The sequence below is a fragment of the Microcaecilia unicolor genome, chromosome 14 (assembly GCF_901765095.1).
Source record: "Microcaecilia unicolor chromosome 14, aMicUni1.1, whole genome shotgun sequence".
Classification (NCBI taxonomy): Eukaryota; Metazoa; Chordata; class Amphibia; order Gymnophiona; family Siphonopidae; genus Microcaecilia; species Microcaecilia unicolor.
The window spans coordinates 44,279,754-44,350,551 of NC_044044.1; the positions used below are offsets into that span (position 1 = coordinate 44,279,754).

The window sequence follows — 70,798 nt, forward strand, 5'->3', positions numbered from 1 at the left end:
GATCCCCAAATCCCACCAGCTGCAGAGGTGTGAAAATAGCATGTGAGGAAGGGGGAGGCTAGCCCAATGGCAGTAAGCAGACAGTGCCACCGGCTGAAGCAAGTGGGAAAGGGAGCTGCTCTTGTCTCCGGAGGACCCCTGCAGCTGGTGGGACTTGGGGATCCCTACCAACCAATAACGGGCATGAGAATTTTGGGTGGGCAGTCTCACCTGTGGCTATGCCACTGACCCAGTTCCAGGCTGTAGATTTTGGGCCAGTCCTGGATTTCTGACCACCCATCCTGTTCCATTATGGGTCTTCTGATTTCAATGGGATGTAAGTTTAAAACCAGGATTGTCCCAAAATCTACAGCCTGTTTCCTGGTCTTTGATATGGACATTAAATACACATGACTGTCACCCTGAGTGAGTTCCCCTAGGAGTAGCCTAGTGGTTAGTGCAGTGGGCTTTGATCCTGGGGAACTGAGTTCAATTCCCAGCTCCTTGTGACTCTGGGCAAGTCACTTAACCCTCCATTGTCCCTTAACCCTCCATTGCCCCCTGGTACAAAATAAGTACTGAATATATGTAAACCACTTTGAAAGTAGTTGCAAAAACCTCAGAAAGGTGGTATATCAAGTTCCCCTTATGGGGACAGGCAGGGAGGGTTTAACAGGGTGACAGATCTGTTGGGGGTGGTTTCAGCGGGGCGGGGATCCCATACCTGAATGTTATGTTTTACTGTTGTGATCATGGAAAGGAGTGGGTTGCAACTGCGGGGTGGGAGTAGTGAGGAACAAAACCAGCTGACAGAGGGCAGACCTGTGGAGACAAGAGGCTGGAGATGGGTGAAGGGAACCACACCTCTGGGAGAGGACAGACAGGGAGGTCTAGTCCTTGGTTCAGACTGGCATCTGGGGAAAAGCCTCTGTCTTGAAAGTGATACAGTAGCCCTGAGTTATGACCACACACTAACTTGAACTTGATGGGGTAATCCAAAACCCCCCCCCCCAAAAAAAAATGAGTCAATTGATGACCACACACTAACTTGATGGGGTAATCCACCCCCCCCCCCAAAATGAGTCAATTGACCTTTTTAATGAATGACCATACACTAACTTGAATTTGGAGTAATCCAACCCCACCCCCCAAAAAAAAGTCAATTGATGACCACACACTTAACTTGATGGGGTAATCCACCCCCCCCCCCAAAAAAAAAATGAGTCAATTGATGAGCACACACCAACTTGAAGTTGGAGTAATCCACCCCCCCCCCAAAATGAGTCAATTGACCTTTTAATTAATGACCACACACCAATTTGAACTTGATAGAGTAATCCAACCCTCCCCCCCAAATGAGTCAATTGATGAGCACACACCAACTTGAAGTTGATGGAGTAATCCACCCCCCCCCAAAATGAGTCAATTGATGACCACACACCAACTTGAACTTGAAATGGGGGAGGGGGGTCTCTGATATAATCCATTAAAAATGGAGTCAATTGACCTTTTAATTAATGACCACCACACACCAGGTGCGCCGGGCAGGGAAGAGGGGGCTCTTTCCTGCCCGAGGTCACTAGACCACCATGGCACAGGTACAAATCAAAGTAGGGTATACACAAAAAGTAGCACATATGAGTTATCTTGTTGGGCAGACTGGATGGACCGTGCAGGTCTTTTTCTGCCGTCATCTACTATGTTACTATACTTGAACTTGATATGGGGGGTGGGGGGGTCTCTGGTATAATCCATTAAAAAATGGAGTCAATTGACAAAAGTCCACATAGTGCACCATGCAATCGTCATCGACATAGATGTGATAATCAAGTGACCTCATGCTGGTCCGTATGCGAGTGCGTGTATCAGCCCGCGGGCAGAGGGAGCAACTGAGACTGCGCCGAATTATTGAAGGGGCGGGACGTTCTGGAGAACCCCAGTTCCCTCAAGCCCCACCCCCGTGCGGTTCGCAAGTGAAGACAGGAGAGCGCCGCCCACCAGCCCCTCGACGGCGCTCGCGACGAGTCGCGCGGCCGCCGGCGGCTGTCTCGCTCTCCTCTGACGCAACTTCCTGTTTCCGGCAAGGCAGAAGCCAGCAGGAGGAGGACGCTAGATTAAAAGGGACGGGATAGCGACCGGAGAAGAGAGAAAGGTGCGGAGTTGTGGGTGGCTTGACCGGGAGGGAGCGGTACCGGAACGCGCGTTCAGCTCACTTTGCACCAGTCTGGGCAAACAAATACATAGTAACACAGTAGATGACGGCAGAAAAAGACCTGCGCGGTCCATCTAGTCTGCACTAGTTCCCCCATTTCCTCCAGGCTGGGCACAGCATGCCCTGTACATCTACACAGGGCTTTTTTTTTGAGGGGGTACTCGGGGGTACTGAGTACCGGCACCTTTTCCATTATCTGCTAAAATTGACCCCAAGCTTTAATGAAAAGGCTCAGGCTCTACAGACCAACTCTGCCTTGTCATAGATTCTGTGAATGGTTGCAAGGGGTCTGGCTATTGTGGGGTGAGTTCCTCAGTGATTACCCCACCCCTGAAGGGTGGCCTAGCATTTGAATACCGGAACCTTTTTTGCTAGAAAAAACGCACTGCACCTACATGATGTGACACTTTTAGCTATGGGACGCCTTGCCCCATTGATAGGATCCTCAGAAGCTTAGCCGAGATTGGGAGGCGGGGCTAGTGCTGGGCAGACTTCTACGGTCTGTGCCCTGAAAATGGCAGATACAAATCAAGGTAAGGTATGAATATGAGTTTAACTTGTTGGGCAGACTAGATGGGCCGTGCAGGTCTTTTTCTGCCGTCATCTGCTATGTTACTATCTGAACGCTCCTACCACTTGCTGAAAGCTGGCTCTTGTAGGCTTTTGGCAGTGATGGCTGCAGAACTGTTGGTTGTTGATCCAACCTTCCTTGTCCTATTTATCCCACACTCGATAGGCCTTTCCTTCCTATTACTATCATTTCTATAGCGCTACTAAACGTACGCAGCGCTGTACACCAGAACATGAAAAGAGAGTCCCTGCTCGACAGAGGAGAGCTTACAATCTAATTAGGACAGACAAACAGGACAAATAAGGGAATATTAAAGTTAGGATGATAAAATAAGGCTTCTGAACAAGTGAGTAAGGGTTAGGAGTTAAAAGCAGCATCAAAAAGGTGGGCTTTTAGCTTAGATTTGAAGATGGCCAGAGATGGAGCTTGACGTACTGGCTCAGGAAGTCTATTCCAGGCATATGGTGCAGCAAGATAAAAGGAACGGAGTCTGGAGTTAGCAGCGGAGGAGAAGGGTGCAGATAAGAGAGATTTACCCAGTGAACGGAGTTCCCGGGGAGGAATGTAGGGAGAGATGAGAGTGGAGAAGTACTGAGGAGCTGCAGAGTGAATGCACTTATAGGTCAATAAGAGGAGTTTGAACTGTATGCGGAAACAGATAGGAAGCCAGTGAAGTGACTTGGGGAGAGGGCTCATATGAACGTAACGACCCTGGCGGACTTAAAATCAGAGGTTATTTGTGGATGGATGTTGGCCTGTAACTGATACCCCAACCTAAACATAAATCAGCTGTCCCTATGGGGTTTTCTGTGATTGTGTTGCAGCCACATTTGGCAGTTGATGAAAGCTGCTTTGGTGTGAATAAACTAAATGTCTATTTATATGGACTGTACTGACATGTAGGTGCACAGAATCATGTTCTGGGGGGGTCAGTGGCCAATCAAGGTCACAAGTACCAGGCAAGAGCCCTAAAAGTACAATACATTTTAGGTTGTTTATTTAGAAATAAGCAGTGGATTTTCTCCCATTTTTCCTTTAGGAAGCCATCCAAACCATTTTTAAACCCAGTTAAACTAACTGCTTTTACTACATTCTCTGGCAATGAATTCTAGAGTTTAATTACATGGTGAGTGAAGAAAACTTGTATCCGATTTGTTTTAAATATACTACTTTGTAGCTTCATTGTATGCCCCCTAGTCCTAATACGCTTGGATTTATAACTGGATTCAGTTGGTGTAACTCCTCATGCCCAATGTTGAGCGCAGATCCCAGCACTACGTGCACCCAACCTGGAATGCCCATTATAGAATAGCGTTCAGTGCCATTTTTTCAGCCATTTGCTGAATCCAGCCCATAGGTTATCTCATAACCACACCATCTCCAAATGACATCATACAATGTGATACCTGCAAGAGAGCATTCTCTGGAGTAGCCCCCACACTCTGGAATGCACTCCCTGAAATGCTCCGCTTAACACTATCTCTACTTCAGGAAGCAAGTAAATGTTGGCTCTTCAACCAGGCCCCTTTAATGGAAGTTACTAACTTGCTAGTTTCTCTCTCACACATACAAGCTGCACATACTATAGCAGGAGATGTTCACCCACTCTTACCCTAGCCAAGATCATGTTTGAGCTCCTTTTTTAACCTCATTTGCTAGTTCCTTATTTTCTTACTCTATCTTGTCTATCTAGCTTATTTTCGAAAAAGATCGCCGGCCATCTTCCGACACAAATCGGGAGATGGCCGGCGATCTCCTGAACCTGGCCAAATCGAAAGCCGATTTTGGCTGGCGCCAACTGCTTTCCGTCGCGGAGCCAGCCAAACCTCAAGGCAGGGTACAGAAGGCGGGATAGGGGTGGGGCGGGGGCGTGGTTACGAGATGGCCGGCTGCCCCTGATAATGGAAAAAAGATGGCCGGCTTGGATGAGCATTTCGATGGCTGCACTTGATCCATTTATTTTTAGGACCAAGTGTCAAAAAAGTGTGCCAATTGACCAGATGACCACTGGAGGGAATCGGGGATCACCTCCCCTTACTCCCCCAGTGGTCACTAACCCCCTCCCACCCTGAAATGTCATACCGAGCTCCCTGACAGCAGTATGCAGGTCCCTGGAGCAGTATTTAGTGGGTGCAGTGCACTTCAGGCAGGTGGACCCAGGCCCAACCCCCCCCCCCCCCCCCCACTTGTGGTGGTAAATGTTGAGCCCTCCAAAACCTCCCAAAACCTACTGTACCCACATGTAGGTGCCCCCTTCACCCCTTAGGGCTATGGTAGTGGTATAGAGTTGTGGGTAGTGGGTTTTTGGGGGCTCAGTACCCAAGGTAAGGGAGGTATGCACCTGGGAGCAATTTGTGCCCTAGGGTGCCCGGTTGGTGTCCTGGCATGTCAGGGGGGCCAGTGCACTACAAATGCTGGCTCTTCCCATGACCAAAAGGCTTCCATTTTGCCGGGTTTGAGATGGCTGGGCCCGGTTTCCATTATGGCCGACAACCGAAGCTGGCCATCTCTAAACCCGGTGATCTCAACATTTGACCTAAATGTTGAGATGTAGCCGGCGCCAACCTTATTATCGAAGGAAAAGATGGCCGGCCATCTTTTTCGATAATACGGTTGGCCCCGCCCACTTATGGCGCCGGCCAGCTATTTATTTGGCTGGCGCTGTTCGATTATGCCCCTCCACATGTTCTATCTTTATTTACACCTTATGCTGTCTATTAAAATGTTTTATTATATATTGTGTTGACATTGTAAGTAGTATACTATGCCATACTCTAGGCGGTAAATAAGTCCTCATGAGTACACACAGATTTACACCTTCTTTGGAGCAGGTATCAATCTGTATGACAGAATCTGAGTGCTATTAAGGATAGTTCTGACAGCTGATTTCAAAAGCACATGGGTGCCAATGATACCTTCATAAAACAGGTAGTTTTCTGGACAGTAGTTCTAAGAATCTGAACAAGAACCTCACCCTACTTTACCCTAGCAAAGGGTGGTTGACCCATGGGGTTGAGGGATGGAGGATATTGAAACGATAGAACATCAGTACAGATGGCAATTTATCATTTTCTGTTGCAGTCATGCGTCTTACCATGCTTCTTGCCATGACAGCTAAGCCCAAGCTGCCTCCTGATTATCGTTATGGCATGAACCGGCCCTGGACCACGGCAGCTAAGAAGAGAAATCCACCTGGGATTAAACGCAGAAAAGTGTTTGTGGAGCCCCTAAGCGAGGATGACTGGAAGGTGTTTCGTGGCGATACAGTGAGTGGTGCAGGAATAGCAGGGGCACGTGAGCTACCACACGTGCCAGAAATCTCATGATCACTGGAAACATTGTAATACTAGTAAAAAAAGGCCCGTTTCTGACACAAATGAAACGGGCGCTAGCAAGGTTTTCCTTGGAGTGTGTATGTGAGAGTGACTGTGAGAGAGAGAGAGAGTGAATGTGTGTGTGTGTGAGAGAGAGAGTGAGCCTGGGTGCGAGTGTGTCTGTGAGAGAGAGTGTGTGCAAGTGTGTATGTGAGACACAGTGTGTGAGAGAGAGTGTGTTTCACACACATACAGTGTGTGCAAGAGAGAGTGTGTGTGTGAGACACAGACACTGAGTGTATGAGACCAAGAGAGTGTGTGAGTGACTGTGTGACACATAGAGAGTGAATGTGATACAGTGTGAGACATAGAGTGTGTGAGAGTGAAAGATAGAAAGACATTGACTGTGAGAGAGAGTGTGTGTGTGACAGAGATACCTCCCCCCCCCTTTCTGATGTCAGGCCCCCCTCTCTCCCTCTCTCTTGTGTCAAGCCCCCCCCCCCCTCTCTCTCTGGTGTCTGAGCGTTACTGTGCAGGACGCTGAGCTCTGGCTGTGCTTCAAGGAACTGACCAATCCTATTTAATAGAATGCACCTCCAACATTCTGAAGCCGAGAAACCTCGTGTGGTTGGTCACTTCTGCTTGTGACGAACCCGGAAGTACGTGATGTCAATTCAGGAGATGGATACAGAGAGCAGGAATGCCTCAGCCATGCAGTCAGCTTCAGATTGTTGGAGGTGCGTTTTATTATATAGGATAGTGAATGACAGTGGATTACAGCTAAAATGGCCTATTCAGACTGCAATATATATGAGCAGACTGAATAGGCTGTTCAGTCTGTGGACAGTGTTTATTTTGCGATAAACAGCTGTTTTAACTCTTGGCAGTTCCTGGGATATTTGTTCCATTTTAGTCTATTGAGCTCACTAGTGTTGTGATTTGCATGCACTGCCTCCTTGGTATGTCTCATGCATAGTCATTGTGGATATCCTGAAAACCTGATGGGACTGGGTTGAGAAGCGCTGATCTAGAGGACCCTCAGGAAACGATCAGAGATCCCAAGGATAGAAATAGTAGTCGCCAGGTGTTATTCTCTGGGATTACACTGTTGATATATTTTACTCTATTGGTATTTGCATTACCAAGGATACTGTTTTTTTAAAGACTGCTGCACCTGCGCCAAAATGCGGATGTGTCGAGTCTGACTAATAAAATTGCTTTTTACCTTTGATTTAGCTAATTAGTGATCTGTAGCACCTTTCATCTCATCCCTGTTTGCTTCCTTCCTTGTTCCTTCCCCTTTCCTTTTTGTTTCTGTTTTATTTTTTTGTTTGTTTTTAATTCATTGTTGACCTTGATTACAAGACTTCTGATGTAGGCCTATCCTGGCCGAAACACGTTGTGTCGAGTCACTTTTAATGTGTGATTGTTTTACTATTATTTGTTTGAAAATGATTAAACACTGATTATGTTAACTACAGTTTGGTCCCAATCTTTGGATAGCCTGGCTTGTATTCCCACCTTTTTTATTTTTCACTTTACGCCTCGTGGGATCTATTGAGTTCTCATGTGGATTCTCTCTAGGTTATATTCTAATGCCCATTCTTCAGCATTAGAATCATAGCAGTGTTCTCATCTATCTGTAAGTCTTTTGCATCCTTCAAACAAGGTCCAGTAAGCTGCTTCTAGAACACAGCAATTGCATATTTTGCCGATAAGTACATCTGTAACAGGCTGCGTCATTCTCTTTCTGTCTCTCTCTCTCTCTTTGAATATACAGGAATAACATGTATAGAATGTTTGTACGTTTGGGAAGCTTGCCAGGTGCCCTTGGCCTGGATTGGCTGCTGTCGTGGACAGGATGCTGGGCTCTTGGTCTTTTCCCAGTATGGCATTACTTATGTACTTATGTCCTCTACTTGGCTCACTTTTATTACATAGAGCAGTGATTTAACCTATTGTGATGTCATAGTGGCTCATTCCACCAATAAGAGCCAACCTCATTAGTGATGTCACAATGGCTTGATTGTATAGAATGTTTGTACGTTTGGGAAGCTTGCCAGGTGCCCTTGGCCTGGATTGGCCGCTGTCAGGGACAGGATGCTGGGCACGATGGACCCTTGGTCTTTTCCCAGTGTGGCATGTGGTTATTGAATATGTTCCTTCTTTCCTGTGATTATTGTATTTCATTCACCTAGCAGCACATTTATAGTCGTAGAACAGTGAGGCCCATGTAAGGCTATTATGTCAAAAAAACCCTAAAAACGTTTCTTCAGGTGATTTGCCCCGATATTGGCTCTGTACAGGTCAAAGTGTTTTATGCCTGCGCAGGGCTGATTGACACAAGCGGTTCCCTCAGCATGGACTTGGCATCACTGATTCTGCAGTGACATTTGACCTCTTGTTTTTTTCAGGTAGAAATCCTGATTGGGAAAGACAAGGGAAAGCAAGGGAAGATTGTCCAGATTATCGAAGCCCGCAACTGGGTCGTTCTGGGAGGCTTAAATACGGTAAGGAGAGCGTGAAGCGGAGCCGCTCACTGCTATTTGCCAAGTATGGGTTCAGTTTGTCGGTTCTGCCCCTACGGCTTGAGAAATCAGACCGTTTGTGTAGTTCTCCTGTATAGAAGGGTGTGCCTGGGTTGCAGCATGTGACTGGGGACACGAAAGGAATACACAGGCACCCGCATGGCTATCAGAGGGAAACTTTGGCTACTCCTGGTGTTTTGACCTATCCCAGGGCATTGTGGAATTTGTATTTGTGGATTCTTCTGTTGCAGTCTCATAGCTACCAGAACACATCTCAGGCATGCCAAGATGGTCCAACCTTGCTTCAACTTTTTAGTAAAAGAGTGTCTTTTAAATGAGGAAGCCACAAAAAAAGGAGGTACAAACCCTCACGGACTTGTTGGTTATTTGCCATTTTATCATATACAATATAATCATTTACAGTGTTTTGTTTTATTTGTTCCATTGTTATGTTTAGGTTGTAAAAGACCCCTGAGGCAGGCCTTTGGGCCGAAACACGGCCGTGTCGGGTCATCATCTACCTTTTTTTATATGAATAAATACATTTTTTGGTATCCTCATTCGTTCTCCTCACTTTTTTTGTACTACTTTTAAATGAGGAAAACATATTGAGGGGGAGGGGGGAATAATGGAGGATTTGATCATAGTGGACTGCGGGATTTTCTCTCTGCTGTTTCTGTGCACGAAATCTAGAACCACCCGTGCCCCTCCCCCTTTCCGGATCTGCATGGAAATTTACATCTTTTAAAGACGCGTGTGTAAATTCCAATTATAGGCGCTAAAGCTCTTACAATGTTTGGCACGGTGCCAAAAAGGCAGGATTAACCCTAGGCAAACAAGCATGATGGGCCCTCCGTGCCAAACATCTGAGTGCTTTTTGAATATGACCATAATTTTTTTTTTATTATTTAGTTATTTAAAAATGTTTTATTGTACTTGAGCCATCATTCTCAGCTGATTGCATAACTGCATACACAATCTAAAAACAAATAAAACAACAATTCAAAATATTTAACAAATCAAAAGTCCTGAAGCAATTATTAGCATGCCATGCATTACCCCAGCTGTAGGCTAATAGCTCTGAAAGTTGTTGTGTAAATATCTTAAGCACTGTCTGTAATGCAAAAGCATTTTGTGCCCCTCCTTGATCTCGGGGGGGGGGGGGGGGGGGTGGAAACTGAAACTTGGCTGCACATCCCCATTCTAGTGTTCATCTAGCTGTTCAAGTGAATGTCCTGGAAATTTGAAAGCAAACTGAAAGATTGTGGGAATTTCTGTTCAACCCAGGAAGCCCACAGAGGTGGAATGGCGCTACACAGAGGAGGGTGAGAAGGTCAGGGTGTCGACACGGACTGGCAGGATAATCCCTAAACCCTTGTTCCAGAGAGTGGATGGCATCATCCCCGAGCAGTGGAAAGGTGATGTGTTGTTTGAGGTTTTAACCAATAAACGCTGATAAAACACCCCCATTGCCCCCAAAAAAGGTTTACTGGAGAACCCCACCAAAACACACACTCTTCCCATCTGCCCCTACTCTGGGGCCATCTGCTTTCTCTTCTCTAAGTGCTCACTCTCTCATTTCTCCACCTCAGTTCTTCTCTTGCTTTTTCCATGCTGACAACCCCTGAGCAAGGGTGAAAGGGTTTAAGAATGAGGTAAAGGGGAAATTTTGTACTTTTCCCTCTGATGGATGGTGGGAGATGGAGAGAGTGAGATTGGGGGACGATTGGCTGATTGTGGAAGAAGGGAGAGTGGTGGAGATGAGCTCTTGGAGGGAGAGGAATATGGGCTCTTAAAGGGAGAGAGAGGGTTGGGGATGGGCTGATGGTGGAGGGAGAGGGAATGGTAACATAGTAGATGACGGCAGAAAAAGACCCGCACGGTCCATCCAGTCTGCCCAACAAGATAAACTCATGTGTATACCTTACCTTGATTTGTACCTGTCCTTTTCAGGGCACAGACCGTATAAGTCTGGCCAGCACTATCCCCTCCTCCCAACCACCAGCCCTGCCTCCCACCACCGGCTCTGGCACAGACCGTATAAGTCTGCCCAGCACTATTCCCCGCCTCCCAACCACCAGTCCCGCCTCCCACCACCGGCTCTGGCACAGACCGTATAAGTCTGCCCACCACTATCTTTGCCTCCCCACCACCAACCCCCCCTTCCCCCCTCCGGCTCCACCACCCAATTTCGGCTAAGCTTCTGAGGATCCCTTCCTTCTGAACAGGATTCTTTGTTTATCCCACGCACGTTTGAATTCCGTTACCGTTTTCATGTCCACCACCTCCCGTGGGAGGGCATTCCAAGCATCCACCACCCTCTCCGTGAAAAAATACTTCCTGACATTTTTCTTGAATCTGCCCCCCTTCAATCTCATTTCATGTCCTCTCGTTCTACTGCCTTCCCATCTCCGGAAAAGGTTCGTTTGCAGATTAATACCTTTCAAATATTTGACTGTCTGTTCCTCCTTTCCTCCAGGGTATACATGTTCGGTAGTAGTAGTAGTGGTCATAGGCTGATGGTGGAGGAACTGGCAGGGGAGTGTGGGGGGAAATAGAAAGAAAAGAAACTAGTGTGTTTCAGAGTATTTATTTATGATATTTGTATCCCACGTTATCCAGAGCAGGTTCAGTGTGGCTCACATTAAACTGACAAGTTCAGATTACATTACATTAAATATACATTCAAAGTTCATGATAGTACAGTGCAATTAATGAGAATAATATAGTAGACTTAACAATTATACTTGCGTTTATTGGAAGCCAGTGTAACTTTAACAATCAAGGGGTCACGTTGGAGTGTCCGTAGTGACATTTTTAATCTTGCATAAATGGCATTAAAGTAGTCAAATTTAGATTGAGTTACAGATCTAAAAATTGAGCTTGGAAAGTATGGTCTCAGTATTTTTAGTTTCCATAGTGAATTGAAGGTAACGGATACTATTTTAAGTATCTGAGGTTGAAACGATTATCAATTATTACACCTAGAATTTTTATGGTGGTTTCTAAAGGGTAGATTATGTTATCAGTGACAAAACGATTTGTACTGGATGGTGAGGATTTGTTAGTATTAGAAATTTAGTTTTTTTTTTTCTCTGTTTAGTTTCAGTTTGAAATTATTGGCCCAGATCTAATCCAGATTTGATTTTTGTTGTAATTTCTGTGATAAATATAGTGGTCTATGTATGTAGACACCTACATACATACCAGCAAGTGATGGTCCACCTGCGTGCTGCGGTAGGAAGGTCTGTGACGCTCCTTACTTAGCCCCGAAGACCCACAGATAACCGGCCGCCTCCTCCCCCTAAATAATACGCTCCAGTTTCTCCTAGTATAACAGTGAGCTAGATCTGTAGAAGCTGAAGCAGCCACTTTGTGTCGAGGTTATTTTTGTAATTGCAGTGTGCATTGCCCAATAATTTACAACAGATTTAGGTATAAAATAACAGGAACATAATTATTGGAAAAACAAAGTAATCCCAGTCAGTGGAAGCCAAAAGGGTCATCTCGCGAAGGACCTCCCTCTAATTTCCCTTGGGTGGCATTCAGCTGTAAGCAAGCCTACAGCGGAAGACGGACTATTATTTACAGCTCCATCAGCATACACAGCACCGGTCAGTCTCAGAGCTGTAGTTATTCAAAAAATGCAGTCAGCGTCTACGGTGGTGTACTGAGCGAAGCCATCCTCACTTTAATTAGGGGAACAGGTGACCAGGGAACATCATCTCCGACAATTATCTGTTGACCTAGACACAAATATAGAGAAACATGTTATGGACATAGTTAGGTTGTAGATGCATGTTCTGAGACTTGCCCTGCTTCAGTTTCTGCCCCTCTGTCGTTATCTTTACTCCACACATCTCACTTCATTGGCTGCAGTGGTGGTGTTGAGCTGCTAGTCTCACTTTCCTGTAGGTCCCCTCCCATCTGCTTCTCCAGGTAGTGGTCATTTATTGACTCCCCGATGTCCCTTTCTTGCCAATTTCGACTCCTGGCTTTCCATCTTTCTCAGGAACTTTAACATTCACGTTCACGACCACGCTGACCCTTATGTGCCTGTAAGTTTCTCGCTTTAACATCCTCATTCAATCTTTAGCTGTGCTGCACTCTCTCATTTCTCTATCTCAGTTCTTCTCTCTCTGATCATCATCTGATGTTTCATATTTAATCCCCCTCAATCTCATCCAAGTCTGTCAATGAGTTGTCTCTTCCTATAATACAATTTTTTCATCTGTTCTGGACATTCTCTCTCCTCCCTTGCCCTGTTCTGTAAGGCATACCAAACCCCAGCCTTGGCTAACCTCCAGGGTATGCTACCTACATTCCTGTGTTTAGCCTTTGGCTAAAAACTTGTGTCCATGCTGACTTCTTCCATTTCAAATCCTTGCTGACCTTCCAGTCTGCTCTGACACTTGTTAAACTCTTGCATCCAAGCCTCTCCATCTCTTTGCCACATTGAACTCCCTCCTCAAAATGCCTCCCACCTCCATTCCTCCCTTCACTTTCTACCCAGACTGTGGCCGAGAACTTCCATGACAAGCTTCACAAAGTTAATTGAGTTCTCCACCGCGTCACCTTCATCTCCCCTTCCCCCACTTGATTCCCCCAGTCTTCCTTCAACCCCCTGCCACCTTTTTCTAAAATCACAGACTCCAAACTCGCTACCTGTTCCCATCCATATACTCAGCACTGTCTCTCTGACTATCATCCCTTCTATCCGTCTTATCTTCAATCTTTCACTTTCCTCTGCAGTTGTTCCTGATGCCTTCAAACGTGCTGTAGTTATACCACTCCTTAAAGGGCCTTCATTGGACCCTACCTGCCCTTCCAACTATTGCTCCGTCTCCCTCCTCCCTTTCTTTATCCAAGCTACTTAAACATGCCGTTCACTGCCACTGTCTTGATTTTCTTTCATCTCAAGCTAATTCTTGATCCACTACAATCCAGCTTTCGCCCTCTACATTCTACAGAAACAACCCTTGTGAAGGTCTCCAGTGACATGTGCCTGGCCAGATGCAAAGGCTTCTATTCTATCTTCATCCTTCCTGATCTCTCTTCTGCTTTTGACTGTTGATCACCACCTAATCTTTGATACGCTGGCCTCACTTGGAGTTTGAGGCTCTGTTCTGTCTTGGTTTTCCTCTTATTTTATTTATTTATTTGCTGCATTTGTACTCCACATTATCCTACATATTTGCAGGCTCAATGTGGCTTACATTGTATTGCAAAAGATATAATTATGAACATAGTAAGAGGTTTGTTCTAATTTAACATCTCTATATATAAAAGGCACTACCAACGTTCTAAATGAAGCCTCCAGCCGGAAGTGTGAAGGGGGAGAGATATCCGGTTTCCCCATGAGTGTCTGCCCCGCCCTCGCTCTCTCTGTAACACAGTGAAGGAAAACACAGCAAAGCACGGAATCAAATCGCTCTCTCTGTAACAGTGAAGGACTCAGGGGGGGGGGAGGGGAGAGAGGGCAGAAGCCCTCACTATCTCTGTAACACAAGCACAGCACAGCAGGAAACTTAACACTGAAGGACTCGACTCCGAGAGGGGAAGGGAGAGAGGGCAGAGGGCAGGGACATGCACACAGAAGAAAACCTTGCTAGCCCCCGTTTCATTTACATCAGAAACGGGGCTTTTTTGCTAGTATTATTATACAACAATTGAGGAAGATATGTCTGTAGAATGATTTACAAACTCATACTAAGAAGCAGTAAAATATAATGATCAGAAATGATAATATGATTAATATAATCAATTCAGAGGTATCAGTAAGTGGTTGGTTTAGATATAATTACGTTGTTAACGAGATTTCTTATTGTACTCATCGCACTTTTAGTGTATGCTGTGGTAGATCTTCCTCCACTGCTATCCTGTTGTCAGTCAGTGTACCTCAGGGCTGTGTCTTGGGAATTATTTTCTTGTCTCTCTGTAATTCCCTTACTGCTCTGATCTTATCCCATGGTTTTCGGTATCATCTTTATGCTAATTTCACCAGAAATCCAGGCCCATGGCTTACCCTGATTCTCTGACATTGCTGCCTGAATGTCCCACCACCTTTTGAAACTAAGCATGACTCAAGTCTGAACTTATCATTTTCCCCCCTAACCCTACCTCTCTTCTTCCCTCGTTCACTATTTTGGTGGATAACACTCTAATCCAGCCTGTCTCCTTAGCTTGTAACCTTGGAGTCATCTTTGACTTCTCTATCGACACTTGACAGAGCTTACAATCTATTCATTACAGACAAACCAGACAATTAAGAGATTATGGAGTTTCATTTATTATGAATATTAAAACAGGTGAATACAAGGTTAAGGGTTAAAAGTAGCCTCAAAAAGGTGGGCCTTTAGCCTAGACTAGTGTCAGAGATGGAACATAATGTATTGACTCAGGAAGTCTATTCTAGGTGCCGTAAGATGGAAGGCATGGCGCCTGGAATTGGCAGTGGAGGATAAGGCTACGGATACCGCCTTGGTATGCAAATCTCTCTCATGCATATTCATTTCCGCAATGAATATGCATGAAAGATTTGCATACAGATCTCTTTCATGAATATTCATTGTGAATATCTTGAAAACCTGACTGGCTGGGGGGTCTCTAGGACCAGGTTTGGGAACCACTGATTGACCTGAGGGATGGAGTGTAGGGAGAGATGCCGAGGAGCTGCAGAATGAATGCACATGTAAATCGGAGAGAGGAATTTGAATTCTGTATGGGAAGACAGGGAGCCATTGAAGTGACTTGAAGAGAGGGGTTATGGGAGTGTAGTGACACTGGTGGAAGATAAATCATGCAGCAGAATTTTGAACAGATTGAAGGGGAAAGATGGTTTAGTTGGAGACCTGTGAGAAGCAATTTGTAGTGATCTAAGCGTGAGGTGATAAGAGTATGGATAAGGGTTTTGGCAGTGTGCTCAGAAAGGAAGGGGCAAATTTTGGTGATGTTATAAAGAAAGAAATAACAGGTTTTAGCAAACTGTTGGATACAGGCAGAGAAAGAATGCTTCGTATGTGTTTGTGTACAGTGCTGTGTACATTTTTTAGCAGTTAAAAAAAAAAAAAAGGCCCTGTGCTCTAGTTTACAAGTTCTCTCTTTCAAATTGATTCCTTGACTTCATACCCAGGTGACACATTTCTATGTCCTAAACTGCAGCTCTGAACAAAAATGATCCATAATCTAATTACTTGTAAATATTCCCCCCCTCCTAAAGATGGACCAAAAGACACATCGGTGGATGACACCATAGAGAAGACCTACAAGCCATCCTTGAAAACCTTTGAAGAGGAAATTATGGAGAAGATGGGAATAGTGGAAACCCGCAGACCCAAGAAGTCATTTTGGTACTGAATGGAGTGGGCGTGTTTCTGCAGCTTGGGGATCAAGTATTTCCACGAATATTAAGCAGGTACCCTTCCGGCTGTAGCTTGGGACTGTCAGGGCACCAGCTGCCTGTGGTTTTGTAAATATAGATAGGACTTCTTAATCATTAAAAGAGCACCTCTGTAACTTAAATAAATTACTTTTTTTATGGCCTACGCATTTCCTTCTGCTTTCTTTGGGTTTACGTTCAATTGGGATCTAGCCACTAGGTTACCCAGGAAATTTTGCTTTGTAATAAACACCTCGCGCTCCCTCCTAGCCAGGAGCCACACAGATGAAAGACAAATCTAGTACCCAGGTGCCCACATTTTATACACACAAAAATGTTTAGAATTGTGCTTCTGAACCCAGTCCTCGGGGCATACCCAGCCAGTCAGGTTTTAAGGATATCCACAAGATGAGCAAGGAGGCCATGAATGCAAATCTGTTGTGGATCCCCTGAAAACCGGACTGGGTCGATTTAGAATAATAGCCATCAGGCTAAGTGCTTGCAAGGGTGTGTACACAGAGATGGGACGCAGGCAGGGCTCCCACTTGTCTGCATAATTTACAGAACACTGGCATTTACACACATCCCTGCTATGAGCATGTCGATATTAGGTTACACCAGCATTCTGTATTAACCAAACATAGGCGCTTACCATGCGGCCCTGGGGCACCTAGAATCGGGTGTGCTGGTAAATTTTTAACAATGGGCTCTCTCTCCGGGCATAGCCGGCCCTGAAATTTGGGGGGAGGGGGGAATATATGCCTCTCTCTCCCCACCCTTGTGCGGGCACGCTAGGCATACCTTTGCCGAGCCCCACCAGCCAATAAATGGACTGCCACCATTCTCTGCTGCTTGTTTCTTGCTCTGAGCAGCATGATGGAACCTTCTTGCGCTTGCATGAAAAGTCCCAGCCTGATGCTCAGAGTCAGAAACGAGGAGCAGGGAGCAGCAGCAGTCTACTTACTTGACTGGTGGGGCCAGCATCACTGCCAGCAAAGTAAAAGAGAATCCAAGAGGGGGCCCAAGCCCACATTTTGGGAGTCAGTTGTTAAAGTAGCCATGGGGAGGCCTACTTTAACAACCGGCTCCCAAAATTCTTAAAAACTTAACAAACGGATCTCGCGAGAGCCCGCTCCAGCACACCACTGCCTAGAATCGTCCCTATGGTGTCTCCCTCCAGAGGCTGCCTCTGGCCACCAGGTGTCACTGTAGGAGCTGGGCACATGACAGTGCCTGGTTCCTTTATATTTTGGATAAAAGAACTTTGGATGCTGTTCTTCAACGGATGACTCAAAATCAATACAACTGAATATTGCAAAAACAGAAGTTATGATTCATCTGTTACTATGCCTATTAACCTGTCCTTGTTAGGAGTAATTGTTCAGACATATATACAAGTGAAACATTTGGGAATTTTGTTAGACTCTGTATTCTCATTTACAACCCACGTGTAAGCTTTAATTTGGAATGTGTACTTCAAGATGCGTATGCTGTGTAAATTGAAACCTTTATTTCTGTGTAGGAAGATATAGTGGAATTAGAAAAGGTACACAGAAGGGCGACGAAAATGATAAAGGGGATGGGACGACTTCCCTATGAGGAAAGGTTGAAGCAGCTAGGGCGCTTCAGCTTGGAGAAAAGACGGTTGAGGGGGAGATATGATAGAGGTCTATAAAATAATGAGTGGAGTGAAACGGGTAGACGTGAATCGTTTGTTTACTCTTTCCAAAAATACTAGGACTAGGGGGGAATGCGATGAAGCTACAAAGTAGTAAAATTAAAACAAATTGGAGAAAAGATTTCTTCACTCAAAGTGTAATTAAACTCTGGAATTCGTTGCCAGAGAATGTGGTAAAGGTGGTTAGCTTAGCAGGGTTTAAAAAAAGGGTTTGGACGGCTTCCTAAAAGAAACGTTCATAGACCATTTTTAAAATGACTTGCGGGAAAAGCCACTGCTTTTTTTCTGGGATAAGCAGCATAAAATGTACTGTACTGTTTTGGGATCTTGCCAGGTACTTGTGACCTAGATTGGCCACTGATGGAAACAGGATGCTGGGCTTGATCGACCTTTGGTCTGTCCCAGTGTGGCAATACTTATGTACTAATACGCAAGGCTGCTCGCAATGATGAGGGTCTCAGAAAAATACCTGCAACCCATGGCAGTGGTAGCCACGATGAGAGCTTCAAGCTTCTGGGACCAGAAGAGGCAAATTCCAGGGAGCTTCTTACCTTGGCGTGCCAAGGTCATCTGTAGTAAGGGTGGTGGTGGTGGAGGAGGTGGGTTTGGCAGCCACCAGAACCAGATTCCTGGGGGAGAGCTTGGGATCAAAGAGGGGAAGCAGCTCACAATGAAAACCTGTCAGGGGAAACCAAATAAAATTTTCACTTTTTTTTTTTTTTTTTTTTTTTAAACATAACGCTGGTTCGCTGTGGGCATATGCTTTTATGCCCCACCACCACCACCACACCTGTCTATTCCCATTGTGTCCCTTGGGATCTTTTTCTGTGATGCATTGCCCCATTGGGAATACCAGTATTTTTGCCCTCCTGATTCATTTGTCACATGGTGGCCTCCAAGCTGGACCGCTTCAGAGATGTAGAAATAAAAGCTGACAGGTGGACGGAGTAGGTCCATTGCTTGCGCTAATTTAATACACTCGCAACCAATTTTCCAGAGTTATCTTTCCTGCTTCAGGTCTGCACAAAGGCCTCTCTGAAAAGCCAGTCCCAGTATCTGGTATCAATTGGATTTTTTTGACCACTGTGGCTGGTGTTTAAAAAGATGTCGACTGCTGGGGCTGAATATTGGCCTGATGGTTGTCAAATTTTAGATCAAAGGTTATAGAATTGCACTCGAGATTGGATTATGTTCTTTGGTATGACAATTTTGTTCATAAATATCTTAAAATCAACTGATAATAGGGACAGCACAGGACAGTTGCTGAGTCCAGCATAGTACGATTCTGCCAATGTGGCTTGAAGGGAACCGCACAGACTTGTGAATTCTATGGACCTAAATTCCAATCCACCATTGCGCTTTGTGAAAGTAGAGCTGCAAAACCTGTGCAGCCCAGTTCTGATCCCACTCCTCCCATCATCACGCTTCGTAACTTTGAACACAGCACTTGCTGCTCTGGGTTCAAAGTAAGATCATACATTTTTCAAGGCAGAGGTTTTATAACCATGTGACGTACCTTATCTAGCACCACATATAGTGATGATTTTAATGTAACATCGCCTAGAAAATGACCTGAAAATTTAAGTACATTGTCCCTGCCATACATGTCTTAAACTTTGGAGTTGAAGGGCTCTGGATACTGACCGCTCTCCTGCAGAAATATCATTCTGTCCAACAGAAGGATTGTTTCCACTAAAGGAGCCAGCAGCAGAGCCAAACTGAAAAATGCCACCACATTCTGTTCCTGAGAAAGCATTGCCTCCACCGAGGCCTTGTCCAGAGGGACGTTGGGGTCCAATCCCACTCGGGCTAGCCCCTGACGGGCGTACCTGTGAGAGAGAAACCAGAGCACCCATCAAAGGCTGATAAGCTACACAGACAGACATCACAGGGGCTTGCAGTGTTGTTTCACTAGTAATCTGGATTATGTTACTGGACTGATGTAAGAATTATCTGGAGATGGAGGATGTATATAAACTTTTAGGACTCCATAACTCTTCTCCAAAAATTCAGATTACCTCTAGTAACATAGTAGATGACGGCAGAAAAAGACCTGCACGGTCCATCCAGTCTGCCCAACAAGATAACTCATATTTGCTGCTTTTTGTGTATACCCTACTTTGATTTGTACCTGTGCTTTTCGGGACACAGACCGTATAAGTCTGGCCAGCACTATCCCCGCCTCCCAACCACCAGCCCCGCCTCCCAACCACCGGCTCTGGCACAGACCGTATAAGTCTGCCCAGCACTATCCCCGCCTCCCAACCACCAGCCCCGCCACCGATTACCTCTAGTAAGTTGACATGATAGTTTTCACTGCCACAGAGAGAATCCAAGCCTCACTTAAGCACTGTTACGTGTTCAGGAAACCCACCACCATGTCTTCATTTTGCTCTTTTGTGACCAGAAGCCCCTTACTCCTCTCCCAGTCTCATGAATGTTACACAGTGTAAGAGGCTTCAGGGATAACTGGATTATATGAGAACCAGAGCTGACAATATGATTTTATGTTAAGAAGCACCTACCCCCGAAAAAAAAAATGAAGTTTGATTGCCCAGTTTTCCTTTTGCTTATTTAAATCTTCATAAGCACACAGTTTGGACAGCTACCGGCTTAGATTTACCTTAAATATAATCATAACATAGGGTATGCACAGCTGACCATAAACCTCGGCTGTCATCACTATGAACCAAATGATGACCCAGTGTGAGTTTCTTCCTGATCCATCAGCCACAGTGCAAATGCTGTAACACTAGGAGAGAAGGTGGGGAAGCTTAAAAACCTTGTGATAAAAGCAGAGCACCACAGAGCTTGGCCCAACAAAGCTAGACGATTATCCTATACTGCCATATTCTGGTAGTTATGAGAGAGATTCCCCCCAAGTAGAAGAGCACAAGAACTTGGGAAAGAGAGAAACACATATTTTCAGAAGAGGAAAAGTCACTTACTCTTCAAAGGAAAGCTCATGTGCCTTTTTTATCGTCTGGACACCCAGTCGCTTCTTGGATGGGTCTAACCCCCTAATCACTGTCTCCAACACAGCTCGAAAGCAGTGTGACCGAAGGCCTGTACTCTTGCCCCGAAGGCGTTCGGCGTACTCCTCGATGGCATGGCAGGCCACTTCACGTGATTTGTAAGAGAGCTGGTGGCCGGGGAGCTGCGCCAGCCAGGTGCTCATAGGGTAGCCAGGCTCTGAGGATTGAGCAGGCTCAGGAAAGCGACGGGGCCTCGGGACACCCGGTGGAACAGGCGTCTCAGCGGTGCTGATCTTCATGTAGCAGCAGGCCACCGAAGTGATGCCCACGATGTTGGGACACCTTGCAAAATGGCGGAGCATGGCGACACTGAGGTCACCACAAGCATGTAGTCCTGTTAGCACAAACCTGCTCTCGGGGGAGAAATAAGGTCCCGGCTGGCATGGCTGCTTTATATGGTAACAGTTTGATAACATAGAAGTTCTTCTAATGTCTGAATTCCTGGAATTGTCTGGACAGCTGTGACCATTCCAAGACCTGTGTCCATCCTGGTTTAAAGAACTTGCTGGTCTGTTTCCATTTACTTCAAGCTCCGCTGTTGTTTTACTGTGACTTTTACTTACTGATGTTTCACTGGCCACTGCTGGCAGGTCCTTCTCTACATCTGTAGCACAGGTCCTACCTTGACAAGCAAGACGCTGCTGTCCTGGAGTTATAGAGCCCAATCCGGCTACCTGGGATGGGCTAGTTATTGCTGTTGAATAGGTATGGGTTTCTAAAGACTGGTCCTTGCATAATTGGATAATAAAGTGTTCCCAGGATGCTTTGGGGTCCACCCACCCCCATACATGTCTTGGCACCTGGAGGGTAAGGCTGTGGCTGCCATCTCCACCGAGGCACTAAAGAAAACAAACAAACAAAAATTAATGCATAAAGTCACTTGCTGATCGAAGGCTTGATCCCCAAGAAGGACATTTAAACGCATACCTCCATTGCCTTCTTTCTCTCTTTCTGTAAGGCGAACCCCAGCTGCTGGTCGAACTTGGTGGCCATGGTGACCAGATGCTCATCTGCCTCCATAGCTGTGACGGACAAACCGAGTCCGAAGGACAGGAACCGGGAGAGATGGCCCTTAGATAAAATTCAAAGAGAATTATCATGCAGGAGACCAGAGGCCAAAACTTATCACATTTCCCCCCAGCACCAGCCCTATATCTGGTGCCTTTTGTAATCTCAAGTATCGCAGGTGTGTTTGTGTACACATATATGAATGTGTACATACATCGCATAGGTGCAACGAGTGCCATGGAAAAGTATAATTTACTGGGATTGGGGGGGGGGGGGGGGGGGAGAAGAGAGCACATATTTCTGCATTACCCAAAATTATAAGTCATACCATGCACACCAAAGATCATTGACACTATTTATTCACATAACCTCACAGAGCCGTAAGAAGCCAAAGATTTTCTCCCTGGCCACAAAGAAACATCCGTGTTTTTATACATATATTGTGTCCCTCTTGATGACGTCCTCGACACTCCCAGATACTGTGGCATCAGAAAACACCGATCCTCCCCGCCCAGAGCCATGCAGATCATAGTGAAGCACAGAACCATAGCATCAGTTACAACACAAGATCGGCACAGACCAAATGACACATGCTATTTGTAACACCTACACCGTAGCAATTCCAGGCACAATGCTGTTACGTACGAAGAACCAGCAGATGCCACGATTTGTGTGAGAACACTGAGGAGAGGTGGTCATCAATTAAGAGACCCAAGTCTTCTAATGATTCAGTTGCATGCTGTTATAATTTGGGATGGCGGAATAATGTGCAAACCTTTGCTCCATGATGCCAGCGTTACCAGAAGGCAAGGAGCTCTCGGATCTACGGTCGTTATAAGGAACTGCCGGAAAATCGTACCTGGCCAGATCCAACATCCACAATGCAGTCGCAACCTGTGACATTGCTCAGCTTCTTTACTAGCTGGAAAGTGAGAGATGCAAAGATTAAAAAGCGCTTCTCCAGATCCTCAAGGAACACAAACATATGGGGACTTTGTCATAAATTTGCAACTCTGTGGAGGCTTTTATTTCCCTAACCAAAGCAAGTGTATCCTAGGAACATCTTTTAAAAATACAGACACACAGGCCCAGCCAGTGCCGGCCCAGTTCACCTCCTGGTATAATGCCATAGACCCCAGTTGAAAACAGCCCTGCACATTCTGGTCTATCTAGCCTCAGGATTTCATTTTTTTGGGCATCAATTTTTGATGCTTCATAATCAAGTGGTCTTCAAGCTGACGTATATTTATAAGAAAAGGCAGACACACTTTGAGGAGGAAGGGGGACTTCCTAACCTAAATTAATAGTTGTCTAATATTATCTAGCTGATGAAACAGGTACCCAAGAAAATAACACTAATATTCTCTAAAACACACATGTGAATAGCAGTTAAAACACTCGGAGAAAGGTCCAAGTATATCATCAAATCTCTCTCTGTCGTCTAAAACCTGCAGCCATATATAACGTGGACTCTGCTGAATTATTACGTGGCAAGGTTGAATGTCATGTCAAATTTAAACAAGGGCGTAGTCTTGATTTCAAACCTCCAAGATTTACCAACTTCATCCACTCCCCCCCCACCCCACCTAGCATCTTAGTTACAAACTGAACTCCGAGTGCTGGGAGCTGCTCTTTCATATCCGTTTGTTTTTGAAAAATGCCAAGCTCACCTCCCCCAGCCGCCGAATCTCATGTTGTTTCTTGGGCTTCACGTGCCTCCGGAGGAGGGGTTCAAGCATGGCGCTCTGGCAGTGATTGTGGCGGAACTCTTCCAGCATACCGTTCCCCGCCTCTCTGGCTACTCGGGGGAAAGCTAACGTGTGTGCTGTGACTTTAAACGCCAGCAGGGAGAGGGGCCACACTGACCTGTAGCTAGGAGGGCGATAGGTGGGAGATGAAGAGGAATTGAGTGAACAAGCCATGGGTGTCTGTTAACACTTACTCATTAATAATGTTACCTAATTTGGACTCTGTCACGAAAACAATGACATTTTACCCTGCAAAAGCAGCACTTAAAACCAAACTGAGAGGTGGAACGCAAGATTAAAGTTACATGTGATTTCGTGGGGCTTGGCTTACTGCTAACGCAACTCAATATGGCAAAGATAGAGTAGGTAAAGGGTGCACTGACAATTTCTCCTATAACACCACCATGTGGCTGGTTAAAGAATAGCACAAGAAGTAGCTATTGTTGTACACACTGCTCTCTTGGTTCCAGCTGATTGCTGCAATTTCTGGCCCTGGAAGGAAGGATGCACAGAAGAAACCAGAGAAAAATGACTGGAGCTCAGGACAGGACAAAAATCAAACTCTGCATACCAGATTTCCTTTGTGTTCCCGGTCTCCAGCAACAAATCAGCTAATTGGGCAGAAGGGAGGTCAGCCAGCACTGTCTGCCAAGACTGAGGCAGAGTATCCCAAAGACCGTCTGTAAAAAACTCCTGGTGGACAAAACATATAATGGTGGTTTATGTGATGGTACCACAACATAATTTGAATACAAGAAAACAAGGGCAGATAAAGAAACACAATCTAGCGCCATGGCAGGCCAGGAAATAGCTGGCCTGGTTCCAACAGAATACAACTTCCTAGACGCCAAACAGATTGGTGTCAGCTGGTCACTGGGTATCAACCAGTGAAGCCATAGGAACCTAGAAAGCTGTACGTTTACATAACAACCTTGCTAGTCTTTGTAATCATTTAAACAGCTACCAAAGTGTGTACGCTCACCCACTCAGGGCAGTAGAGAAAGAGAAAAACGTTGAAATTAGATCTTAACTGCTAATTTTAGTTTTACAGATGTTGTTTTCATCAACCACCCACTACTCCAAGGACACAACCCGCAGGTTCTGGACTGGTCTGGTGAGGACACTAAGGAATGTCAAAATTCAACTTGGATCGAGTGCTTTGCAGCTGCTATGTATCATTATCATTAGCAATGCGGACTGGTGTAAGTGTGCAGACCAGATGGCAGCAGAAAATAATTTATGAGTCCACCTACTATGTTCCTAAGAATGAACATGGAGCAAAATAATCCTAGGTGCAAAGGCATATGGTGCTCCCAACCCACTGGCTGAGGCTCAGCTTAGTGTAAAAAGGAAGGGGCAGTGGCTGCATGATGCTGCTTTAACATGTGAGCAACTTCTATTATGAAATCTACTTACGATGATGTAGGAGTCCGTAATGTAGCCGTAGATCGAAAGGACACGTGTGATATTCAGTGCCAGCTGCTTCTGCTGCTGTAGGGAGAAAGGCTGAGAAGAGAAGTTGGTCATCCTAGCAAACAAAAAAAAAATAAAATAAGACTTGGGGGCTGGATGTCACAGCCAGGGCATCAGCCAATTATGTTGTGCATAAGGTGGTCTTATTATTGGCATAATTATCACTTTTCTACAATTAGTATTTATCATTTCCACAGTGTACCGGACATATCTTATTTCTGCAATAAACCATATGTTGACACCCTCATAAATGTAAAAGACTGAGTGCACCCCTTCAACGTCTGGCTTGCATTAGGATCCTCACATCAAAATAAGGGGCCCAGGTTCACAGAGGTCCATTAACTGCTGCTCTTTCAGTCTTAGGACTAGGGGACAGTAGCGTAGCCAGAGTTCAATTTTTAGACGGGCCTGGAGGTGGACTGGGTGGGCACAGGCCTCGCATTTCCTCCCCACCCGCTACCTCCCCCCCCCCGCCTGCCGCCGCATTTCCTCTCCACCCGCTACCCCCCCACCCCCGAGACAGCCCGCTGCACATGGTCAGTTCTGATCATTTGTACTGAACTGAAGCGCCGTTCTCCCTCCAGCACCGGCGATTCCCGTAGCCAGCCTTCTGCCAGTGCGCATCGTCGGAGCCTCTTCTCAGGCGCATCCTGCCTACTCTGCAACTTCCTGTTTTCCGCAAAGGTGGGACGCGCCTGAGAAGAGGCCCTGACAACGCGCGCTGGCAGAAGGCTGGCTATGGGAATCGCCGGTGCTGGAGGGAGAACAGCGCTTCAGGGCAGTAAAAGTCAGCAGACGGGGAGAGCGGGCAGAAGAGGCTGGGCCTGTCCATGGTTACGCCCCTGCCAAGGGACGCTCTGCACAATTAACAGGTAGCAGATTTGAAACAAAGAAAATGGGGGAGGGGGGGTGGGGTTCAGGCTGAGCATCAAGTTGTAAAATTCCTTGCTGGTGGATGTGGCTCTAGCCAGTAGCACACCTGGATCTAGGATTTGGCCAAGTTTCATTAACAAGTATTGGCCAGACACGCATAGGGATTGGTCCTCTTTTTACTTCTCCATTTCTTGATTTCCCAGTCACTGTGTTCAAACATTGATGCTACTCAGTGTGTTTCTTCTAGCAAAAAAGGTGCTGGTACTCAAATGTCAGGCCACCCTTCAGGGATGAGGTGATCACTGAGGGACCCACCCCACAATAGCCAAGACCCCTGCAACCAGTCACAGAATCTATGACAAGGCAGAATTGGTGTGTAGAGCCTGAGCTCTTTCATTAAAACTTGGGGACTGTGGGTCAATTTTAGAAGACAATGGAAAAGGTACTCAAATGCCAGGCCACCCTTCAGGGATGGGGTGATCACTAAGGGACCCACCCCACAATAGCCAGGACCAGTCACAGAACCTACGACAAGGCAGAATTGGCGTGTAGAGCCTGAGCTCTTTCATTAGAGGTCCATGGGTCAATTTTAGCAGACAATGGAAAAGGTGCCGGTACTCAAATGCCAGGCCACCCTTCAGGGACAGGGTGATCACTAAGGGACCCACCCCACAATGGCCAGGCCCCCTGCAACCAGTCACAGAATCTATGACAAGGCAGAATTGGTGTGTAGAGCCTGAGCTCTTTCGTTAGAGGTCCATGGGTCAATTTTAGCAGACAATGGAAAAGGTGCTGGTACTCAAATGCAAGGCCACCCTTCAGGGGTGGGGTGATTACTGAGGGACCCACCCCACAATAGCAAGGACCATGCAGTCACAGAACCTACGACAAGGCAGAATTGGTGTGTAGAGCCTGAGCTCTTTCATTAAAACTTGGGATCCATGGGTCAATTTTAGAAGACAATGGAAAAGGTGCTGGTACTCAAATGTCAGGCCACCCTTCAGGGATGAGGTGATCACTGAGGGACCCACCCCACAATAGCCAGGCCCCCTGCAACCAGTCACAGAATCTAAGACAAGGCAGAATTGGTGTGTAGAGCCTGAGCTCTTTCATTAGAGGTCCATGGGTCAATTTTAGCAGACAATGGAAAAGGTGCTGGTACTCAAATGCCAGATCACCCTTCAGGGGTGGGGTGATTACTGGGGGACCCTCCGCACAATAACCAGGCCCCCTGCAACCAGTCACAGAATCTATGACAAGGCAGAATTGGTGTGTAGAGCCTGAGCTCTTTCATTAAAACTCAGGGACCATGGGTCAATTTTAGCAGACAATGGAAAAGGTAGTCAAATGCCAGATCACCCTTCAGGGGTGGGGTGATCACTGAGGGACCCACCCCACAATAGCCAAGACCCCTGCAACCAGTCACAGAATCTATGACAAGGCAGAATTGGTGTGTAGAGCCTGAGCTCTTTCATTAAAACTTGGGGACCGTGGGTCAATTTTAGCAGACAATGGAAAAGGTACTCAAATGTCAGGCCACCCTTCAGGGATGAGGTGATCACTGAGGGACCCACCCCACAATAGCCAAGACCCCTGCAACCAGTCACAGAATCTATGACAAGGCAGAATTGGTGGGTAGAGCCTGAGCTCTTTCATTAAAACTTGGGGACCGTGGGCCAATTTCAGCAGACAATGGAAAAGGTGCCGGTACTCAGTACCCCCAAGTTCCCCCTCAAAAAAAGCCCTGATGCTACTTGTCACAGGCTCTCAAAGAAGCAAAGCCAAGAAGCAGCACCAGTCCCCATGATGAGCGAGTCTGCGCGGAGGGGGCTAGAGCGTCGCTAGGCGGAAGCACTGACTGACCTTCCCACTCCCTTGGTCTCTATGGTTGCTTGTAGGGGCGCTTTGGTCCCTCTGATTCTTCCGATCTGCTCGGGTTAGGGAGACCTTCTGGGCTAGGGAGGGACCCTCGAATCGCCTTTTCTTGCTTGGGTGCCCGCTGAACAGCTGCTTCCGGTGTCGGGGCCTGCGCTTCCGGTATCTCTCTGTAGTTCCTCCAGCCTTGGTTTCCGGCGTCTCTTGTTCCCCCCCAGCAGCGGTTTCCGGTGCTTCGGGCCTGGGTGAGTGTTGGGTCTGTGTGTGCCCCCCACGGGTACCTACCTCCCCCCCCCCACACACATTGTCCCAAGATTGTGATGCCCCTCAGACCCCCCCTCTCCTTTCACACTGACATCTCATCCTCCGTTCTCGAACACTGGCGCCACAAAGCGTACGCAGCGCTGCACAAACAGAGAAGAAAGACAGTCCCTGCTGGAAGAGCTTACAGTCTAATACTCTACCCCCCTCCTCCTCCTCCTCGCTGAGATCACTCCTTCACACACACACACACACCACCCCCTTACTCTAAACCGATCTCTCCCTTTCATCACATACCAAGGCTCTTGCAAAGACCCAGCAACCATTTGGATCCTTAAATCCTCCACCTTAGGAGAGGTAGCAGGTTTAATGTTGAAAAGGTGGGGGTGGGGGGGTAGGTTATATGGTGAAATTATAACCCAGGACACCGAGGCATTGGAGCACCCCCAATGTTGAGAAAAATCCTTGTATGTGTCCAGGGAGGGGTTATTTCCATTGGGCTTAGCACCCCCAATAATTTTGAAAAGGTGGGGGTGGGGGGTAGGTTATATGGTGAAATTATAACCCAGGGAGAAAATCCGCCAGAAAAGCGGAGAACTCAAACACCCCACGGTAAAGACAATGTTGCAGAAAAAGTAGGAGAGCGACCAAGGATGCCAGAAACTGGAGGAAGTTGAATAATAAACAGTTTTATTGATAAATTTGAAGACTTCAAATTTATCAATAAAACTGTTTATTATTCAACATCCTCCAGTGTCTGGCATCCTTGGTCGCTCTCCCACTTTTTCTGCAACGAAATTATAACCCAGGACACCGAGGCATTGCAGCCGACTCTGTGGGTGCTTGAGCACCCCCAATGTTGAGAAAAACCCTTGTATGTGTCCAGGGAGGGGTTATTTCCATTGGGCTTAGCACCCCCAATAATTTTGAAAAGTTGGCTCCTATGCACCCAGGCTACAGAGGAAACACAATCTGACTGGAGGGAATGCACTGCTTGATCTCGGTCTGTGGGGTCTCATCATTCTGCAAAGTGATAAGGGTAGGGAAATGAACCCAGGACAGTTCTAACAGCAAGACCACAGAACAGTATTGTTATATATTTTATTAAGATAGCTCAACAAGTGAAATTAGAGGGTAAACAGAGGCAAAGATAGACTGATAGCATGCTCAGGGCATTTTACAGCATAAGAATAGCCGTACTGGGTCAGACCAGTTATCCGTCTAGCCCAGTATCCTGCACTTGAAGAAACTTTCACAAGGAGCTATAAGTAGGGCTGGATTTTCAGCAATGTTCTGCCAAATCTTCCGTTTCCAGCCCTGTGGCTAACTTAGTATGATTGTGTTGCTGGTTATTTGCTACTTGACCAGGACTCTCTTTAAAAGGGGTAAAGCCAGACCAAGTATAGGTCTGGAGAGTAGACGGTGAAACCTATATGCTTTATCAAACCATGTTGACATCTTCTCATGTTTCTCTCTGGAATTCAGTTATTTTTCTTTCTTTTCCAGATGAGAGCAGCAGTTTCTACACTTTGTACCTTGAAGGATTGTTTTTCTTTACTATTTTAAGCAGATTTTTCCCTTTCATGCAGTTGTTTTTAATTCTTTTGGAAACAAGTTGACTGTTTTACGGGATGTCAGATTTAATTATAAATTTGGACATAAATGGCAGCCAGCCTCAATGGAAGGCCAGCCACCCCAATGAGAAGCACAAATGTTTTCTTAAGCGGCGGAGATTTTTAGAGAGAAAGGGTTTTCTGAAACAGAAACAACTCCCACAGCAGGGCCACCAGTATCGGCCTGTCAAACCAGAGAATGCCTTTGTTGGCTCTCATGGAGGCTCCAATCCATGGGAAAGGAACAAAAACATGACCGACCTAGAGTCTCCAGTTCACAGCACAGGTAAAAGGAGACCAGAGAAGAATACCAACTCCATTGGCAGCAGTGACTTGTCACATCACACCTACCAGCCAAAGCCATCCCTAACATCAAATAGTAGTCGTCATTCTGAAGAGTGGAAGCATCCTTTTCATTCCCAATTGACGAGGTCTGTTCCGAGAGAGCCTAAAATGGGGCAGGGACTGGCACAATCAAACTTATCTTCGGTCAGTTATTCTAATGCCAAAGATCGCTCCCAACCCCTTGCTGGCACGCCCAAAGTAAGTCTGCTCAGTGAGTATGAAAGCGGGCTTTTTACTGCCTGTCCCCACAAAACAGTGGCGATTGACTGTGAGATGGTGGGGATGGGACCCGGAGCACGTCACAGCGAGCTGGCCTGTTGCAGTATAGTGAGCCATCAAGGTGATGTGGTGTATGACAAATACATTAAGCCCCCGAACCCTATCACGAACTTCAGGACGAGGTGGAGCGGAATCCGGAAGCATCACATGAAGAATGCGACCCCGTTTAAGATGGCCCAGAAGGAGGTGAGGATGGAGGCAAAGAAGAGGGCTGTGAGTTTAGTTTGTAGGTCGAGATTTGTTTTTTTTACTGATTTCATACATTTCACTGTAAGTATAATTTCAATTTGATAGCATTGTCGGTTCTCATATAAGACCTAAATTAGATGGAAACCAAAAAAGAGAGTGAGCAAAAACAGGATACAGAGAGTGAGTCCTTAGGGACAGACCACCTTGGGAGGTAACTTGGTTTACGTAGTTGCATTTTGTAGTGTGTGTTTCTCAAGACTAAGAGGGTAGTTTTATATCATGGTGCTTGAATTTAGCTAACAGTTCCGTAATGGCTTCAGAGTGCACCTGAGCTGTTAAACTAGCATAAAAGATTATTGGCATTCCCACATGACAGGTCAATGACTGGGTTAAGTGCACCAAAGCAATGCATGCGACTGATAGAAGTTGTGTGTGTCACATGATGACACGTCCATGCTTCTCCCACATGTGCACCCCTCTTGCAATTACTAAGTAATTTTGGTATGTGCTTTATAGAGTAGCGCCTCCCACCAGAAGCTTAGCCGAGATTGGGTGGCAGAGCCGTGGTGGGAGGCGGGGCCAGTGCTGGGCAGACTTCTACGGTCTGTGCCCTGAAAATGGCAGAAACAAATCAAGGTCAGGTATACACAAAAAGTAGCACAAATGAGTTTATCTTGTTGGGCAGACTGGATGGACCGTGCAGGTTTTTTTCTGCCATCATCTACTATGTTACTATGAGGGGCAAAATCGAACAGGAGCGGCCATCTATAAGGGCGGCCATCTCTAATGACGGCCCCGTCAAGCGGCGTACCCGACTGTATTATCGAAACAAGATGGCTGGCCATCTTTTGTTTCGATAATACGGTCGGGGCCGGCCAAATCTCAACATTTGAGCTGCCCTTAGAGATGGCCACCATTGGTTTTTGCCGATAATGGCAACTAATGGCGGCCATCTCAAACCCGGCCAAATCCAAGCCATTTGGTTGTGGGAGGAGCCAGCATTTGTAGTGCACTGGTTCCCCTCACATGCCAGGACACCAACCTAGGGGGCACTGCAGTGGACTTCACAAATTGCTCCCAGGTGCATAGCTCCCTTACCTTGGGTGCTGAGCCCCCCAAAACCCACTACCCACAACTGTACAACACTACTATAGCCCTTAAAGGGTAACGGGGGGCACCTACATGTGGGTGCAGTGGGTTTCAGGTGGGTTTTGGAGGGGTCCCATTTAGCACCACAAGTGTAACAGGTAGGGGTGGGATGGGCCTGAGTCCACCTGCCTGAAGTGCACTACAGTACCTACTAAAAACTGCTCCAGGGACCTGCTGTGATGGAGCTGGGTATGACATTTGAGGCTGTCAAAAAAAATGTGTTTTCATTTTTTTTTTTTTTGGGTGGGAGGGGGTTGCTGACCACTGGGGAAGTAAGGGGAGGTCATTTGGTCAGTTCGGGCACCTTTTTGAGGCTTGGTCTTGAACAAAAAGGGACCAAGTAAAGTCGGCCAAATGCTCATCAGGGCCAGCCTTTTTTTTTTTCCATTATCGGCCGAGGCCGGCCATCTCTTAAGCATGCCCCCTTCCCGCCTTCGGTACACTGCCGACACGCCCCCTTGAACTTTGGCCGGCCCTGCGATGGAAAGCAGTTGAAGCCGGCCAAAATCGGCTTTCGGTTATACCGATTTGGCCGGCATTAGGAGAAGGCCGGCCATCTCCCGATTTATGTCGGAAGATGGCCGCCCTTCTCCTTCGAAAATAAGCAGGTATGTTACTTACGGGCATAAAATGCTAGTTATTCAGTAACCTACACACGTATTTGGCAAATAACAGTGGGCACCAGCTTATGCAATTGCTTTTTCACGTGATTTTTCAGACCTATAGGGGTCACCAAAGAGCTTGTCACCCTCATAGACGATTTTATATATTTTTGTATCTTTGTCTAGCTGAAACATGGTCACATCAGGTTTTACCTCTTTTTATTGCATTATTGTTTATTTTCATATTTGTAGTGATGGTTTTGGTTGGTTTATGTATCACTGTAGTACTGTTTTCAGATCTAAACTAAGCATTGTAGCCCAGTAGATTAATCTGTTGACCTACAGTTCTATTTGAAACAAACCGTATATAGAGAGGAGTCAGTGGAGTTAAATTAACCAAGAAATCCTGTTCTTATCCCGCTTTATTGTGCCTTTTAACAAAAGGTGGTATATGAAGCCTAATAAACTACAAATTGGACTTTTTATGCAGGCTGTTTGTCCATCGCCTGTTTAGAGTGGTGGATAATTCTGAGAAGCTTCCCTTTCTCTTTCAGATCCTGAAGATCCTGGCAGAAAAGGTGGTTGTCGGCCATGCCATCCACAATGACTTCAAAGCCCTTTGCTACTTCCACCCGAAGGCGCTGACCCGTGACACCTCCCAGATTCCGCTGCTGAACAGGAAGGCTGGCTTTCCCGAGAATATACCCGTTTCGCTGAAGCGCCTCACCAAGCAGCTGCTCAACCGAGATATCCAGGTACCAGAGAGCCTCTCCTGGGATTTGTGGATACATGCACACACTTCTGTTTGAGTGTAGCAGTTCACCTTAACATGTCTCAGTTTTTGAGGAGTTATTTATGGGGTTTTTCCCCCCCCACTCATCTGACGTGCTCTGTGTAATTGATTTATTTATTAGGATTTATTTACCGTCTTTTTGAAGGAATTCACTCAAGGCGGTGTGCAGTAAGAGTCAATAAAACATGAGCTATATATAATTACAGGGCTTATTGGCAGCAAGAGTCAGAGATGCACTGATAGTCAAGTAGTAAGTGGAGAAGAGAAAAGGGGTGGGAATGACCCCAGTCGTATGATCCAGGGTGATACAAATGAAACCTTTATTACAGACAATAGATGCACATTCATACAGACTCAACATGGGCTGTGTTTTGGCTAAAGAACAATGACGTAATATAAATATGACCACATGATAACAGCATCGAGAATAATGTAATTAAGTAGCAGAAGCAATGTGTAGTAATATTGTCTTATGAAATTCTATTCCACAAATACCGTGTTTCCCCGAAAATAGGACATCCTCCGAAAATAAGACCTAGTAGAGGTCTTGCTGCAATTTGAAAATATAAGGCCTCCCCCGAAAATAAGACCTAGCAGGGGAGGCCTTATTTTTTGGGGAAACATTGGGGTCACGCTCCCCCCGCCCTCAGTCGCTCCCGGAACTAACCTCTTAAACGCTTCCTTTCACCTTCGCACTCGCCGCAAGCAGCAGGGCAGGCCACTCCTTCCTCCCGTGTCCCGCCCTCGCCTGATGTTACGTTACGTCAGGCGAGGGCGGGACACGGAAGGAAGGAGTGGCCTTGCTTGCTGCGAGTGTGAAGATGAATGGTGAAAGGAAGCGTTTAAGAGGTTAGTTCCGGGAGCGACTGAGGGCGGAGGGAGCCGGCGATTGAGGGGGGGGGAGCCGGCAATCTCGGGTGGGGGGGGCGACCTCAGGTGGGGGGGGGGGGGCCACCCGATGTTTCCCCGAAAAATAAGGCCTCCCCTGAAAATAAGACCTAGCGGGTCTTGGGGAGCAAAAATTAATATAAGACAGTGTCTTATTTTCGGGGAAACACGGTATTTGAAGGAGGTGTTGCTGCTCTCTGTAGCTGATTCTCTTCAATTATGTAACTTATATACCTCAAAGGAAAGTTTTCACAGAAACCTGAAGGGGAAGCACTGGATGTGTTAGACTGTGCCACTGATTTTGATCTTACTAAGGCTCGTTAGCAATTTTAACGCGCCTACAGTTAGACCGCGTGCTTACCGTGTAGGCGCCGACAGGGATATTGTAGGCACGTACACAGTTAACGTGTGTTAAAAATGTTAACGCGGCTTAGTAAACCGGGCCCTAATTTTTTTTTTTTTGAGACGTCTCAAGATGAGTTTTCGCGTCGTGCAACCCTATTAGTTACTTTGATATCAAGAGTCAGATATCTTGAAGAATAAGGATGCTTTATTTTGCGGTTAAAAAATGAGAATCTTTCCGGATGTGGCTAGGGCCACTCAGGCAAGATGGAAAAAAAAAACCTTGATCTGAAGCCACGTCTCCTTGCGTTGGGTGGCGCTTTTTTTTTTTGAAGTTCCCATGCAAGTGTTTGACGCTGTTTCAGGGACATAATTATGTGTTTTTTGACTGTTCGAGTGTAAAAATTCTAATGTGAGAAAGACTTGACTACAGGGAATAGCTGGGGGTAGAGTATGACTTGTAACTGTTTAGTCAGCCTTATATTTTTTATTATTTAGTACTGAATTCTTTCATGTTTTTTTTTTTGCTTTTGCTCCCCTAGATGTGGGCTATTTTGTTACTTATGATCATTTTCTTATAGTTTTGTTGAAAATTTCTTGTTTCTTTGTGAAACTGATTTATTAAAAAAAACAAAATTGGTATGGGGTTTGCGTCGCAAGACATACGAGGAGAGATTTGAGGACCTGAACATGTACACCCCGAAGGAAAGGAGAGACAGGGATGATATGATACAGTCCTTCAAATATTTGAAAGGTTTTAATTTACAAATAAACCTTTACCAGAGATGGGGAAGGTGGTAGAACTAGAGGACACGAATTGAGGTTGTGGGGAGGCTGACACAGGAGCAGTACCAGGAAGTACTTTTTCACGGAGAGGGTGGTAGATTCCTGGACCGCATGGGACAAATGCAAAGGAATCCTGTACAGAAGACAGGGAACCAAACAAGCGTAGCAGTAATTTAATGACACCACCAGTAACTGGGAAGCAAAACCAGGGCTGGGCAGACGTTTTTACGGTCTGTGCCCTGATCATGTCTGGACAGATTCACCTTCAGTAACTGGAGAACAAGGCCAGTGTTGGGCAGACTTTTACGGTCTGTGCCCCAACAATGTCGAGGACGTCAAGTATGAGCATGTAGTATCTCATCATACCTTTTACTAGGAGTTTATCCTTTTGGGCAGACTGCATGGACCATATAGGTCTTTATCTGCTATCTACTATGCTACTATATAATATACCTTAAATAAGCAGACAATAATATTTGAGAAAATGCCAGAACTTAAAAATGATAGGGAGTAACTAGCACACCCATAGTTGAAAATCAGAAATAAAAGTGTGTAAAACAAAATAAGAGGCAAACAATGGTAAAACATAGTAGCATAGTAGATGACGGCAGAAAAAGACCTGCACGGTCCATCCAGTCTGCCCAACAAGACAACTCATGTGTGCTACTTTTTGTGTATACCCTACTTTGATTGGTACCTATGCTCTTTAGGGCACAGACCGTATAAGTCTGCCCAGCACTATCCCTTTCTCCCACCACCGGCTCTGGCACAGACCGTATAAGTCTGCCCAGCACTATCCCCGCCTCCCAACCACAGGCTCTGGCACAGACCGTATAAGTCTGCCCAGCACTATTCCCCGCCTCTCAACCACCAGCCCCTCCTCCCAACCACCGGCTCTGGCACAGACCGTATAAGTCTGCCCAGTACAATCCCCGCCTCCCAACCACCAGCCCCGCCTCCTACCACCGGCTCTGGCACAGACCGTATAAGTCTGCCCAGCACTATTCCCCGCCTCCCAACCACCAGTCCCGCCTCCCACCACCGGCTCTGGCACAGACCGTATAAGTCTGCCCAGTACAATCCCCGCCTCCCAACCACCAGCCCCGCCTCCTACCACCGGCTCTGGCACAGACCGTATAAGTCTGCCCAGCACTATTCCCCGCCTCCCAACCACCAGTCCCGCCTCCCACCATCGGCTCTGGCACAGACCGTATAAGTCTGCCCAGTACAATCCCCGCCTCCCAACCACCAGCCCCGCCTCCTACCACCGGCTCTGGCACAGACCGTATAAGTCTGCCCCGCACTATCCCTGCCTCCCAACCTCCAGTCCCGCCTCCCACCACTGGCTCTGGCACAGACCGTATAAGTCTGCCCAGCGCTATCCCTGCCTCCCAACCTCCAGTCCCGCCTCCCACCACCGGCTCTGGCACAGACCCTATAAGTCTGCCCAGCACTATCCCTGCCTCCCAACCTCCAGCCCCGCCTCCCACTACCGGCTCTGCTATCCAATCTCGGTTAAGCTCCTGAGGATCCTTTCCTTCTGAACAGGATTCCGCTACATAGCCAGTCATAATCTTGAGCATAGACAAAATATTATAATCACATCTATAATAAAAATTGATATACACCATAAAGAGTGTCACTGGAAAATGGAAGAAAAATAAAACGGGCAAAGTATAATAAACTGTATGTGTAATACAAATGTACATCTGGGATAATAACGTAATGTAGAAAAAGAATTAATGAAATTTTCTCTGCTTGTTGGTGATTGTGGGAGCGTCTAGGGTTTTCGTTTTTGTGTGTGCTGTCTGTGTAATGACTTACCTCTGACTTTCAGATTACTTATGCTTGATAGGTACGCTCAGATTACTGGTTAAAGCAACATCGGTATTCCTTCATGGAAAGGATGCATGGAATGACCCCCCTCCCCCCCAAAAAAATCAGGGGATGCAGTGAAGAAAAAAACAGAGTTTTCAGGCTGACTGTGAGAGAGGGAGGGAAGGCCGGGGTGAAACTGGGCAGAGACAGATGCGCTTTACTGTCCTGATCTTCCATCGGGTGGCTTGTCTGTATAGTTGTTCCTTTCATCATCTCTCAGAAGAACAAAACATGCCCCCTGCTACCCCTTCTTTTTTTAATCTGTTTTTCTTCTGGAGGCCACATTTCCACTCTCATCCAAACGGGGGTAAATCAGGGCACTGTGTATATATTCGGACAGGAAAGGGAACCTGGGAGTAAGAACAGAAAGAGACAACAGCAGAACCACTGTACCAGTGCTTAGCACTTAAAAATTTCATGTGACCCCCCAGACGACAATGAATACAAAATAGCAGACCTCCATGCCCATCTCTTCCCTCCTCTCTCCCTCCCCTCCTTATCCAGAGCACAACATGGTGGTAGCAGTCAGCACAGGGCCTAGTGTGTTCATATATGCTCACAGACTCCAGCACCTTGACTGGGTAAACAGGAAGCCCACACAAGGCCTGTGAACATTTACTTATTTAAGGCCGCTGTGGACTTGCGTCGCAGTAGAGGTTCAAATGAGGCGAGGGGAAATAGCTCTGTCCACTGATAACATGACCCCATTTGGAATTCTGGCCTACAGTTTGGGAATCACTGCACCACAGAGACCATCTGTAGACTTTAGTTAATACTATTGCAAAAAAAAAAAAACTTACTTGCACCTTTATTCACTGCACTTGATGTTATCAAAAATGTTTGTAAACTTCTATGAGTAAGTTCAATCAGACCTATTTGTAAGTACACAGTAAATATAAAACATCCAGGGTGTCAATGTAAAAACGCATCAAACATCCATCAACACAGTAACATAACTTGTCAGCCCCATAGTCCAGAAAATCACTTCAAAGCATAAAATCAATGTAAGATAAATATCATAGGTTGTCTCAGAAAACCTATGATAGGTCATAACTGGCTTGCACATTCCCTCGGTGTAATTATCTCTCCCTCTCATTCAGAAGGAATGGATCCTAAGGAGCTTAGCCGAGATCAGGTGGCACAGCCGGTGGCGGGAGGCGGGGATAGTGCTGGGCAGACTTATACAGTCAGTGCCAGAGCTGGTGGTGGGAGGCGGGACTGGTGGTTGGGAGGCGGGGATAGTGCTGGGCAGACTTATACGGTCTGTGCCAGAACCGGGGGTGGGAGGCGGGGCTGGTGGTTGGGAGGCGGGGATAGTGCTGGGCAGACTTATAAGGTCTGTGCCAGAACCGGTGGTGGGAAGCGGGGCTGGTGGTTGGGAGGCGGGGATAGTGCTGGGCAGACTTATACAGTCAGTGCCAGAGCTGGTGGTGGGAGGCGGGGCTGGTGGTTGGGAGGCGGGGATAGTGCTGGGCAGACTTATACGGTCTGTGCCAGAGCCGGTGGTGGGAGGCGGGGCTAGTGGTTGGGAGGCGGGGATAGTGCTGGGCAGACTTACACGGTCTGTGCCCTGAAAAAGACAGGTACAAATCAAGGTAAGGTATAAACAAAAAGCAGCACATATGAGTTTATCTTGTTGGGCAGACTGGATGGACCATGCAGGTCTTTTTCTGCCGTCATCTACTATGTTACTCTCCCCTCCCTTGCCGCCACAAGAGAATGGGCATAGCCCTTAGCGTTCAGGCTAAATCCATTGTGAAAGTTTAGCAAAAACAGGGCTGAATTCAATTAGTACTTTGTAAAAAAAGAGCCAGGTTTTTACATATTTTTTTGAAAGTCAACTAATTCTTCCCCCATCTTGTCCCTCTGGGGAGGGAAATCCACGCAGACGCCGCAGCCACCGAGAAGGCTCAATTTCTGGATTTAGTAAAGTGATCAGTAAGCATTACAGCACATTCTCTGGCTAGTTTTCATTTCTGTGTGGGTTTTTTTTTTTCCCCCCCAAATAACCTGGACCATTTGTCCTCTTGGCGCTGAAAGTGAGGGGGAGAATGTTACACGTAATCCCTGACCTTCCTGATAACTAGAGCATCTCTCACAATAGTGGATAGGCCCTCAGCCTTTGTGGTTCACCGTGGTTGTGGCATCCTGAACCAGCTCTCGTTTGTAGATCGGTCTTTTAAATTCTTTATTGGATTTGCAAAACGGTACAAAGCACAAGTAATCGCTACTTCTCCATTTTAGTAGACCCTTGTACAGGGTGTTAGGGTGCAATCTAGATGAGGTTGTACCAGGTAGGGGCATAAGTGGCACTGTAACTTAACCAAGGATCGTTTCACTGTCAGAGAGATTCTGGGCAGCCATACCAAGGGAATACTAGATGTTTCAGCTCCAGTTTTGCAGTTGATTGATTTTATTAGCCGCCTTTTATGAAGAGATTCACCCAAGACGGTGCACAGTAGGGACAGCTTAATATAATTTTCTTAACAGCATAACAATAGTAAAATAACCAAGAATAAACATACAGTAAATGAGGTAAACTTGAAAACAGTAAATTGAAACTTGATGGCATGAGTTCATTGTGTTATGATGTAAGGTGAATCTTTCCCCCCACCTCTGTGAATGTTCTGTGCTGGATAGTAGAAGGTGACCAAATCTTTTTTTTTTTTTGTCAGCTGAAACCGAGTGTGTGGCTGAAATTTGCCACTTGGCTTTGGCTGAAACCAAACTAGCTGCTACTGCCCCCAGATTGGCACTACGACCTGGCCCCCCAAACAAGAGCAGCCCTCCACTTCCTCCCCGCTGAACAGAAGGAGCCCCGCTCCCTCCTCATCCCTGAACAGTCATTCCTGTCCATGCGGGCTCCAGCGATCTCTAGTGGCAGTCTCGTGAGACGATCGCTGACGGTTGCGGCCGTTATCTTGACAGCAGAGACAGCATGGGCAGGAGTGACTGCTCTGATTACACCACTAGACCACCTATGATTGGAAGGTAGGCCTCGAGGGGGCCCACGTGTCGGGAGGGGGCTCCTTTTTTTTTGTTGGAGGGAGTAGGAGCTGCTCGTTTTCGTGGGAGAGCTACAGGACACAAGCACAAAGTTTTGGTTTCAGCTGAAAATACACAAATTTCAGTCAGCGTCTGCTGGATGACTTGTGACCTGTTAGCTTAGCAGGCGAGTTCACAAAGGCATATATATTTTTTTTACAGGATGTCTAAGGATGATTTCAAAATTCAGACTCATTTTCTCTCCCTCCCACCCTTCTTCAGGCTGGGCAAAAAGGGCATTCGTCAGTGGAAGATGCCAGAGCCACAATGGAGCTGTACCGTTTGATCGAGGCCGAGTGGGAGAGAGAGCTGGCCACGGCCCCCACTGAAGACTAACATGGGTTATTCCCCCCAACATACAGGAGACGTGGGGGTGAAAGGTGTAGCTGGGACCAAAAGAAAGCTTAACGTGGAAGGGAAGATCAGTAAACATGGGACGGCTGCCTCAATCAGATGTCGGTGCAGACTGCAATGAAGCCATAGTCGGTCAGATGCCTCCATCGCTACCCCCGTGCAATCTCATATTCAAATTGACAATATGATCTAAAGGTGCTTCTTGTCACAGTGACAGTATAGCTGGGATTGCATGGTTTCTGCGGAAAGGTGACTTCTTTAAAAAAAGAAAAAAAAAATGAATTTTTCAGACGCTTAGGCCAACAACCAGGCCATGTGTTTCAACCGTAAACCAGCTGAATAAAAGAACATGATTGAGCTGAGTTTTTCATTTGGTTTAATATGCGTTTGTCTGTTTCGTGGCTTGGCCTCTGTTACAGCTCAGAGATGCCCGAACCAAACTGTAAACGGAGCAAATGTTTAATGTGTAGGGTGGGTTGGGGTAGAGGAGTGGAATAGAAAAAAAACAAACCCCGAGAACATGAACAACACACCGCAGACATGCCTGGTTACTGGGCTGTGCCCACATCTGATGCCTTTTAAACACTCTTGAAGGTTTTACTCTACTTTGGCTTTCCTGATTTTACAGGTCCCTACCCTGAGTGTTCTGGCACCGACTGTTCCAGGCATACCCACTTGTGTAGCAGCTCATAATGTATCGGTAAGAACGGGGGGTTATTGCCAGTGTTCCAAGAGATGACCCAGAAAGCTGGCAGTGCCTTCGGCTATTCTTCAAAAGGGAAAGTGAGGTTGTGGTTAGAAAGAATAGAGACACTGGGGGGTTTCTGTAACGAAGATGCCAAGAATTATGTGCCAGCCATGCACGTAAATGACCTGGGTACTGACTTATATGGGTGCATGTGGGCACATGTATGATTAATGCCAATATACCGGCATCTAAATGGCGCGTGGAGTTTGGGCAGAGCATGGTGGGGGGCACAGCTGTAAGTGTCTTTCATTTAGCTTTATGGCTGGTGTAAGTAGGTCATACCTAAATTATGCATATTCATTTTAGCTGTCCCACTAGTATTCGTTAAAGGCGAGTCGATTCTTATTTTCCTTTATATGGTAACCTGCACATAGAATTACCCTGCAGGTGTTTAAAAGTCATTTTCCCTGCTGTAGAAAGGATCCTGACTGCTGTGGTGTCCCAGGATTTGCCCTGTTCACTGGGTTTATTATTGTTACCCTTTGTGTCCCCTGGCGTTTACTGCTTGAGTGCCATAAGCAGTGTCATATTTTCCCTCCCCCGGCCAGGTCTTTACTGTACAGCTGTGGCTAAGGGCAGACTGTAAGCTCCTCCACTGTCAACCATGTCTTGCCACGCCTTCAGTCTCCAGAAACCTTTTGAAGCTGGTGAGCAGGAGCCAGGCAAGGGACTCGGGGCTTTTGCCCGCACATGCAAGGTATAGTATGTGAGCTTTTGACATCACCTGAGGTCCCTTGAGATGTTGTGTGGTGTCTCGAAAGTTGAGGGTGTTCATCACTTGTTTCATGATCCTTTTAAGAGGTCTTACAACTCGGGCCTCGTAAGTGGCTTATCTCGTGGAGTTGGCTTTCCTTCATGACTTGGTGCTGTTTGGTGGGAAACCACTATCCTCCGGATTCAATAAAGGGTGACCAATTATCTGCACGTAAATTTGGGCAGCCTAATTAATTAACGAGCCAATTGGATGCTAACTATTGATGTTAATTTTCACCAGCTAGAGGTTTTGCGTGCATCTGGCTGCATGCTATTCTAGAAGTCTGGGTGCCCAGTTCCCATAGTGCACAACCCAAAAGGGGGCGTGGCCATGGGAAGGGGCAGGTCAGGAAGATTCTCTTAAGATGCACACATCGTTATAGAATTCCAGGGATCCCACGCCCAAGTTCTCTGCCAGGATTTATACCAGGTTTCAGCTGGCATGTCCTCACGTGGGAATTCCTGCTAGACTCTATTCTATAAATGGCACTCATCCCGGAGCGCCCTTTATAGCATAGCGCTGAGCGGGGATTCCCGAGTTTTCGGCACAATTTGCTTAATCTATGTGTTCTTAGTTTTTGCCATAAGCGAATGACATATTTTTGTATTTTAATACATTATAGTTGAAGTTTTGCTGTTGCTGTCGGGATTTTTCTTTTGTGAGCTACAGTTAAAATGAAAAGCAAAAGGTTGATGTTACGGTAAAATCACATTTGACAGGTCTTTTACATCCCAGTTTAAATGTGGCACTTTTCCTTGCAGTTTATTTCCCTCTGTACCCTTTTTTTTGGTTTGATTCCACACATTTTTGAATTCCTTCAGCTCCACTAAGAGGACATTCCAGGCATCCACCACCCTTCCCATGTCTCAATATTTCCTGATGTTTTAAAATTTTTCTCCTTCAGCTTTATTTCATAGTCTGTATTCCATTATGTAGCTTCCCACTATTCCAGAAACTGTCAGATAGTTGTGTCCATCAACCAGCAGGTGGAGATAAAAAACTGAAAATTGAGCCAAGACATACCTTTTGGCATCCGATCCAGCTCCTCAGTATTTTCTATCTCCAGCAGGTGGATGGACATGCTTTTCAGCCTCTGGTTCTGAGTGCTTTGCTCCTGATCCAGTTGGTCAGCTGGTCCCCTGTTGAGCTTTGCAGATGGCTTGAGGCTGCAGAGTCATATCCGGAGGTCTTCAGAACTCTGTCTCTCGTGCCCCGCAAATTTACTTCTTCCCTCCCTTGAGCTCTCCTTTTCCAGCATAAACAAAAAAAAAAGAAAAGAGAATGAAAAAGGTTTACTGGAGAGCTTGGGACAGAGCATCAGTCCTCATCCCTTCTCATCTGTGGTAAGACTTGTGGAGACTGTGAGCCTAGGGGGGAGTAGCTGGCATTGGTAAGTCCCAATTAAAGTTTGACTCAGAACCACTTGGAGGGCTGCAAGTTCTACTTGGTGCAGGGGAGGGATCCTCCTGACTCACTGCTTGGGACTGCGTTGTGCTGCGCTTGTGCCAGTCAGGGTGAATAGTGACTCCAGCGGAGGCAGAGGTTTTTCCACTGTGGGACCCACCAACTAGGGTTGGGGCATTGCAGTGCATGCAAGCCAGGAATCCCATGGGATGCAGGGGAGGGGGGGGCGGTTGGTGGCAGCACGTCTTCAGATTTGGAGCAGCATCTGAATGCCAGGGACATCGGGCTGTCTGGCAGGGGCAGTGTGCAGTTTGATGCAGGAGACTGCAGGAATAGGTGCCATTTTGTCAGGGCCGACTGGCAGTGAGCAGCAGCCTCTCCGAGCACACCACCCGAACTATCATCCACTCTCTCATTACCTCGCGCCTTGACTACTGCAACCTACTCCTGACCGGCCTCCCACGTAGCCATCTACTCCCCCTTCAGTCCATCCAGAACTCTGCCGCACATCTTATCTTCCGCCTTAACCGATATACTCATATCACCCCTCTCCTCAAGTCACTTCACTGGCTCCCAATCAGATACCGCATACAGTTCAAGCTTCTCTTACTCACCTACAAATGCACTCGATCTGCGGCCCCTCCGCATCTACCCTCTACCCTCATCTCCCCTTACGTCCCTACCTGTAATCTCCGCTCTCAAGACAAATCCCTCCTTTCAGTACCCTTCTCCACCACCTCCAACTCCAGGCTCCGTCCCTTCTATCTCGCCTCACCCCATGCCTGGAACACACTCCCTGAGCCCATACGCCGTGCCCCCTCCCTACCCATCTTCAAATCAATGCTCAAAGCCCACCTCTTCAATGTCGCCTTCGGCTCCTAATCACTACACCACTTCTCAGGAAACTTATGTACCCCAACTTGACATTTCGTCCTTTAGATTGTAAGCTCTTCCGAGCAGGGACCGTCCTTAATTGTTAATTTGTACAGCGCTGCGTAACCCTAGTAGCGCTCTAGAAATGTTAAGTAGTAGTAGTAGTAGCAGCCTCTGATCACAGCTGCCATTCTACAGCCTCAGGGCCTGACAGGGCATTCAGCTGCATCAGGATCATTGTTTTCTCTGTTGTTTATATTGCTTTTACACCAGGCCTATTTACTGAAACAGGGACAGCCAGAGTTGTTGCAAGGTGCTTCAGTTTCTCGCCCCGCTGCCCTTCCGACTCCTAAGAGATCTGGTTTAGCCTCATCTGGCCACTCCTGAAAGTGCATCTCTGCTTCTCACTCCTTATCTGATGTGGCCTCAGTCTAGTCAGAGGCGTCATTAAAGGAGGGAGAGCTCCCTTCTGAGGAGGAGGATGACACAAACGTACCGAGGTTTCATAAAGAGGCGCTCAGTACTTATTTCTGAGGCATTGGCAGTGATTTCCATCTGAGCCTTCTGCCTCAGAGTCAGGAGTTCCATCTTTGTCCATCAGGTGTGGGCTTGTAGGACCTTCTAAGGCCTTCCTGATGCACCAAAACACGATTACAGAAGAAATGGGTCTCACCGGACGTGGGGCCGAGAGTGGGAAGAGCTGTGGCTTGCCTCTACCTATTGGTTCCAGAGGAGAAAGATAAATTTTAGCTTCCCAGGGTGGACCTTGATACAACGGCTAAGAAGATGACCTTGCTGTTGGAAGGGAGCATTGCCCTAAATCAGTGTTTCCCAAGTGTGTCCTGGAGTGCCCCTTGCCAGTTAGGTTTTCAGGATGTTCACAATGAATATGCATGAGATTGATTTGCATATTGTGAGAATCAGAGAAGCCACAGAGCCCAGAATGCAGGGGGGAAGAGAGAAAAGCCAGAGTGGAAAAACTACAGATCCCAGAATGCATTGCGGGAGGGGAGGAGGCAGGAGCGTAGAGAACACAGATTTCAGACTGCCTGGAAGAATAGGAGAGAGGAGGACAACGATTACCTGAGCCACATGAGAGGAAAGGAGAGGGGGCTGATTGGGAGATGGAATCAGCTGAGGAGAGGGTGGAACACTTGAGGGAGGGGGTGAAGAATGGGGGGATGGAATGGGAGGAGTTGGAGCAGGTAGGAGAAGAAGGTGTGGAAGAGGAAATGGAGGTGGGGGAGGAAGTGGCTGGGGAAGAAGAGTGACTTCTAGAGGAGCCCAAAAGTATCAGAAAAGAGTAATAGTCAGGAGAGATCCGGCGGGTGGTTGTCAAGAGGTAAAGTGTTGACAAGTGAGGGTGGTGGATCTTTAAAAGCTTGGCTAGCAGAACTGGGTTTAAAGCCTAGCTAAGTTGAACTGTTTTGAGGCCTTGCTGAAGAGGGCGGGGTGGGGAAGCCTGGCTAGCCGAACTGTGTTTGAAGCCTGGCTAGCAGAACTGTGTTTAAAGTCTGACTAGCTGGACTTTGTTTAAAAGACTGGCAAGCTGAACTGTGTTGCACCGCCTTGCTAGCGGAACTGTGTGGCAGTGAGAGCGAACTGCACGGACGAGTGTGGAGTCGGAAGCGGACAGCACGGATAAGTGAGAGAGACAATTACGCGGCCGGGAGGAGCGGCTGACAATATACTGCCTCCATTATAGGCAGATCTCGTGCATCATGGGCTGAATTCTATATATGGTGCCAAAGAAAGTGCTATTTTTGAAGCCGCGCTAAAAGTTAGGCGTGGTTTATAGAATAGCGCCTACGCCCACAGCCGTTTGCACCAGCTGAAATGTGGTGCGTATACCTCGTTCTTCTATAGCGTGCCTGTTCCGCCCTTGACCGTCCCATTTTCACACTCCGTTTTTCAGATTGTGTGTAAAGTTTAGGTGCAGGTAGTTCGATTTAAATTTAATTAGTGCCCATAATTGCCTGTTAAAAGCAATTATTGGCACTAAGCGTGTTAATTAAGTCGCGCGCATGCCTAAATCTGCGTGTGCAATTTTTGGCGACTTTTTACAGAATTAGAGGGGTAGATGTGTAAAACTTAGTAGTGCCAATTAACTCCAATTAGTGGTGTACTACTAATTAGCGGCTACTTTGCCGATTAAGTTACCCGTGTAACCAGCATTATTCTATAACCTGCGCATGCAATTTGGTGAACGAGATTATAGAATGAAGGGAGGTAAATGGTCCAGTAGTAAAAGCCTGTTTTGTGCTGTTAAATCTCTGTTTGTTTCTTGCCTTTTTTTTTAAATGAGAGGTTGTCAAATGTAAATCTCTACTAAATATGTAAATGATTAGTTTCAAGCTTTCTAGTATTGTTTAATTCTTCAGCAAAAGAATCCGAACAGTCTTGAAATGGTTTTATTTTTATTAAGAACTATAAAATGAAGTGTTTCCTTGCTGTCTGCCTCTGTCTTTATTTCAAGCACTGGAGCTGAAAGCGGAACCCTCTCACTGAGTGGCAGCGGCCAAAAAAGCAAACAGGATGCTAGGAATTATTAGGAAAGGGATGGTGAATAAGACCGAAAATACTATAATGCCTCGGTATCGCTCCGTGGTGCGACCTCACTTTGAGTATTGCGTTCAGTTCTGGTCGCCGTATCTCAAAAAAGATATAGTGGAATTAGAAAAGGTTCGAAGAAGAGCGGCCAAAATGATAAAGGGGATGAAACTCCTCTCGTATGAGGAAAGGCTAAAGAGGTTAGGGCTCTTCAGCTTGGAAATGAGACGGACGAGGGGACATATGATTGAGGTCTGCAAAATGCTGAGTGGTGTAGAACGAATAGAAGTAAATCGATCTTTTTCTTGTTCCAAAAATACAAAATCTAGGAGACAGTCAAGGAAGTTACATGAAAATACTTTTAAAACAAATAAGGAGGAAATATGTTTTTCATTCAATGAATAGTTAAGCTCTGGAACTCTTTGCCGGAGGATGTGGTAACAGCGGTTAGCATATCCTGGTTTTAAAAAACGTTTGGACGAGTTCCTGGAGGAAAAGTCCATAGTCTGCTATTGAGACAGACATGGGGAACCCACTGCTTGCCCTGGGATTCGTAGTATGGAGTGTTGCCACGATTTGGGTTTGTGCCAGGTACCTGTGACCAGGATTGGCCACTGTAGGATACAGGATACTGGGCTAGATGGACCATTGGTCTGACCCGGTATGGCTGCTCTTATATCGTATACTAGCCGTTGAGCCCGTGTAAACGGGCTAGTTTTGGAATGGGGGGGGGTTTCGAGGCCCCCCCCCCGAGGTCGCCGCTGCTCCGCCCCCCCCCCCCCCGGCCCGAGCACTGTCTGTTATTGAACTTACATCGCACCACGCAGATGCAGCAGGCACATCAGCAAAGCTGCCATCGGGACGGGCTTCCTTCTCTGCCTGTGTCCCGCCCTCGTGGTGTGTAACGCGGCGAGGGCGGGACACAGGCAGAGAAGGAAGCCCGTCCCGACGGCAGCTTTGCTGATGTGCCTGCTTCGTCTGCGTGGTGCGATGTAAGTTCAATAAGAAAGACAGTGCTCGGTCCGGGTGGAGGGGCGGCGGAGGCGGCGACTCCGGGTGGGGGGAAGCGGTAGCAGTGACTTTGGGGGGGGGGGGGAGGGGGAGGGCGGAGCGGTTGCGAGTACGTCTGCGGCATGCGCAGTAGAGACTTCCCTCTCTGTCCCGCCCCCCCTCATCACGTATTGATGCAGGGGCGGGGCAGAGAGGGAAGTCTGTACTGCGCATTTGCGAGTGAGTACGACATTCGCCTTTTATATGTTTGATGCTGTCTTCAAAAAGCTGCTGAAGACCTGGTTATTTAAATAAACTTACCCCACTAGTAGCACCTAGCCCTTCTCCTTCTATCCCTTCTCAGGGGTCCCTCTCCTCCATTTTATCGTAAACCGCTTTGCTGTATATTCAGTGCGAGCAGCGGTATATCAAGTTTGTTAAAATGAATATTTATATTCAAAGCAATTGTTAACCGGGCAGGAGAGGCGGTGACTGGCCAATCTCGGATGTACCTGGATAGTGCTGCTGAATGTTTGGGCGGATTTGCTGTGGTGCCATCTAGTGACTGCTGAGCCGAGCCAAGAGTGAACTTGGGGCAGCTTTGAGAGTTACTCAGTACTGCTGATACCTAGGTAGCTATCTGGATGGATACCTGAGTAACGCTTGGCAGGGCGCTGAGTACCTACTACTACTATTTAGCATTTCTATAGCGCTACAAGGCGTACGCAGCGCTGCACAAACATAGAAGTAAGACAGTCCCTGCTCAATACCTGGGTATTAAATACCTGGGTATTAAATGCCAGTACTCGGATAGGGGCTGGTGCAGAATACAGCTTTTCAAAGAAATACTGACCACCAGCTGAATTTTGCCTCATATAGTTTCTATCAGCATGTGCAGGTGAGCTTTTAGTATTGATTAACGTACAACTAGCCAGTTGGAAACTCTTCAGTTGGAAATTAAAAGTTTAAACGTTGCTTGTAGGATACCCTCTTTACATAAAGAAAGGGCATCAAACCCTGAGTTTGAGGGTTACCTCTAACCAGGGCTTTTTTTGAGGGGGTATTTGGGGGTACTGAAGTACCGGCACCTTTTACATTGTCTGTTACAATTGACACATGGTTCCCAAGTTTTAATGAAGAGTTCAGGCTCTATACACCAATTCTGCCTTGTCATAGATTCTGTGACTGGTTCTGGGGGCCTGACTCTTGTGGGGTGGGTCCCTCAGTGATCACCCCACCCCTGAAGGGTGGCCTGGCATTTGAGTACCGGCACCTTTTTCGCTGGAAAAAACACACACTGCCGAGAGGAAGTGACGTCACGCAGCCGAATGGACGCTTGATCCTCTCGCTCCGCGATCCCCCGCTGATTAAACTGCAGAAATCGCGTTGTAAACCACTTTGATTTGCTGGAAAGGCATTGGCACGAGGGTGAGAAGTTCCCAAAGCCATGAGCAAGAAAAATATTGCTCCCCCGCGAGATAATGAGCGACTATCTACGAGACAGGTGACGCGAGGCCTGTCCCAACCAGCTTCCCCAAAACCACGAGGCTCGCAAATGGTCGAGTCGGAAGGACCCTGTACCCGCGGCGACGCTAGCGATACTGTTCCGATACCAGCCCTGCCCGATGAACTGACAAAATGCCTTGAAGCAATCCGGGCAGAAATTCGGGCTTCCAAAGATGAAATTTTGGAACACGTGGACGCCCTGAGTGTAGATCTGAGGGAGCTGGGGGGCAGGGTTGAGACGCTGGAGGAAAAAATAGACGAACAGGAAGAAAAGAACGTCGAAGTGGAGAGGAGGCTAAATAAGATGGACGAGCAGGCAGAGGAGATGCGGTTTCAGATGGACGACCTTGAAAACCGCGGGCGCAGACAAAATTTAAGATTTCGAGGAGTGCCAGAGAGCGCAGGTACGGAGGACGTCCATAGAGTGGTGAAAACCCTGTGTGAGCAGCTGATGGGAGAAAGCTTTGACGCTGAAGGAATGGGTATTGATAGAGCCCACAGAGCCCTGGCAAAAAACAGAGACAACAGGCCAAGAGACATAGTGGTCAGATTCACCTCGTATGTCAGCAAAGAGCAGATTTGGCAGAAAGCCCGTCAGACATCCACATTAGAGTTCAATGGGGCGCCTATATCCATTTATCAGGATTTATCCATATTTACTCTGAATCAGAGAAGAACCATGAAACCGGTAATCGAAATCCTGATGAAAGAAAAAATTGCATATAGATGGGGTTTCCCATTTGCTCTCTGTTTTGAGCTACAAGGAGAGAGTACTCGCTGCAGAAAAATGGAAGCGGCGTGGAAACTTTTGCACGAGGCGGGATTGGCTCCGATGGAAACACCGCCTGTGGGTATAGCACCCTCTACAAAGAGCCGGTTGCAGAGGTGGAAACGTGTGGAAAAAGCAGGAAAGAGGAACGTGTATCAGACATGAATGACTATAAACTGACTTGGGTGAATACCTTGTTATATATGTTTCTCTGGTCAGTCCGGAGTAAGTTAAGAGGGGAACTCAAAAAAGTTTAAGTTTAATATGGACATGGGGTGAATACTCGTAGTGGCTTTACAGAAACTGCAGTGGGGAGGGGGGGGGGCGGGGTGGATTGAGTGGAAGTTGGTGGAAATCTTATTTTCACCTTAAGTTTGGCTGGTGGGGTTATCTTTCTCTGGGCGCCCAGGTAGTGCTGAAAAGCACTGGTTGGTGGGTAGATGAGGGAGGGAGGGATTGGGATGGAAGGAGACGGAGTGCAGATGGGATGGGGAGTTAGAGACTATGTTCTGGGAGAAGAATGGGGGGGGGGGGAGGGAGAGGGAGGGGCATGAGGGGGGGAAATATGGAGATAATTTAAACCTTTCATCAAAAGGAGGATGTGTAATGGAAAATGTAGATGGCTGACTTTAAGTTGCTTACTTACAATGTCAAAGGCCTAAATTCTCCGTATAAAAGACATGCCTTGGGGAGGGAATTACGTCTAATGCATCCACAGGTTGTATTTCTGCAAGAAACCCACTTCCTAAAATCACATGAGAAGCATTTATTTTTTAAACAATATTCAAATATGTATTTTGCTTCAGATGTGAGGGGAGCAAAAAAAAGAGGAGTGGCAATCCTGCTTCATAGAGATGTTCAGGCTCAGATTTTGCATGTGAAAAGGGATGGGGAGGGAAGATATTTATTTTTGCATGTTCTTTTGGAGCGGGAGGAATATACGTTGGTCAATGTTTATGCCCCTAACGAGAGACAGGAGCGCTTCTTCGTGCGGCTTCATAGAGAGTTGCAGGCCTTTGTTAGAGGGAAGCTGCTGATGGCTGGAGATTTTAATGCTACCATGCAACCTGGGTTGGACCGGTCGGCTCCAAATGATCTGAAAATTTCTCGATCCCTGAAGAATCTTGTAGATGAGATGGGGCTATATGATGTGTGGAGACTTGGACACTCTAGAGGGAGGGATTATACTTATTATTCCCAGGTGCACCTTTCCTACTCTAGATTGGATTACATATTTGTTGATAAGACTCTCTCGGAGGGGGGAGGTGAATCACATATAGGTCACATTACTATTTCGGACCATGCTCCGGTGTGGGCTGTCCTCCCTTCTTTGAGAGAGGAAACGAGGGATAAAAGATGGACCCTCAATAATTGCTTATTGCAGGACCCGGCCACTGTGGCTAAATGTACAGAAGTGTTACAAGAGTACTTTGAGCTTAATATGGACTCAGGACCGACATTGGATATAGTATGGGACGCCTTTAAGGCGGTGGCCAGAGGGTACTTTATAAAGAGGGCTGGTCAGAGGAACAGAATACACAAAGAACGGTTGGCTCAATGCATGGAGACACTTGGGGCCTTGGAGGTTAGATACAGGGCATCTGGCTCGGTGTCTGACTATCGGAGGCTCCAAGCAGTGAGATTGGAGATAGCGGGCCTGCACGAAGAAAGCCTGAAATTTGTGCAGTCACGCTTGAAACAGGTATATTATGAATCCACAAATAAACCAGGGAGACTTTTGGCTCACAAATTGAGGAAGATGAGAGCAGATAGACACATTCTGAGAGTGAAGGATGACAAGGGAAACATGCTGCACACTTCAGCACAGATTAGGGAAAGATTTGCAAAATACTATGAATCTCTATATTCGGAGGATGCTGCTGTACAGACAGGGGAAATAGATGACTATTTAAATGACAAGGATCTGACAGTGTTGACAGAACAACAAAAGAGGGATTTGGAAGCCCCGATTCAGGTGGCTGAGGTGACCCAGGTTATCAAATCCTTGCCAACAGGGAAGGTGCCTGGCCTAGACGGATTCACCAATGAATTCTTTAAAACATTTGGAGGGATATTGGCCCCATATCTTACGCTAGTTATTAACTCAGTGAGAGCAGGTGCCCAGCTCCCTAAGACCATGATGGAGGCGTGGGTAGCAATCATACCAAAACCGGACAAAGATAAAACGGAATGTGCTGCATATAGACCAATATCAATACTTAACACAGACGTAAAAATTTTGGCAAAGGTGCTAGCGAACCGACTGGGCGGGGTGCTCCCATGCCTGATCCATCCAGATCAAGTTGGATTTGTGGCTAATAGACAGGCAGGGGACAATATACGAAGAACGTTGGACTTAGTGTATCAGGTACAAAAGAAAGCTTGCCCGATGGTGCTGTTAGGCCTAGACGCAGAAAAAGCTTTTGACCGGGTACATTGGGGCTACCTGGACAAAGTCCTCCAAAGAGTGGGGATTGGACAGCTTTATAGATTTTGGGTCCGAGCGCTTTACACATCCCCACGGGCGTGTGTGAGGGTTAATGGTGGGCATTCAGCGGCATTTCAGCTGGGGCGAGGTACACGTCAGGGCTGCCCGTTGTCCCCTCTCTTGTTTGCATTGGCGATTGAGCCACTGGCAGCAGCTATACGGGAGAATGTGGACATAGAGGGGGTCAATGTGGGAGGACAGGAATACAAAATTGCGTTATTTGCTGACGATGTGCTTTTGTCATTGACCAAACCGTTGATATCCTTTCCAAATGTCATGAGAGAAATAGAGAGGTACACTAGAGTGTCTGGATATAAACTTAATGCCAGTAAGTCGATTGGCCTGGCGGTGGGAGTCCCGAGGGATCTATTAGAGACGTTGAAAAAATCCTTTGCTTTCAAATGGGAGGAGCGAGCAATAAGATATTTGGGGGTGCAAATTCCGCATGACCTGTCCGAGGTGTTTGCAGTTAATTATCCGGCCCTCCAGAAAGCAGTAAGGCGGGATTTGGAACGATGGATGCCAATGGGATTGTCCTGGATGGGGCGAATAGCAGCACTTAAAATGAATGTCTTACCTAGGTTGTTATATTTGTTTCAGGTACTCCCACTCAGATTGCCGAGACAATTTTTGTCCGGGCTCCAGGACAGTTTGGTCCGATTCGTCTGGAACAATAAAAGACCACGCTTACCTAGGGCTTTCTTATATAAAAGTAAGAGGGATGGGGGTCTGGGGGTTCCCAATCTATTAGGGTACTACTGTGCAGCACAGTCGAGAGCAGCAGTGGAATGGTTCCGGAAGGAAGAACATAAAATATGGGTGAATATAGAACAAACATTGATCGGGTCTCGAGCATTAGGGCATCTAATGTGGTTACCAGGTAAACACAGAGGGCAGGTAGATAAATTTCCACCAACTGTTCAAGCCACATTCCATTATTGGGACTGCATGTTTAGGGAGCGTCAGCCCCTAGTGTCTGGGTTGACACCCATAGTGGACAACCCGAGGTTCAGACCGGGAATGGGGAGTACTACATTTCGAAGGTGGGCTACATTGGGGCTAGACTTGTGTGGGCAACTGCATGTAGGAACTGACATGATACCATTTGATAGATTGGTAGAAGATTATGGACTTAGGCTGGATGACAGATACGCATACATACAAATACAACACTTTTTACAGGGTCCTAATTATGTAGAATGTATGAAAAGAGAAACACACCCCCTGGAAGAGGTATGTGTACAGACGAGGACCACGCGGGGTATGATTACTCACCTGTATGAATTCTACGGGACGCACATTAGGCCATATACACTGCACAGACAGAGGTGGGAACAAGAACTTAGTTTTACCATGCCGGAGCAGGACTGGATCAGGCTTGAGAGGACGATCTTGAGATCCTCTCGGGCGGTAGCTGTAAAGGAAAATGCTATTAAGGTATTCTATAGATGGTATCTCACTCCACAGAGATTACACCACATGTACGCGCATGTCTCGAAAGATTGTTGGAGAAAGTGTGGTGGAGTGGGCACTATGGGACACATTTGGTGGACCTGTCCAAAGGCGCAGGCCTACTGGAAAAGTGTGCAGTCAAGACTTCAAACCTGGACGGGAAGAGCTGTGCAGTGGCATCCTGCGATTTTCATTCTGGGCCGGAGGCCGGATGGTCTTACGGCTGGTCAGTGGGCTCTAGTGAGGGGATCCTTGCATGCTGCTCGCATAAACTTGGCACAGCAGTGGAAGGGGGAGCGGGTTCCCTCACTGCAGTCCTGGATTACGAAATTAAGATATATCTGTGATATGGAGAGGTTGACAGCTGTTAAGCATCATTCTTTGCCCAAGTGGGAAAAAGTTTGGAAATCCTTTTTGAGTGCATGTGCTTGATGGAGGGTATTAGATTGAAGAGAGAGGAGGGATGGGGAGGGTGGGATAGGGGTAAGAGGGAGGGTTAGGTTGGGTTAGGGGGATGGATACTTAATAAAAAATCAAAAAATTTTTGAAGTGTCAATACAATCCAACTATAATGGCTGCAGGACTTTCTTTTCTGTTTACACAGTGAAAAATTTGATACTTGTAGGAATATGTGTTAAGTTGACTTGAAAAATATGCTCGTTTATTGTTCTGTATCACCATTATGCAATAAAAACTTCTATAAATAAAAAAAAAACACACACTGCCTCTAACTCCACCCCCCCCCTCAAATAAGATAATTTATTTCCCGTGCCCCCTCTCATCCCAGTTTTCATGCCTATGTCATCCAGCAGCAGTCACTGCTGTCTATAGATGGGCTGAAAGGAGGGGGAGTGAGGTTCTTAGCTCTTTAGAGTTGGATTCCACTCTCCCCCTCCCCCAGATCCAAGCTTCAAGCAAGTTTCAGATGGTCAGAAACAGGGGAGGATGCCTCCAATAAAATGGTGTACATAAAATCTTTAATAAATGACTTGAAGGGGCATAATCGAACGGGGACGACCATCTCTAAGGACGTTCCGGTGAAGGGGCGGGGAAACCCGTATTATCGAAACAAGATGGACGTCCATCTTTTGTTTCCATAATACGGTCGGGGACGCCCAAATCTCAACATTTAGCTCGACCTTAGAGATGGTCGTCCCTGGTTTTCGGCCATAATGGAGACCGAAGACGCCCATCTCAAAAACGACCAAATCCAAGCCCTTTGGTTGTGGGAGGAGCCAGCATTCGTAGTGCACTGGTCCTCCTCACATGCCAGGGCACCAACCCTAGGGGGCACTGCAGTGGAATTCAGAAATTCCTCCCAGGTGCATAACTCCCTTACCTTGGGTGCTGAGCCCCCGAAACCCCACTCCCCACAACTGTACACCACTACCATAGCCCTTAGGGATGAAGGGGGCACCTGCATGTGGGTACAGTGGGTTTTGGAGGGCTCACATTTACCACCACAAGTGTAACAGGTGGGGGTGGGCCTGGGTCCGCCTGCCTGAAGTGCACTGCACCCACTAAAAACTGCTCCAGGGACCTGCGTACTGCTGTGATGGAGCTGGGTATGACATTTGAGGCTGGAAAAAATGTTTTTTAATCTTTTTGAGCGGTCTGAAGTTTCTTAGTGAGTTGTTCTTTGCATCCCGCATAGATTCCGTTGCAGTAGTCTGCATGGCTTAGTTTCATTGTATTAAATTGCGAAATATTTCCCTCGGGAAGAAAGCTTTTACGCTTTTAAGTTTCCACATTCAGTGGAACGTTTTCTTTGTTGTGGAGTTCACTTAGCTCTCGAGTGTGAGGTTGTAACGCCGAGTATTTTCAGACTGTCTGAGATAGGGAGTGAGTCATCTGGGGTGATTAAGGTTGTGGGTTTGTACGTATTGTGCTGAGATGAGAGCATGGGCCATATTCCATAAAAGACGCCTAAATAAATCAGCGTGGTAAACATTTCCACCTAAGCGTATTCTATAAGTGGTGCTTAGATTTAGGTACGGTATATAGGACATGCTTAGTTGATATCCCAGTGCCTAGAACTACGCACCTCTGTTTACACCAATGAAAACACGTCGTAAATCCTGGCACATAGATTTACCTGCAGAGGACCATATTCTATAACTACGCATGTAAATTTATGAATGCCCGTGGAACGCCCATTTCCCCACCTATAACCACGCCCCTTTTGCCTGTTTGCATTAGAAGTTCTTCGCACTGCATTACAGAATTACGCTTAGTGAGTTGTGCGCGTAAATTCTAATTATTGTCAACTAGTGCTCATTATTGCTTGTTAAGTGCTGCTATCAACGCTAATTAGCTTAAGCCAATTAAGTTACGCACGTTGTTATGGAATATCCCTGGATTTCGGTGCGGGGTGTTTGTAGCGAAAATCTATATTATTCAGAGACACCAGGGGGCAGTACAGTCCAGAGCATGAGATGTAATATTTACTGAGATCTGCAAGAAATGTGCAGTTTCTGGATCTATAGGAAAAACACGACCAAGTCTAATAACCCTCCCAAGATTTTACTTGCGTCATCGTCATTTCCAATTATTTCAAAGCTCTCGTGTTGCTTTGTAAACTCAGCAGATGGCCCGGGAGGTGAGAGGCTGTCTGTCCTGTTGCCAAATCAGCAGATCTCCAACAGAAATGGGAGGTTTGGTATTCAATTCAAGTGCTGAGCTTACTGCCTGAATTTGTGTCCTGTGAGAAGCTAGTAGCATCAGTGTAGTCCAACCGCCACCTGAAACTGAACATGGCCAAGACCGAGCTTATTGTCTTTCCACCAAAACCCACTTCTCCTCTTCCTTCACTCTCTATCTCAGTTGACAACACCCTCAACCTCCCCGTCTCATCTGCCCGCATCCTCGGAGTCATCTTCGACTCCTCCCTCTCCTTCTCTGCGCATATCCAGCAGATAGCCAAGACCTGTCTCTTCTTTCTCTTTAACATCAGCAAAATTCGCCCTTTCCTCTCTGAGCACACCACCCGAACTCTCGTCCACTCTCTCATTACCTCTCGCCTTGACTACTGCAACCTACTCCTCACTGGCCTCCCACTTAACCATCTATCCCCCCTTCAATCCGTTCAGAACTCTGCTGCACGTCTTATATTCCGCCTGGACCGATATGCTCATATCACCACTCTCCTCGTCACTTCACTGGCTCCCGATCAGGTACCGCATACAGTTCAAGCTTCTCCTTCTAACCTACAAATGCACTCGGTCTGCTGCCCCTCACTACCTTTCTACCCTCATCTCCCCTTACGTTCCCACCCGAAACCTCCGTTCACAGGACAAATCCCTCCTCTCAGTACCCTTCTCCACCACCGCCAACTCCAGGCTCCGCTCATTCTGCCTCGCCTCACCCACAACTTTCCTGAGCCCTTACGCCAAGCCCCCTCCCTGCCTGTCTTCAAGTCTTTGCTTAAAGCCCACCTCTTCAATGCTGCGTTTGGCACCTAACCCTTACCGTTCAGTGAATCCAGACTGCCCCAATTTGACTGCCCCTATCGGACCGACCGTTCACTTGTCTATTAGATTGTAAGCTCTTTGAGCAGGGACTGTCTCTCTTTGTTAAATTGTACAGCGCTGCGTAACCCTAGCAGCGCTCTAGAAATGTTAAGTAGTAGTAGTGTCAAACGTACATATTATTTATTTCTTTTTATTTATTTGTTACATTTGTATCCCACATTTTCCCACCTATTTGCAGGCTCAATGTGGCTTACATAGTACCGGAGAGGCTTTGAAGTCTCCGGTGAACAAATACAAGGTAATGTTGTGATAGGATAGAGTTCACGTAGCACTGTCACATTAGGGAGTCGGTCAATGGAAGAGTTGAGTAGTGTCCATTACGTACTTGAGTTTTGTTGTGTAGTTCAAGTTGGGTCGGTAGGGTATGCCTTTTCGAACAGGTTTGTCTTTAGTGATTTCCGGAAGTTTAGGGAGTTGTTACGCCGTTTTCAAGGCTTTTGGTAATGCATTCCATAATTGCGTGCTTATGTAGGAGAAACTGGATGCGTAGGTTGATTTGTATTTAAGGTCTTTGCGGCTTGGGTAGTGAAGATTTAAGGACCAGCGTTTTCATAATACTACTACTAATTATCATGTTAATAATAACATTTATTTATATACCATCTCATACCATTAGCTCTAGGCGGTTTTACAAAAGAAAAAGAGAAATTACATTCCCCTAAATAACAAACCTATTACATCAAACCTCAGAAAGAAATTTAATCCTAAAAAAAGCAAAAACAAATATTAGTTCTAAACTTGATTAAAAAGCCAGTTTATAATCACATTCTAACCGCATCTCAACAGTCAATGAGTTCCATATACCTGGAACGATTTCAGAAAACATGTTTACCAGTTAACTTTCTCGTAACACTCAGGACAGCAAAACAGACTTGATTTGTATATAAGGAAGAAGAAGAAGACGTCCTGGTTTGCAGCAGTAAATACGTCGACAGATAATCGGGGCTGGATCCATATAACAGTTTGAAAGGGTGACATAACATTTTAAGTTCAGGGTCACTGTTGCTGCTGTAAATTGACCTCAAGGTGTTTGTGACCTAAATGGGCTTTTATGGTCAACGGAATGCTGTTGGCTTCAACTCTGTTGGATGCAGGTCAACTCAGTTTAAGTTCTTCTCCCACTGCTGTATAGTTTTCTCGCCTTAAAAATCAAGGCCACTGTACGAGCACTGAAAACCAAGGCTACGAACTCGTACAAATACGTGCAAACGCAATCACAAGAATTCACTAAAAATCGTACCGGATTGACATAGGGGCTCTTTTGCTAAGCTGCAAAAGGCACTAATGTGCGTCTCATGCAGCTTAAAATAGCGGTAAGTGGTCAGTGCAGCTTTGATCCTGGCGAACTGGGTTCGATTCCTGCTGCAGCTCCTTGTGACCTTGGGCGAGTCACTTAACCCTCCATTGCCCCAGGTACGAAAAAAAAACCCTGAAAAACTTAGGGGTCCTTTTACAAAGGTGCGTTGAAAAATGACTTGCGGTAGCGTAGGCGCGGGTTTTGGGTGCACGCCGATCCATATTTTAGCGTGCGCGTGTAAAAAAAAAGGCCTTTTTTTTCCCTAACAATGACGTGCGGCAAAATCAAAATTGCCGCGCATCCATTTTGGGTCTGAGACCTTACCGCTAGCCATTGACCTAGCGGTAAAGAATCTGGGCGGTAATGACCTACACGTGTCCGTTGCACGTGCCAGAAAAGAAAAAATATTTTTCAGACGCACGTAACGGACTTGTGGCCAAAAGTGAAATTACTGCAAGGGCCACGCGGTAACCAGGCGGTAACTCCAATTTGGCACACGTTGGACGCATGTTGGCGCCTACGCGGCTTAGTAAAAAGGCCCCTTAGATTGTGAGCCCTCTAGAGATGGAGAAAGTACCTGCATTTAAGGACCATTTTACTAAGCCGCGGTAGGGCTAACACGCAGGTAGCAGGCGCTAAATCGATACTTCTGCCAGAGTAGTGCAGGCGCCCTGAGGTAGTTTTGAAGTTTACAGCACTATTTCCCGCGCTAGAAAATAATTTTCTATTTTCTACCTCGGGGGATGTTCCCGGTGGTAATCGGCAGGCATGGCCACATTAACGCGTGTTGTCTGATTACCGCAGGAGTAGTGCGTGAGCCCTTGCCACCAAGTAAATTGGTGGTGGTAAGGGCTCAGGCGGTAAATTGCCATGTGCTAGTTTTAATATTAGTGCACGGCTATTTACTTCCCCATTTTAAAACGGGCCTTTTTACCTGCCGCAGTAAAAAATGGCCCAAAGTACGCTAATTTCATGCGTCCGAACTATCACAGGCCACATAGCTTTGTATTTATTTATTTGTTACATTTATATCCCACATTTTCCCACCTATTTGTTGGCTCAATGTGGCTTACATAGTACCTAGTCGGCGTTACAGACTCCGGTGTGAACAAATACAGGGTGATGTTGTGGTAAGATCAAGTTCATGTGGCACAGCCACATTAGGGAATCGTACAGCGGAAGAGTTGTGTTATGTCCATTACGTTCTTTAGTTTGGTTGTGCTGCAGAGATTAGGCATTTATGTTGGATCGGTAGGGTATGCCTTTTTAAACAGGATGGTTTTTAGTGAGTTCCAGAAATTTAGGTGGTCGTACATCGTTTTCAAGGCTTTTGGTAATGCGTTCCACAGTTGTGTGCTTATGTAGGAGAAACTGGACGCGTAAGTTGATTTGTATTTGAGTCCTTTGCAGCTTGGGTAGTGCAAATTTACGTACGTTCGTGTTGATTCGGATGTGTTTCTAGTTGGTAGGTCGATCAAGTCTGTCATGTATCCCGGAGTTTCACCGTAGATAATTTTGTGAACCAGAGTGCAGATTTTGAAAGCAATGCGTTCTTTGATTGGGAGCCAGTGTAGTTTTTCGCGAAGGGGTTTGGCATAATAGCTCCATAGCGTGTACGGTGCTGTGTACATCTAGTAGCACTATAGGGTGTTCCTTCACTAATTGGTTAGTGCAGCTGCTTTTCCACACGCTGATTAGCTCAGGAATAGCGCTTAAGCTGTTATCACCTACAAAATGGACGGCAGTAAGTGGACACACACTAATGGCAACATTAGTTTAAAAAAAAAATAGAAAAAGGCCATTTTTCAGAAGTTATTTGCTATTCCAGATGCTTTTGTCTTTTAAAGTGTTAATCCTTAAAGCATCCACCCCTGGTTTGTCAGTTCCATTAAAACATGTAAAATTGTTTAATTTAATGGTTTCGCTTGCTCTTCACTTGTTTGTTTTACATTGGAAAAATAATCTGCATGTCTCATTTCATGAATGGTGGAATTTGCTTTGTTCACATAGGCGTTATGAGGAAATAGCTGCCATAAAAGTTTTGTCCTTTCGTAAAACATGGTCTTTGCTAGACAACTATGTTAAGTAATACTTACATGTAACTTTATATGGTAAAATCAACTTCTTTTAAATAAATGCTTATACTGTTTTGCTTTATTTTCTGTTAACCTACTGATAGTTTTTTTTTTTTTTTTTGCTTTTTTGTTTTTGGTTTATTGTTTTTATTTTTGTTTTTGAAAATGTTTGATGATTTCTTGGTTATACCATATGGTGCTTGTTCATTTCTTACCAACATGTGTATTATTATTTTTGTATTATTCTAAAAACTTATAAATAAAGATTTAAAAAAAAAAAACAGAAAAAGGCCATTTTTATGAGTGCGGTAAAAATGGCTTTAGTGCATGGGAAAAACAAGCCCAAGGGCACATTAAGGCCACTTTTTGCTGCAACGTAGTAAAAGTGCTCCATAGTCTATATTATACGAGAATTTGTAGGTTTTTCCTTAACCGATTTCCCCTGCTTCCCTGATGTTGATTCTCTGAGTTGAATATTGAAACATAATTTTAAGGGGTCCTTCTAATATGGTAAGATTGCTTTTACCGCGTGGCCATGTGAGGGAGAGCACTTACCGCCACTCGCTGAGGTGATGGAAAGGGTTCCTGCACTAGCCTTGCGGTAAACGGGTAGCGTGCAGTGCTGCCCAATTCCCGCCGGGTTAGTGCGCTAAAAAATCCAGCCCTGTTTTCCCCAGCGTGGGAAATGGTACGCGCTGGGACCGGAGCTACCACCGGTGCCCCCGTTGGGCCGGAGGTAGCTCCAGATTAGCATGCGGTAAGTCCGCGTTGGGCTTCCCGCCGCTTTGTAAAAGGGCCCTCAGTAAGATAAGTAATGATAACTTTGTAAGAAAGTTTTATACTCTTAGCACTTGACAATTATGAGGAGAGTTTATGACCAATGACATTAACAAACATGGAGTTGTTCCGATTACATTCAGAATCTAAGCTGAGACATTCTGAGGTCTGTGGATACCAGTTTGTACATATCAGTTCAGTAAGGCTTCCTCCTATGATTGCATTTGCTTACGGCAGTAAAAGCTCAGCAGTATTTTAACATCTGCTTACTAGCAGGTAAAGAAACAGATCTGTGTGTTCCAGGGGCTTAGCCAGAAGTCCATTTTGGGGAGGCCCAGGGGTGGACTAAGGGAACCACACATTTCCTTTCAGCTCCTTCCCCCACCCACCTTGCGTATATTTATTAGGATTTATTTACCGCCTTTTTTAAAGAATTCACTCAAGGCGGTGTACAGTAAGAATAGATCAAGCATGAGCAATAGGCAATTACAGCAGTAAAAATATTCAAAAACAATACAAAGTATGGCATGGTATACTATTTACAGTGTCAACACAATACGTAATAGAACATTACTAGTAAAACAGGACAGTTTCTGACACAAATGAAACGGGCGCTAGCAAGGTTTTCCTCGGAATGTGTATGTTTGAGAGAGTATATGTGAGATTGACTGTGTGTGTGAGAGAGAGAGTGAATGTGCGAGTGTGTGTGAGAGAGTGAGACTGCTGGGTGCTAGTGTGTCTCCTCTGTCCCCCCTCCAGCCACCCAGCGATTCTCCTCTCTCCCCTGCTCCCCCTCCAGCCACCCAGCAATTCTACTTTTTCCCTTGCCCCCCTCCAGCCACCCACCGATGCTCTTCTGTCCCCTGCCCCCCTCCAGCCACCCAGCGAGTCTCCTCTGTCCCCTGCCCCCTCCAGCGAGTCTTCTCTGTCCCCTGCTCCCCCTCCAGCCACCCAACAAGTCTCCTCTGTTCCCTGCCCCCCCTCCAGCCACCCAGCGATTCTCCTTTTTCCCTTGCCCCCCCCTCCAGCCACCCAGCGAATCTCCTCTCTCCCCTGCCCCCCTCCAGCCACCCAGTGCTTCTAAAGTAATAAAACACACCTCCAATGTTCACCAACTACAACAGCTGTCCTAACCTTTCCCTCCCGGGCAGCACTTGGAGACATATCCTCGGTGCGAGAGGATAGTACATCCCCTGGTGAGCAGGTCCTGGCTACAGGAGTACTTCCTACTTCACCAGGGTGATGCTCTCCTTCTAGGAGACCTCCCTCCTCCAAGGTAGCACAGGGGCTACCAGACTGGAGGTGGGACTTCTCTACAACATCCCTGTAGGTCTCCTCTATGTACCTCTCTGTCTCCCTCAGCTCCACCAAGTCTGCTACTCTAGCCTCAAGAGAACGGACACTTTCTCTGAGAGTTAGGAGCTCTTTGCATCGGGCATACACATATGACATCTCACCAACTAGGAGATAATCATACATGTGACACTCAATGCAAAAGACTGGCTAGCACCCTTCTTGCTGCTGGACTGCTGACTCCATCTTAGTGTTTTTGAGTTTTTCAATAATTTATATTTAAACTGTTTTATTGATGTCACAGTCAATAACAAATATAGTCAATAAACATTTACTTAAGCCAAGTCTTTGTCTGTTTTGTTTCTTAACATAATCATATCTAAAGTGTCATCAAAAGTTTTAAAGGGTACCCTTCCCCTTCCCCCCACCCCCCTTCCCCCCCTATACCTGAACCGTATAATTCTCATATCACCATTAATCAATAAACATATACTGTATATCATTAACTTTCCTTCCCTTCCTTTCCCGTGAGTGTGTTCACCAATAAACTACGAGCTCTGCTTGATAGAGCCTGTACATATGGTTCCCAGACTTCCCAAAACCGTTGTCTACTTCTAGGGCTACTGGACATAGCACGTGCTTCCATTCGCACCAGGGAGTGAAGCGAGCTCCTCCATTGCCAGAAGGACGGTCCTATATCTTGTGTCCAATGTTGTAATATACATTGCTTCCCAACAATTAGTACCTTATAGATAAATAGACTTTCTTTATGTCGCATTATTGACCCTCGTCCCCTTAGTCCAAGCACAACAGTTTTAGTCTCTAGCCGAAGCTTCCTGTGCAGCAAGGCCTCACAATATTCCAGCACTGGACCCCAAAATTTTTGTATAACCAGACATCCCCAGAACATGTGATACAGTGTTGCTCTCTGAAAATTACATTTACTGCAATGTGTTTCTTGCAATCTACCTGCGTAATAAGCCTGTATGGGAGAAAAATACGCTCTCATAATGATTCTAAATTGTATCTCCCTATATCTGGCACTAGCCACTTTATGTACTATCTCCTTTAGTGATTGGACTATATCTCCACTGCTGATCTCTACCTGTAAATCCTCAGACCATCGTCTTGCCACTGCTTCATAGCTACGATGCTTGGCAATCAAGCTTAGCTGTTTATACAGTGTGGACACCGTAGTCTGTTCTCTTCCCTGAGGCAAAAACAAATTCACCAGCAACTCATACATCCCTCTATCACATTTTTCTCTAAGTAATTTCTCAATATAGCTGTGGATCTGGCAGTAAGCATACCATGTCACGTTCTCTACTCCCACCAAGTCCTCTAAAGCCTCCCTTGATATAATCTTTCCCGTATCTTGCATAACATCTGCCACTAATACCACTCCCTCCTGTGCCCACTTAATAAATTTCGGGTAAGCATTCCCTGGTTCGAATGCTCCATTTCCTACTAGTGGGAGGAGGTCCGTACATCGTGGGTTCTTATTTAATCTCCTCAATATGTACTGCCATATACATCTCATTGGGTGCAATAAAATATGATGTTTCCATTCCTTTGGTAACATTTTACTCTCAACGTGCATCATATAATAGGGATGATATGGTCCTAAACAATGCACACTCAGTATTCCATGCCGTATGCTCTTCTGTTTCCATAATCCAATCTGCTAAGTGTCTAGCTAAACAGGCCCAATTATATTGTTTAATGTCAGGCAACCCCAGGCCTCCCTCTGTTCTTTTCCCATAGAGATATTCCAATTTAACTTTAGCCTTTTTCCCACTCCAACAGAACCTAGTCAACATGCCTCGAATCTTCTTTATATCTTTAGTCTGTAAAACTAGTGGCAACTGTCTTAATACATAGAGCCATTTCGGAAAAAGTATCATCGTAAATAAACCCACTCGCCCACTTAAAGTTAAGGGTAGTCCCTCCCATATTGCTAGTTTGTGGCGCGTATATTGCAATAACTTATCAATATTCTGTCTATATAATCTACTCGGATCACTTGTTAGAGTTATGCCTAGGTATTTGAATTCCTTGTTCGCCCATCTCAGTGGGAACCTACCCTTCCATTTCTCCCTTACCTGATTAGTTGTGGGCAATCCCTCTGACTTTTGGAAATTCAATTTAAATCCCGAAAAGGCCCCATATTCTTCAAAAACCTCCATCAATACCGGTAGCGAGCTCTCCGGTCTAGTTAGATGAACCAAAATGTCATCGGCAAACGCCGAGATCTTAAATTCTCTGGTTCCCAGATTTATACCTTCAATCTCAGGGTTATCTATGATTTCCCTGACCAACGGGTCTAGCGTAATAGCAAACAGTAAAGGGGACAGAGGGCATCCCTGTCTGGTACCTCTATTAATTACAAAATTTCGAGAGTACGCTCCATTAACCAGCACTCTCGCCATAGGGTTCTTATATAATATAGAGATTGCTTGTGTAAAGAAGCCTTCAAATCCGTACGCTCTTAATGAAGCGAACAGGAACTCCCATTCTACTCGATCGAACGCCTTTTCGGCGTCGAAGCTAATCAATAGGGAATCTCTACCCCCTCTGCACACATTCTCTATTGATGCCAATATCAGTCTAATATTTTTCCCACTCTGTCTCCCTTGTATAAATCCCACCTGAGGAGTTGCAACTATGCTGGGAAGCACTTTTGCCAATCTCGAGGCCAGTATTTTTGCTTGCAGCTTAGCTTCATAACTAATCAGTGAAATTGGTCTGTATGAGTCTGGTATAGTTGGATCCCTCTCAGGTTTTGGAAATACCACTATATCCGCAAGTCGCAAAGACTGTGGGAGTTCCCCTAATTCAACTGATCTATTAAAGGCTTTAGTTAAGGGACCTCCTATGTCCTGCATTATTATTTTATAGAATTCAGCCCTATATCCATCTGGCCCCGCAGCTTTATGTAAAGCACTAGCTTTAATTTCTTTAAGGACCTCCTCAGTCTCAATCGGTGTATTTAGCGCCCTTTTCTGTTGTTCTGAGATCTTTGTCTTGTTGATATTCTCTAAATATATGTCAGGGTCTAAATCGTCTTCGTCTTTTTTGGCATATAGCCTAGCATAATAATCTTTAAATACTTCTCGTATCTCTGTATCATCATGTACTAGGTTCCCCCTCTGTGTCTTGACCGCCAGCACTCTCCTCTGCCCCTTCGCCTTCCTCACCAGCCCTGCCATCAACTTCCCTGGTTTATTTCCAAATCTATGCAATTGATATCTATAATATTCAACAGATTTACTAGCTCGCTGATGTAGCAGTTCATTTAAATTTACCTGAGTGGCTAACAATTGCTCTCGGATATGATTTGCTGCCCCTTGTCCATATGCCCTCCTCAATTGCACCAACTGTTCCCCCAATCTAATGATCTCCCGATCTCTCTGTTTTTTCTTTCTGACACTGTATGCTATAATCTCTCCTCTTAACACAGCCTTCCCAGCCTCCCAGAACAATATTGGTGTATCAGTATGAGCTGCATTGTACAGTGCATATTCCTCCCATTTTCTCCTAATATATGGTCTGAAATCCTGATCATAATACAGATCCAAGGGAAATATCCATCTAAACTGTCTGCTTTGTGAATTCAGATCTTTAAATTCAATAGATATTGCCGCATGATCCGATATTATCGTAGGATCAATTGCTGCCTCCATGATATCTGCAAAGCTGTCTTCATCTATCAGTATGTAGTCTATTCGTGATTGCGTGTGGTGAGCTCTAGAATAGTGCGTATAATCTTTGGTATTTGGGTTAAGAACCCTCCACACGTCAATCACTCCCAGAGCTCCACATATCAAATTGATACCTTTATCCATCTCCCCTCTCGCACCTGCTACATTATGTGATTTATCCATGGTGGGATCTGCTACTACATTGAAATCACCCCCAATTATCTTCTTCGAAACATTAAATTGCTGCATCTTGCTTATGAGAGTATGGAAGAATTTCTTACTGTACACATTAGGGGCATATATGTTACTAATGAGGTAGGCTGTGTTATTCACCTTGACCTGTGCCAGAATGTATCTCCCTTCAGAATCAATACACAGCTGCCCCACCTCAACCTGGAGTGATTTATGGAACAATATCACTACCCCAGCCTTCTTCCCCACCGCAGGGGTCTCCAATACTGTCCCCACCCACCAGGTTTTGAGCTTAAGATGCTCCTGAGACGATAGATGTGTCTCCTGGAGGAGTGCTATATCTGCTCTTTTCTTTTTGAGACTATGTAATATTTTCTTTCTCTTAATGGGAGATGTGATACCTCCCACATTCCAGGAGTATATCCTTAATCCCATCAGTCTCCTAAATCTCGCTCATGCATCAACCAATATTCCACATCCACATAAGGGCAGTCATGGTGTCCCAGCAGCACCACTCCTACTATTTGTTCAAGCAGCCACTCATCATTCAACTCACTTATATTTCTCTTCTGACTCCATGTATCTAATTGAGAATCTGTTAGCCAAGTTCTATATGTCTCCCTATCTTCCATCCCCCCCCTCCCTCCCTCCCATCTCCCATCCTTCAAATCCTCCCTCCCTCCCTCCTGTTCAAAGAACTAGTCACTTATAACACCTGCATTCACCCTGCAGTTATCATTTACCCCTCCAACTCTTCTCAATCCTAACGACCTACTCATTCACAAATTAACAGGTCACTTTTCATATACCAGTCTTTGATCATCTTCTGTTGCAACCACCTTTCAATAGTTCAGCATACTGTGCTGTGTTTCAGTTCTGTGTGATCTTTCAGCCTTATTTGCATTCCGCCTCTCCATGCTCGTACAACCTTGAAATTCCATATTATATTCCACAGTCCATGTCTGTTTCCCCTATTGTCATCTATTTATTGTATCGTCAATAAGATCCCATATATTCAAGCATTAAGCATGTCTAATTAAATCTCTGTTTCATCATTCAATGTTCAATCTTTGAGAGATAATAATGTTTCCCAAGGGTGGTTTCCATAGCAAAATAGTTTCAATTAAACCTCTGTCCTGTAAAGCTCCAGAAAAAGCTTCTGTAATTATATCCTTCCTCTTAGAGGGTCTATTCACCCCCATGTTGTTGAATGTATGCTTTAGCTGCTTCAACTGTGTCAAAAAATTTGGTGACTCCATTGATCGTGAGGCGCAGCTTAGCCGGATATAGGAGCGCAAATTTTATTTTTCTATTGAAAAGGTCCGTACATATAGGTGCGAAGGACTTCCTCCTCGCCTGCACCTGCTGGGAATAATCCTGAAAACACAGGATCTTCTTATCTTGGTAGGTGAGGGTATTGCCTCCTCTTATCGCTTCCAGAATATGTTGTTTATGTCGAAAGTTCAGAGATTTTAGTATGACTACTCGCGGCCTGTTCTCATGCTGTCTCGGAGGCCCAACTCTATGAGCCCTTTCAATACAAAAACTCTGTAATTTGTCCTCTAAGTGCAACGATTTCGGCAGCCAATCCTCCAGAAAGGTAGGTAGATCTTTATCCATGAGCGATTCTGGAAGCCCAACCAGACGCAGGTTATTTCGCCTGCTCCTATTCTCCATATCATCGATCTTTGTCTCCAGATCCTGTACTCTCCGCTCCAATTTCTTGTTGATCTCTTTCTGCGCCCCTACCGTCTCCTCCATCTCTGAAATCCGCTGTAAACCTTCATCTAGCTCCATATTTATACTATCAATACGCTCATGAGCTTCTTCCGTCCGATCGAGCAATTGCTGAAGTTTTTTGTCCAGCGCAGCTTCGACCGCCGCTGTAACCTCGGCCGTGATTTCCGTCAGCCATGCGGATCCCACCGCAAATTCTCCGGGATCTCGCTGGTCGGCCATCTTGTTTTCTGGCAGTTTCGATTTGTCTCGCTCTCTCTCCTCACCGATTTCGCTGCCATTCTATGTTCTCCACTCGATCTCCACTCGCCAATCGCTCTCCCACCGATTATGAGTAAAAATGTGGCGTTTCGCTCCTTGGGTAAGTCAAATTATCTGATTTCCGGGTGAATGTGCGCGGAGCCTAGCTTTCCAGCGTCAGCCCTGCACCATGGCGTCACGTGACCGAGTTTTTCAATAATTTAAAACTTACTACAGTATTAAAGATATTAGCCTAATATAAAAGTGTCTTTTAGTTTATATAGTATAACGTATGATTTATTTAGTGTTTCCTTCTTAGATGGTAATGAAATGTATTTAAAACTCTGGAAGAGCACTCCTTGCTTGTTACCCTAATTACAATAACTGACTATAAATGAAGAGTTGTCCTAGGGGTGGGTGGGAAGACTAAACTAGATCCTGCAGTGCCTGCTAGATTCTATCTGTTAATGCTGTGGTACAAAGTTTTTAAAATTAAGTTGAAAAGACTATGGAGATTAGTTGATAAAATTTGCTTTTTATATTTTTATTTTGCCTAACACTAACCTACAATTCCTCCTTTAAACCCTAATCTTTAAGTTCCCAAAGCACAAAACAAAATAGCGTTCACTTACCAGAGAAATGTCTTCTTCTCTTGGTACTTCTCAGAAAAAAGTTCAGTGGGACCTTTCCTCTTTATATAGTTTTGAATCTAAGGGGCCTTTTTTAAACAGGCTCTTTGAAGCTGACTTAGCAACCTATGCAAGTATTCTACTTCCCCGCACCTTAATTAACACTTAATTGAGGTCGCTGGATGAGCTACCTCTCCAGCAGCCAAGGAACAGAAAATAACTGCCTTTTTAGAACAAGCGTTTTTGGCTGTTTAGTTTCTACTCTTAGAAAAAGTTTCAGTTTAAAACTATGGGAAAAATGCCTATTTCTAGAGAAAATTTCAGTTTAAAACTATGGGAAAAGGGTTTGTACACCATCAGGCTTATTTTCGAAAGAGAAGGGCGCCCATCTTCCAACACAAATCGGGAGATGGGTGTCCTTCTCTCAGGGTCACCCAAATCGGCATAATCGAAAGCCAATTTTGGGCGTCCTCAACTGCTTTCCGTCGCGGGGACGACCAAAGTTCATGGGGGCGTGTCGGCACTGTAGCGGAGGCGGGACGGGGGCGTGATTAAGAGATGGGCGTCCTCGGCCAATAATGGTAAAAAGAAGAGTGTCCCTGATGAGCACTTGGCCGACTTTACTTGGTCCATTTTTTATTGCGACCAAGCCATGAAAAGGTGTCCGAACTTACCAGATGACCACCGGAGGGAATCGGGGATGAACTCCCCTTACTCCCCCAGTGGTCACCAACCCTCTCCTACCCTAAAAAAAAAAACTTAAAATTTTTTTTTTGCCAGCCTCAAATGTCATACCCAGCTCCATAACAGCAGTATGCAGGTCCCTGGAGCAGTTTTAGTGGGTGCAGTGCACTTCAGCCAGGCGGACCCAGGCTCATCCCCCCCTTCCTGTTACACTTGTGGTGGTAAATGTGAGCCCTCCAAAACCCACCCGAAACCCACTGTACCCACATGTAGGTGCCCCCCTTCACCCCTTAGGGCTATGGTAGTGAAGTCCACTGCAGTGCCCCCTAGGGTGCCCAGTTGGTGTCCTGGCATGTCCGGGGGACCAGTGCACTACGAATTCTGGCTCCTCCCACAACCAAAGGGCTTGCATTTGGTCATTTTTGAGATGGGCGTCCTCAGTTTCCATTATCGCCGAAAACCAGGGACGACCATCTCAACATTTAGGTTGACCATCTCTAAGGTCGACCTAAATGTTGAGATTTGGGCGTCCCCGACCGTATTATCGAAACGAAAGATGGACAGATAGTCTTGTGTTAAGTGCAGCCTTTCAGGCAGTGCATTCCAGAGTGTGGGGGCTACTCCGGAGAAGGCTTGTTTGCGGGTATCACATCATGTAATGTCTTTTGGAGAGGGTGTGGTTAGTGAAAGTCCTTGGGAGGACCTTGTGTCCTTGGCGGTGTGTGGAGGATCATCCTATTCTTCAGATACTCAGGGCCATTTCCTTTCAGGGCCTTGAAGATCAGACATAGAGTTTTAAATTTAGCCCTGTATTGTACTGGTAGCCAATGAAGTTTTTGCAAAAATGGTGTGATATGGTCACGTCACTTGCAACCTTCTATGAGTCTTGCTGCTGCATTCTGAATCAACTGGA

The 70,798-nt window shown here is 46.1% G+C and overlaps 3 protein-coding genes across 5 annotated transcripts; 2 read left to right on the forward strand and 1 right to left on the reverse strand.

The window, feature by feature from the left end:
* Nucleotides 1-2,023: 2,023 nt before the first annotated feature.
* Nucleotides 2,024-40,463, forward strand: LOC115458404 (interferon-stimulated 20 kDa exonuclease-like 2). 3 transcript variants are annotated; one of them, XM_030188346.1, is made up of 5 exons: nucleotides 2,024-2,131; nucleotides 5,844-6,028; nucleotides 8,491-8,586; nucleotides 32,665-32,865; nucleotides 40,065-40,463. In XM_030188346.1, the coding sequence occupies exons 2-5, from the start codon at nucleotides 5,846-5,848 to the stop codon at nucleotides 40,176-40,178; spliced, it is 594 nt and encodes a 197-aa protein (XP_030044206.1). In that variant the 5' UTR covers nucleotides 2,024-2,131; nucleotides 5,844-5,845; the 3' UTR covers nucleotides 40,179-40,463. The 3 variants fall into 3 exon arrangements, 2 of the variants coding, with proteins under 2 accessions (XP_030044206.1, XP_030044205.1); XR_003940052.1 differs by lacking the exons at nucleotides 2,024-2,131; nucleotides 5,844-6,028; nucleotides 8,491-8,586; nucleotides 40,065-40,463 and adding exons at nucleotides 9,932-10,022; nucleotides 15,824-16,018 and having other exon boundaries at nucleotides 32,665-32,751; XM_030188345.1 differs by lacking the exons at nucleotides 2,024-2,131; nucleotides 5,844-6,028; nucleotides 8,491-8,586 and adding an exon at nucleotides 29,465-30,356.
* On the reverse strand, nucleotides 11,065-27,732 carry LOC115458403 (protein RRNAD1-like). The gene is made up of 10 exons (XM_030188344.1): nucleotides 27,661-27,732; nucleotides 24,868-24,979; nucleotides 24,023-24,144; nucleotides 23,374-23,575; nucleotides 22,563-22,625; nucleotides 21,623-21,766; nucleotides 20,609-21,534; nucleotides 19,305-19,489; nucleotides 18,212-18,338; nucleotides 11,065-12,350 (listed from the first exon to the last, which is right to left on the reverse strand). Exons 2-10 carry the CDS (start codon nucleotides 24,976-24,978, stop codon nucleotides 12,326-12,328), a joined length of 1,905 nt encoding a protein of 634 aa, XP_030044204.1. The 5' UTR covers nucleotide 24,979; nucleotides 27,661-27,732; the 3' UTR covers nucleotides 11,065-12,325.
* LOC115457468 (interferon-stimulated 20 kDa exonuclease-like 2) lies at nucleotides 29,565-40,178 on the forward strand. The gene is made up of 3 exons (XM_030186884.1): nucleotides 29,565-30,383; nucleotides 32,665-32,865; nucleotides 40,065-40,178. Exons 1-3 carry the CDS (start codon nucleotides 29,565-29,567, stop codon nucleotides 40,176-40,178), a joined length of 1,134 nt encoding a protein of 377 aa, XP_030042744.1.
* Nucleotides 40,464-70,798: the final 30,335 nt, after the last annotated feature.

Excerpts from the sequence above, each read along its gene's own strand:
- LOC115458403 (XM_030188344.1), bottom strand. The coding sequence starts at position 24,978 with ATGACCAACTTCTCTTCTCAGCCTTTCTCCCTACAGCAGCAGAAGCAG. Across the intron at positions 23,576-24,022 it reads GGGAACACAAAGGAAATCTG|CTACAGGTCAGTGTGGCCCC; the intron begins GTATGCAGAGTT and ends TCGCCCTCCTAG. Across the intron at positions 22,626-23,373 it reads AGATTCGGCGGCTGGGGGAG|CTAGTAAAGAAGCTGAGCAA; the intron begins GTGAGCTTGGCA and ends CTCACTTTCCAG.
- LOC115457468 (XM_030186884.1), top strand. The coding sequence starts at position 29,565 with ATGTCAGATTTAATTATAAATTTGGACATAAATGGCAGCCAGCCTCAA. Across the intron at positions 30,384-32,664 it reads TGGAGGCAAAGAAGAGGGCT|ATCCTGAAGATCCTGGCAGA; the intron begins GTGAGTTTAGTT and ends TTTCTCTTTCAG. Across the intron at positions 32,866-40,064 it reads TGCTCAACCGAGATATCCAG|GCTGGGCAAAAAGGGCATTC; the intron begins GTACCAGAGAGC and ends ACCCTTCTTCAG.
- LOC115458404 (XM_030188345.1), top strand. The coding sequence starts at position 29,565 with ATGTCAGATTTAATTATAAATTTGGACATAAATGGCAGCCAGCCTCAA. Across the intron at positions 30,357-32,664 it reads TTAAGATGGCCCAGAAGGAG|ATCCTGAAGATCCTGGCAGA; the intron begins GTGAGGATGGAG and ends TTTCTCTTTCAG. Across the intron at positions 32,866-40,064 it reads TGCTCAACCGAGATATCCAG|GCTGGGCAAAAAGGGCATTC; the intron begins GTACCAGAGAGC and ends ACCCTTCTTCAG.